Raw genomic sequence first — 72,089 nt, 5'->3', positions numbered from 1 at the left:
GGTTAAGTCTAAGTTATTAATTGTGTTATTGAGTTCTATAGTTTCTTAATTCAATTTTTGTTTGGAAGATCTGTGCAGTGGTGAGAGAGTTGTGTTAAAATCACCATGATTATTGTGTTGTGGTCTATTTGACTCTTGAACTTGAGATGAGTTTGTTCGATGAACATAGCTGCACCATTTTGGGAGGCATATATATTAATGATTGTTATGTCTTGTTGGTGTATGGTTCCCTTGAGCAGTATGTAGTTTCCTTCTTTATCCCTTTTAATTAATTTTGGCTTCAAGTCTATTTTATTTGATCTGAGTATGAACACCCCTGCTTGCTTCCAAAGACCATTCGAGTGTTATGATTTTTCCCAACCTTTCATCTTCAGTCTGTGTATGTCTTTTCCTATCAGATGAGTCTCCTATAGGCAGCATATTGTTGGATTTTTTTCAATCCAGTCTACTAGCCTATGTCTTCTGATTGGTGAGTTTAAGCCATTAACATTTACGGTTACTATTGAGATATGGTTTGTATTTCTAGTCATATTTGTTTATTTTTATTATTTAACTTGATTTGTTTTTCCTCTTTGATTAGTTTTTCCTTTACTATATTACCTCCCACTGTTGGTTTTCATTGTTATTTTTCATTTCCTCTTCATGTAATGTTTTGCCAAGGATGTTTTGAAGTGCCGATTTTCTAGCTCCAATTCTTTTTACTTTTGTTTATCGTGGAAGGTTTTTATTTCATCTTCAAACCTGAAGCTTAATTTTTCTGGATACAAGATTCTTGGTTGGAACCTATTATGTTTCAGTGTTTTAAATACGTCATTCCAGGATCTTCTAGCTTTCAGAGTCTGTGTTGAAAGAGCAGCCATTAATCTAATTGGTTTACCCCTAATTGTAATCTTCTTCTTTTCTCTTGTGGCTTTTAAAATTCTCTCCTTGTTCTGTATGTTGGGCATTTTCATTATAATGTATCTTGGTGTTGATCTCTTGTGGTTTTATACATGGCATTCTGTAGGCTTCTAGGATTTGGATTTCCATTTCATTCTTCATGTCTGGAAAGTTTTCTAATATTATTTCATTAAACAGTTGCTCATTCCTTTGGTTTAGACCTCTATACCTTCCTCTATCTCAATAACTCTTAAATTTGGTCTTTTTATGCTGTCCCATATTTCTTGGATATTCCGCTCATGGTTTCTGATCAGTATCACTGTGCTGTATATACTCTTTTATTTATTTATTTATTTATTTTAATTTTTTATTGTTGGTTGTTCAAAACATTACAAATTTCTTGATATATCATATTTCACACTTTGATTCAAGTGGGTTATGAACTCCCATTTTTACCCCATATACAGATTGAAGAATCACATCAGTTGCACATCCATTGATTTACCTATTGCCATACTAGTGTCTGTTGTGTTCTGCTGCCTTTCCTATCCTCTACTATCCCCCCTCCCCTCCCCTCCCCTCCCCTCTCCTCTTCTCTCTCTACCCCCTCTACTGTCATTCATTTCTCCCCCTTGTATTATTTTCCCCTTTCCCCTCACTTCTTCTTGTATGAAATTTTGTATAACCCTGAGGGTCTCCTTCCATTTCCATGCAATTTCCCTTCTCTCTCCCTTTCCCTCCCACCTCTCATCCCAGTTTAATGTTAATCTTCTTCTCATGCTCTTCGTCCCTACTCTGTTCTTAGTTACTCTCCTTATATCAAAGAAGACATTTGGCATTTGTTTTTTACGGATTGGCTAGCTTCACTTAGCATAATCTGCTCTAGTGCCATCCATTTCCCTGCAAATTCTATGATTTTGTCATTTTTTAATGCAGAGTAATACTCCATTGTGTATAAATGCCACATTTTTTAATCCATTCATCTATTGAAGGGCATCTAGGTTGGTTCCACAGTCTTGCTATTGTGAATTGTGCTGCTATGAACATCGATGTAGCAGTGTCCCTGTAGCATGCTCTTTGTATACTCTGGATATTAGGGCTCTATCTGAAGTGTGAGGAGTAAGATTTGTTCCCAGGATGTAGGCTCCCTATTTACCTCTCTTATTGTTTCTTTTGCTGAGAAAAAACTTTTTAGTTTGAGTAAGTCCCATTTGTTGATTCTAGTTATTAACTTTTGTGCTATGGGTGTCCTATTGAGGAATTTGGAGCCCGACCCCACAGTATGTAGATCGTAGCCAACTTTTTCTTCTATCAGAGGGTGTGTCTCTGACTTGATATCAAGCTCATTGATCCATTTTGAATTAACTTTTGTGCATGGCGAGAGAAAGGGATTCAGTTTCATTTTGTTGCATATGGATTTCCAGTTTTCCCAGCACCATTTGTTGAAGATGCTATCCTTCCTCCATTGCATGCTTTTAGCCCCTTTATCAAATAGAAGATAGTTGTAGTTTTGTGGATTGGTTTCTGTGTCCTCTATTCTGTACCATTGGTCCACCAACCTGTTTTGGTACCAGTACCATGCTGTTTTTGTTACTATTGCTCTGTAGTATAGTTTGAAGTCTGGTATCGCTATACCGCCTGATTCACACTTCCTGCTTAGCATTGTTTTTGCTATTCTGGGTCTTTTATTTTTCCATATGAATTTCATGATTGCTTTCTCTATTTCTACAAGAAATGCCGTTGGGATTTTGATTGGCATTGCATTATACCTATAGAGAACTTTTGGTAATAACGCCATTTTGATGATGTTAGTTCTGCCTATCCATGAACAGGGTATATTTTTCCATCTTCTAAGATCTTCTTCTATTTCTCTCTTTAGGGTTCTGTAGTTTTCATTGTATAAGTCTTTCACCTCTTTTGTTAGGTTGATTCCCAAGTATTTTATTTTTTTTTTGAAGATATTGTGAATGGAGTGGTTGTCCTCATTTCCATTTCAGAGGATTTGTTGCTGATATACAGGAATGCCTTTGATTTATGCGTGTTGATTTTATATCCTGCCACTTTGCTGAATTCATTTATTAGCTCTAATAGTTTCTTTGTAGACCCTATTGGGTCTGCTAGGTATAGAATCATGTATTCTGCAAATAGTGATAATTTAATTTCTTCTATTCCAATTTTTATGCCTTTAATTTCTTTTGTCTGTCTAATTGCTCTGGCCAGTGTTTCGAGAACTATGTTGAATAGAAGTGGAGAGAGAGGGCATCCCTGTCTTGTTCCAGATTTTAGAGGGAATGCCTTCAATTTTTCTCCATTCAGAATGATGCTAGCCTGAGGCTTAGCATAGATTGCTTTTACAATATTGAGGTATGTTCCTGTTATCCCTAGTTTTTCTAGAGTTTTGAGCATAAAGGGATGCTGTACTTTGTCGAATGCTTTTTCCGCATCTATCGAGATGATCATATGGTTTTTGTTTTAAGTCTATTGATGTGGTGAATAACATTTATTGATTTTCGTATATTGAACCAGCCTTACATCCCAGGGATGAATCCTACTTGATCATGGTGCACAATTTTTTTGATATGTTTTTGTATCCGATTCGCCAGAATTTTATTGAGGATTTTTGCATCTAGGTTCATTAGAGATATTGGTCTGTAGTTTTCTTTCTTTGAAGTGTCTTTGTCTGGTTTAGGTATCAGGGTGATGTTGGCCTCGTAGAATGAATTTGGAAGTTCTCCCTCTTTTTCTTTTTCCTGAAGTAGCTTGAAAAGTATTGGTAATAGTTCCTCTTTAAAGGTTTTGTAAAACTCTGCTGTATACCCATCCGGTCCTGGGCTTTTCTTAGTTGGTAGTCTTTTGATGGTTTCTTCTATTTCCTCAATTGATATTGGTCTGTTTAGGTTGTCTATATCCTCCTGACTCAATCTGGGCAGATCATATGACTTAAGAAATTTATCGATGCCTTCACTATCTTCTAATTTATTGGAGTATAAGGATTCAAAATAATTTTTGATTATCTTCTGTATTTCTGAGGTGTCTGTTGTGATATTGCCTTTTTCATCCCGTATGCTAGTAATTTGAGTTCTCTCTCTTCTTCTCTTCGCTAGCATGGCTAAGGGTCTGTCAATTTTGTTTATTTTTTCAAAGAACCAACTTTTAGTTTTGTCAATTTTTTCAATTGTTTCTTTTGTTTCGATTTCATTAATTTCAGCTCTGATTTTAATTATTTCTTGCCTTCTACTTCTTTTGCTGTTGTTTTGCTCTTCTTTTTCTAGGATTTTGAGATGAAGTATGAGATCATTTATTTGTTGGTTTTTTCTTTTTTTAAGGAATGAAGTCCAAGCAATGAATTTTCCTCTTAGAACTGCTTTCAATGTGTCCCATAGATTCCGATATGTTGTGTCTGTGTTTTCATTAATCTCTAAGAATTTTTAATTTCCTCCTTGATGTCTTCTATAACCCATTGATCATCCAGTAACCTATTGTTCATTCTCCAAGTGATGTATGCTTTTTCCTTCCTTCTTTTATCGTTGATTTTCAGTTTCATTCCATTATGATCAGATAAGATGCATGGTATTATCTCTACTCCTTTATATTGTCTAAGAGTTGCCCTGTGACATAATATATGATCTATTTTTGAGAAGGATCCATGTGCTGCTGAGAAAAAAGTGTAACTGCTTGATGTTGGGTGGTATATTCTATATATGTCAATTAAATCTAGGTTATTAATTGTGTTATTGAGTTCTGTAGTTTCCTTATTCAACTTTTGTTTGGAAGATCTTTCCAGTGGCGAGAGAGGTGTGTTGAAGTCTCCCAAGATTATTGTATGGTGGTCTATTAGACTCTTGACCTTGAGAAGAGTTTGTTTGATGAACATAGCTGCACCATTGTTTGGGGCATATATATTTATGATTGTTATGTCTTGTTGGTGTATGGTTCCCTTAAGCAGTATGTAGTGTCCCTCTTTATCCCTTTTGATTAACTTTGGCTTGAAATCTATTTTATTTGATAAGAGTTTGGACACTCCTGCTTGTTTCTGAAGTCCATATGAGTGATATGATTTTTCCCAACCTTTCACCTTCAGCCTATGTATGTCTTTTCCTATCAAATGCGTCTCCTGTAGGCAGCGTATTGTTGGGTCTTGTTTTGTGATCCATTCTACTAGCCTGTGTCTCTTAATTGGTGAGTTTAAGCCATTAACATTTAGGGTTATTTTTGAGATATGGGTTGTTCTTCCAGCCATATTTGTTTATTTCTGTTACTAAACATGGTTTGTTTTCCTCTTTGATTATTTACGCCCCCTTTACTGTCCTACCTCCCACTGTTGGTTTTCATTGTTATTTTCCATTTCCTCTTCCTGTAATGTTTTGCCGAGGATGTTTTGAAGAGATGGTTTTCTAGCTGCAAATTCTTTTAACTTTTGTTTATTGTGGAAGGTTTTAATTTCATCTTCCATCCTGAAGCTTAATTTCACTGGATACACAATTCTTGGTTGGAACCCATTTTCTTTCAGTGTTTGAAATATGTTATTCCAGGATCTTCTAGCTTTCAGAGTCTGTGTTGAAAGATCAGCTGTTATCCTGATTGGCTTACCCCTAAATGTAATCTGCTTCCTTTCTCTTGTAGCTTTTAAAATTCTCTCCTTATTCTGTATGTTGGGCATCTTCATTATAACGTGTCTAGGTGTGGATCTCTTATGATTTTGCACATTTGGCATCCTGTAGGCTTCTAGGATTTGGGATTCTGTCTCATTCTTCAAGTCTGGGAAGTTTTCTCGTATTATTTCATTGAATAGATTGCTCATTCCTTTGGTTTGGAGTTCTGTACCTTCCTGTATCCCAATGACTCTTAAGTTTGGTCTCTTAATGTTATCCCATATTTCTTGGATGTTCTGCTCATGGTTTCTTAACAGTCTTGCTGAGCTGTCTATGTTCTTTTCAAGTTGAAATACTTTGTCTTCATTGTCTGATGTTCTATCTTCTAAGTGTTCTACTCTGCTGGTAGTATTCTCAATTGAGTTTTTAAGTTGGTTTATTGCTTCCTACATTTCTAGGATTTCTGTTTGTTTGTTTTTTATAACCTCTATCTCCCTGTATAGTTGATCCTGTGCTTCCTGGATTTGTTTGTGTAATTCCTTGTCAAAGTGATCTTTCATTGTCTGATTTTGCTGTCTAATGTCTTCCTTGATACTCCAGATCATCTGAAGCATGTATATCCTGAATTCTTTATCTGACATTCCATCTGCTGCAGCTGTTACCTCTTCTAAAGTTGAGTTGACCTGCATTGCTTGTGGTCCTTTCTTTCCTTGTCTTTTCATACTGCTTGCGTTTCTTTCTGCTTGGTGAAACTGTTGTGTTTTTGAAATGTTTTTTTTTCCCTATATATTTATATTGCTCTTGCATAGTTGAAAAGTCTCCCTTGCAGGGTCGGGCGGCGGTCTGCCTACCTTGCAAACGCGGGCGGCGGCTCTGCTCTGCCCCTCCTCCAATTGGTGTGAGGTGTCTACCACGCCTGCGGACCCCTGGGCCTGTTCTGCCGGTCAGTCGCAGGTCTGCCTACCTTGCAGGCACGGGCGGCGGCTCTGCTCTGCCCTTACTCCAATTGGGGTGACGTGTCTACCACGCCGGCAGGTGGCTGGGCTTATTCCAGGCACGGGAGGCAGCTCTGCTCTGCCCCTTCTCCAATTGGGGTGACGAGTGTACCACGCCGGCAGGCCACCGGGCCTGATCCGCCGGTCGGTTGCAGGTGTGCCTACCCTGCAGGCGCGGGCGGCGGCTCTGCCCTGACCCTCCTACCACGCCAGCGGACCGCTGGGCCTGATCTGCAGGTTGGTCGCAGGTCTGCCCACCCTGCGGGCACGGGTGGCGGTTCCGCTCCGCCCCCACTCCAATTGGGGTCACGTGACCACCACGCTGGCGGGGCCTGATCCGGGCGCAGGCGAAGGCTCTGCTCTGCCCCTACTCCTGTTGGGGTGACGTGTGTACCACGCTGGCAGGCCGTTGGGCCTGACCCGCCAGTCTGTCGCAGGTCTGCTTACCTTGCAGGCGCGGGCGGCGGCTCTGCCCTGCCCCTCCTACCACGCCCGTGTACCACTGGGTTGCAGGTCTGCCCACCTTACGGGTGCGGGTGGCGGCTCCGCTCCGCCCCCTCTCCAATTGGGGTCACGCGACCACCACACCGGCGAGCCGCTGGACCTGCTCTGGGCGTGGGTGGGGGCCCATCTCCTCCCCTCTGGCTCGACGACAGATCAAGAGAGACTTGGGTGTCTGTGACTCACCCTCCCTACCAGGAGACCAACTATTTCTGTCACCGCTGGTATTGATGAAGTTCTCTCCTCCGCCACTTTCTGATGACATCAGATCTCTGCCATGTTGGTATCCTATGCGAATGGCAGCATTTCGTTCCCTTTGCAGGGTAACCAAAGCAACGGGTGAGTCCTGACCGGCCCTCACAGGCCCCGTCTCAGTCCTGTTGCCACTGCCCACGAAGGCTCGGTTGGTATTTACCTCCACAGTATTCAGCAGGACCTGGACCGAGAAGCAGTTTCCGCGGGCTCCTTAGCCCTGGGCCAGAGCAGTTCCGGGAGCCGGAACTCGGCCGCTCCGTGCTTGGTGAATGCTCTGATAAGAGCAGGCTCCAAGAAGCAGTTTCCGCGGGTTATTTAGCACTGAGCCTGAGTAATCTGTCTGCAAGCCGCAGGCGAATGGCAGCCTGAAATTACCTGTTCTATGGCTGAATGAGCTGTGGTCAGTCGAAAACAGGGATGGTGACGTCAGCTCTCCAAGATGGTGGCCGCTGGCCTCCTCTGTGGTCTGACCGGTGTGGAGATCCGAATTGGACCGCTTCCTTCCCCCGTCTTGAGCCCAGAATTCAGCACTGAGTATGGTGCTTGCACAGCTGGCAGAAACTGCAGCGCTGTATCCCTGCGCACCTATCTCCTCGTTTCGTAGCGCGCGCTGCAGACTCTAGCCGTGGGGCGATTTGCTGAATAAGCAGTGTTACCCTCCGTGCGACAAATCTCTCGCATTTGAGTCAACGTAGCCGATCCTCGTGCGATGGAAATCCTTCCTCCAGATTCCGGAGCACCCCACTATTGCCGGAAATTCCTAACAAGATAGCCTTTAGCCTTCCTGACTCATCATACTCCCACACAGTGATGCAGCACACAGGGGCAATGCACTCCCCTCGCCGCCATCTTCCTCATTGTATATACTCTTTTAGAGATGATATATTTTGTCTTCATTGTCTGATGTTCTGTCTTCTAAGTGTTTTACTCTGCTGGTGATACACTCATTTGAGTTTTTAATTTGGTTTATTATTTCCTTCATTTCTAGGATTTCTGTTTGTTTTTTGTTTTGTTTTGTTTTTTGTTTTTTATTTTTGTATAACCTCTATCTCCCTATAGAGTTGATCTTTTGCTTCTTGGATTTGTTTATGTAATTCATTGTCAAAGTGATCTTTCATTGTTTGCATTTAATGTCTAATGTCTTCTCTGGGACTCCAGAACACCTGACACATGTATATCCTGAAATATTTATCTGACATCCTTTCTGCTATAGATGTTACCTCTTCTAATGTTGTATTGTCCTGCATTGTTTGTGGTCCTTTCTTTCCTTGTCTTTTCATGTTGGTCACATTTCTTTCCAGCTCTGTGTGACTGTTGTGTTATTGGTTTTCCCCTATAGATTTGTATTGCTCTTGTATAGTTCCAAGATCTCTCCTTTGTGATGGGAGACAATGTTAGCAGTTTCCAATATCAACAATACATCATCTATGAGCTAGTTTTTCTTATTAATACATTTATAGTTAGTCTCTATGTCTAGAGATGTTGGATTCAATTATTATTTAAAGTATAATCATTAGTTTCATAAAAGGCATACAGTTTCTGGTGGCGTATAGAGAAGTGAGGATCGGGCGTAGGACGTTATGTTATGGGGGGAAGATGTGAGGGTATGGGGTTAATATATCTTAGCTACTTTGGAGGAGAACTCTAATGAAGGGGGTTATTAGCAGGAGGTATTTCAGTATAGGTAAGTACGTGGGAGGACAATAAGAAGCATAGAAACAAATACCTATTTGCATTTAAAACATTACACGTAGTAGATATGGTAATACTTGGGAAGTTGAGAGAGGAAAAGAAGGAGGAAGAAAAGTAAAAAGAAGAAGAAGAAAGGGGAAAAAGAGAAAGGAATGAAAAGAAAAAGAAAGGAAAAACGAAAAGAAAAAGAAAGGTAAAAAGAAAAGAAAAAGATAAAAAGAAAAAAGAAAAGAAGGAAATAAAAAATGCCCTCTTAGAATTCTGTTTTCTTCTCTTCCAGTAGATGGCGGTGTGCATTCCAGGTTGAGTCTCTGCCCTCAGGGTGGTGAAAGCAACCCGTGTGAGGAGGCTCTCCCTCACCTGCCAGCTGTCTCCTGTCTCTTTGGGTTGCTCCCGGTCTCTATCCCCCTCCCCTTTCCTGCCCACCAGGTGCCAATTGATGGATCTCTTGTCCACAGCCCTGGGTTCACTCTGGGCGTGCGGCGCCCTGGCTGCCCTGTGCTCCTAATTAACTGAGCACTATCTCTCTTTTGGGTAGTCACCACATCATCACAGCTGGGGAGAGAGGGAGTTGGAAACCGGCAACCTGTTCTGTCATATTCCCTCTGGTAGCCACTCCCTCCAAAAGCTGGCAAGAAAGGTTTTGGTTATCACATCTGGGGGAGGGGGAGTTGCAGATCAGGCACCTTCTCAATTGCACTCTGCTCTGATAGCCACGACCCAAAAAGCTGGCAAGAACGGTTTTGAGTTATCACAGCTGGGGAGAGGGGGGGCTGGGAATCACACACCTGTTCAGATGCCCATTGCACTGTCAGCTACACCTGCCAAAAGTTAATGAGGTAGATTTTCCAAAATGGCAACCACCCATTTCCACGCCAGGGTGCTCAGTGAGGTGGAGGAAGCTAGGCTGCTCCTACTCTAGATCCAGAATTTGGTCCTTGGTCTGGTGTCCTGCTGTGACATGGATCAGAGTCTAGTGTGCTCTAGCCCTTAAGGATCAGTAACCCTGCGTCTGTGCGCTGAAACTCTGCCTTACTGCGGCAGGTTCCCGCACCACACTGCTTCCGCTGCAAAGAGTGACTCTAGTTTCCTGGCGTTCTGGGCTGCGCTTGCAACAATCCGCTGTTTAAAATCCTGTCACATGCTCCATGAAGCTTAAATTCGTGAATGGGAGCCCCTGTGGGGGAAAACATCTGACCACTCACTTGGAGTCACACCAGTAACAGGTGCTCCTCTACTCTGCCATCTTGGAATCAGCAGCCCTATTTTGTATTTTATTTAGAGACAGAGTCTCACTGAGTTGCTAAAAGCCACCGGGATCACAGGCCTTTGTGACTATGCTTGGCAAGAATATTAGATTTTTAAAGATAAGAAAATTGTAATCTGGGAATGAATTGATATTTCCTGAGGTTTGTCTCTAAATTTTAATTTGAATGGGATAGTAATTTGACCCCTCTGCCTTTTCTAGTTGGTAGATTCTAAAGCTTTATCATGACATCAGTATTCTACATCATTGGGAAAATGTTCTTCAGAATCCTTCAGAATGAATCTTACACAGAACAGCAATATATGAAGCATGCAAATGTGGAACATTTCTGTTTTAAGCAGGAATGAGTGGGATGGATCAAAGGACAAAATGCTTAACTATTCTATGCCTTCACTCCCTTAGCCCATATTAGTCTTAAGGGTCAAAGAATAATTGGTTTTAGTCATGTTAATATATACATAAATTGAAATGCACACATTTAAGTAAGCAATTTAATGAGTTTTAATAATTATTTACATCACCACAAACAAGATTACATGATGTTATTACAGGAGAACATATTCTGGTGCTCCCTTTCTGTTAATCCCCATTTCAAAATGCAGCTAGTGTTCTGATTTTGATGAAAATTTTATTCTTATTCTCACCTGTTTTGGAACTTGAATACAAAGAATCAAAGAGAATGTACTATTATGCATGAATACAATGGTTTTAAAAGTGATCATGTTATTGTATGGATCAGTAGATATTTCCACCTTATTTTTGGGGAGTATCCCTTGCATGCATGGGGATTCATTGGTTTATCAGTTCACCTGTTCTCAGGTAATTGTTTACACTATTAAACTAATATGAGTATTCGAAATATATATATATATATATTCATTTCTCCTAAAAATAGAATTGCCTATTTGTATGGTAAAAGTATATTAAGTCTTACAACAAATTGAAATTTGCATACAATACTAGGGAATGCGAACTAAAATGTAGAGATAGATATCAGTTTACTGTTAATAATATAACCTAATATATGGTGAGTGAAAGCATATCCTATAGATGGAAGGAGGTGACATAAGAGAGGGATGAAAAATGGGACAGGAAAAATCTTCTGGAGGTGATGTATATGCTGAATCTTAATTGTGATTATGGTTTCACAAGTATGCATTTATAAATACTTAACAAATTGTATATTTTAAACATCTATTGGTTATTTTATATGAACTTTAGTACAATGAACTACTGAAAAATTAAAATGATTCAGAGAAGTATTCACTCCTGATTTCTGAGATATTTTACATATTTATACAGTTTACAATAGTATAGTCCAGGTTAAATGTTGGTAATCAATAAGATTGATAAGAAAAATGAAAATTTTCATCATATCTTATCAAAGAAATGATGACTCAAATAATGCTTATAGTTTTCCAAACAAATTACAATTTGATTTCCTTTGTCAATTTTTTTTGAATTTTGAAATTATTAACTGTTATTTAAAAAAATATGTGATGTGGATGTGGCTTAGTGGTAGACTGCTGGCCTAGCATGCCTGAAGCCCTGGGTTTGCTTTCCAGCAACACACCCCCCCACACACACACACCACCATATATATATATATTATGTGTGGTATGTGTGTATATGCATACATACACACAAACACACACACACATATATTATATATATATATATATATACACATACATGTTAATGGGGTACCATGTTATGTTCCAATGTATGCATAAATTGTATAATGTTTAAATCATTAAGCATATTTATCTCCTCATATATTTTTCATTTCTTATGAAATCACTTACTTTAATTCTGTGCTGTGTTCCACTGGAATTTTGGTCATCAATATTACCACAATTTCATCTACTTCTGGTCTATAAAATGTCCTAGAAATTTTGTCTTTCTTTTCTTGCTGCAGCCTCATAGTTCTGTAAATAATGTCACCTCAGAAGCCAATAGCAGTGAATTATTTAAGTAAAAATAGTTAAAAGCACCTGGTAGACTATTTCTCATAAGACTTCTTTGTTCATATTGTAATATCTAGTGTGTAGTTTATAGAAAAGCCTTCAGCTGGGCAGGAAATTGAAGAAGATACCACAAGCTGATGAAGAGACTGATTAAGACTGTCTCTGGTTAATTCATTACAGTAACAGTAAAAAAAAAATCACCACCAGGTTGAAGAAGTTGAAAAGTTTTATTGGGTTTCATATATAACTATTTCATAAGAATTTAATCAATATTTTCCCTGACCTTAAGAATGTATATATGATGAATAGTGAAACCATTGTCTAACCTCCAAGGGCTTCCAGTCTATACTGTAAAGTATATCATTTCTATAACATTTTGCTAATAATATTTATCCACAAAAAAGTGTTACCTTGAAAAAAATTGAGTGTCTAAAACTTTTCTCAGGAGATTATTTTACTGGCACTGAACTAGTTATGAAATGTGTGATTTAAAAAAACTTTATTATTTTATCAATCTCTGTTCATAACGTGAATGAATAACCATTGTAGTAGATCAGGTAACTTTTGAGAAATCCCAAAGATAGTACTAATTCTTCAAGATTTTATTATTCAGAATATAGGGTCTTATCTTAGGAAGTCGAAATCAAAAAATTTTCCCCAGAGGTGATTTTTGTCACATGATGAAAATACAACAAGAGAAACCTGAGACCAAGAGTTAGGCCATGCACAGTTATCTATTAATCAAAGACAAAATTCAAATACTTTTTTAAAGGCTAGTAGGAAATGGAATGTTTGTAAGAAGCTCATCTCTTTCTGAAGAGGGAAACTATTTGTGCCCTTTATTTTATTATAATAATCAGGAATATAAAATTTCTTTAAAGCACTAAAAACCATTCTTTTGAGATATAAATCTCCCTTATCTGGGCAGATTAAACAAGTATTGAATAACTTTCTACTTCCTTTTGTTTATGGCAGACTGAGGTACTTCAGGACTAATTTGCTATTTTTACAGTGAGCAAACCACATTTTAATCTTACATTAATATAATATTTGTCAGTAGAATAATTGCAATCTCTCTCTCTCTCTCTCTCTCTCTCTCTCTCTCTCTCTCTCTCTCTCTCTCCCCAAATAGACTCATCAAACTCAAGCGACTTTTTTCAAAATTTAAACATACTTTAAGGACTTTGTTCAGATTCATCATTTGCAGGTGTTATAAAGCAAGGAAACTAAATGTACCTGTGCAAACTTTGGAGAACATTCTATGCCCATTAATGTTCCTTCCTCTCCCATCAGTTTTCTCATTTATGAAAACTCAAACAGTTTATTCTAATATAAAAAACACTTTCCCCCTCATAGTTTATCAGGAATATGACTGTAGTCCTATGTCTTTCTTCACTATTCTTGTTCTTAGCTTAGTCTGAAAAAACATTAAATAAAGTGCTTAGACAAAGTTTCTAAAATATTTTTCACAGAGAAAACTGAATTTTAAGTAATTGAAAAGTCCAACTATGAGCAAATATTTTAGCAGACCAAGTTCACCAATGTATATTTCTGTATATTTCTACATCTGTGTCTGTAGCAAAAGAAGTAGAAGGCAAGAAATAATTAAAATCAGAGCTGAAATTAATTAAATCGAAACAAAAGAAACAATTGAAAAAATTGACAAAACTAAAAGTTGGTTCTTTGAAAAAATAAATAAAATCGAAAGACCCTTAGCCATGCTAACGAAGAGAAGAAGAGAGAGAACTCAAATTACTAGCATACGGGATGAAAAAGGCAATATCACAACAGACACTTCAGAAATACAGAAGATAATAAGAAATTATTTTGAATCCTTATACTCCAATAAAATAGAAGATAGTGAAGGCATCGATAAATTTCTTAAGTCATATGATCTGCCCAGATTGAGTCAGGAGGATATAGACAACCTAAACAAATGTAACAATAAAATTTCATAGTTTTATTATAGGCCTTACATAATTAAGAAAAGGAGATATCACTGGTTTATTTTTTAAATGTATCAAATAGTTAAATATTTTCTTGGTAAGAAAACTTAGAATACCAATTTGTGAGGACAAATTTATCTTGTTAAACCGAAAACAATCACATCAAGCCTTGGAGCTAAGGAATAGCTTTGGTAAAATTTGTGTGCCCACTGATTTCTGGTCAACCTTGAACTGCAACTGTAATATCATTTTTTTTTTTTTTTTATGTTGAAGATCTCACCTTCCTGAAATCTTGGTTTCCACAAATATTTGTTCTTGAAGTAAACATCAGTGAAGTGCTTTGGGATTTTCACACTGTTGATATCAATTTTTGTGGAGGTGATAATGACAATTTCCTGGTGTTTTCTAGCCCGTGGAATTTGATTGAGGGACAGAGGTCCAGTTATAAGCATTAAACCACTGCTCAGCTGCTTTTGGAAAACGACTCTTTTTCCTGTGTGGCACTCAGATGACCCAGGATGGTTCCCAGAGTGATGCTAGTTTGTAGTTTTCTCAAAAGCTGATTTGTTTTGTTGTTGTTGCTATTGGTTTGTATTTTTTGTTTGTTTTGTTTTTATTTTGAAATCGCTCAACAACTTCAGAGATGCACATTTTCATTAGGATAATATCTTGGAGTTTTGCATAGATTAAATAGTTAAGTACCACCATTCTTTTCACCATCAACTGGTTTTATGACAGCATCAAGAATATTCTCCTTTTTCTTCGCAATCCTGGATTTAACAGCAGAGTACTTCCTTTTGTACTTAGCCTTTATGGAATACGTAGCAGATTGGGATATATGCCAATTTCTCTGACAAAGATAGAGTTTTAGTTTTGTCTGCAGTGGGACTTCTCTCTCTTGGGCATTTTAGTCTTGAAGTTACTCATTTTAACTTTGTCACTGATCACCCTCCTGGCTTTAGATTTATTCTTGTTGGTCATTTTAACCATGACCTTACAAGATGGGAAAGAGTATATCAATTTTTTAACACCTAAATTATCTGTGAATCTGACTTATCCAGAGATTTTACTTGATTACATGACCTTGACTTGTTAAAAATATATTTTTGAGCTAACAGTTTTTAAGCAGATATTTTTGTTTTGTTAAAAGTTTAGCATTTTTGACATACTGGCATTTTTCTCAGAATTCTGTGAATATTTATTAGACTTTCAAAAGGAGCAGAGCATACTTATTTTATCAGTAATCTTATAATCTAATATATTAATAACATCTCAAAAGTGGGGACATATTTTGCACTCACAAATTATATTTTTTTATCAGTTACCAATACACAAACACAGAAAGAATTTAGTAACTATTCAATGATGTGCAAGATTAAGTACAGTTGACAAAAAATTGACATTCCTTATTTTAAGTAAATAGTATGTTTTTTATAGTGGAAGTAAACTGTGTTCATGCACAAATACAAAAAGATAAAACCAAGCAAGCAAGCAAAAAAAACTGGAAAACTTATTTTTTTACAACAAAGAAATGATATCCCCATCTCTACCTGTAAGAGATTATCAAATGGTCAGAAAATAAAATCAAATTTTAAAAATAATGGAATTAGCAGTTTTTACTGCCACTTATGGATGATAACTTAGTGAAAATCTGCAAACCAGATAAGGAACCAAACTTTGGTAAACCTGAGAAATATATACAAGAATACAGAATCAGAAAAAAAAAAAACAAGGAACCAGGAGTCACTAAGAGTAATAATTTTCAAGAACTTAAGAAAAGATATGTCTGAGATTAAATAAACCATAGAGGGCATTTCTCAAGGAATCCAAGTTTAATTGCCTTTGTAGTGGAACTTCCAAACTGTCAAAGGATAATTTTCAAAAGGTCACAGCATGAATCTCAAAGAAATATGAAGTGAGTGTATGCTAAATGCCTAATTAGCATATTAATGAAGGAACCAATAAAACCGTAAGTATGGTTACATAGCTCATTGTCATATACATTCTGTTCTATGACTTTGCTAAACTCGACTGATATTATTAGTATAATTGTTTTTCTGACTATAATTGTTATAATTAATTGATTATTATATTGATAATTATTGTAGTTTATAAGAAAGTAATTGTAATAACACAATTATAATAATCTAATTGTGATAATGTAAATCATGATGTTGTATTTTTATTCTTAGTTATATATAACATTAGGATTCATTTTGATATAATTATAAAAGCATGGAATATAATTTGCTCCAATTTAGTCCCTAGCACTTCCCATTTCCTCCCCACCTTCCTCACAGTTCCCTTCCCTCTACTCTCAATCTTTCTGCTATTTAATTTTAGGGTTTTTTTTTAAATTAGTGCCTTACAGATATACATAAACATGAGATTCATTGTGATATATTTGTATATGTACACAGCAAAGTTAGGTCAGATCCATTCCCCTGTTCTTCCCTTACCCTGTCCACCCCACCCCATCACCTTCCTCTATTCAACTAATTTTCTTTTTCAATTTTGATGAATTCATGCCTCATTTTATTCTTTTCTTTTCTTATTTTGGGCTAACTTCTGCGTATCAGAGAAAACATTTGATCTTTGAATTTCTGAGTCTGGCTTATTTTACTTAGTATGATGGTCTTCTGTTCCATACATTTACCAGTAGATGACATAATTTCTTCTTTATAAATGAATAACACTCCATTGTGTATATATGCTGCATTTTATTTATCCATTTCTCTGTTGACAGGCACCCAGATTAGTTTCATAGCATGGCTGTTGTGAATTTTGCTGCTATAAATATTGATGCTGTTGTATCCCTATAGTATGCTGATTTTGGATATATACTGAGGAGTAGGGTAGCTGGGTCATGTGGTGATTCTATTCATAGTATTTTGATGAATCTCCATACTGATTTTCATAGTGGTTGTACTAATTCACAGTCCGAAAAACAATGTGTGAATGTACCTTATCCACCATATTCATGCCAACAGTTATTTGTATTCTTGAAAATTGCCGTTGTGACTGGAGTAAAATGAAATCTCAATATAGTTTTGATTTGTATTCCCAAGATTGCTAGAGTTATTGAACATTTTTTCATATATTAATTAGCCACTTGTATTTCTTATTTAGAGAAGTATTTAGTACTTTTGCTCATTTTTTATTTGGGTTATTGGGTTTTTTATATTAAGTTTTTAAAAATTCTTTATATTCTGGATATTAACACCCTATCTGAAGAGCAGGTGGCAATGATCTCCAATTCTGTAGGCCCTTTCTTTACATTCTTGTTTATTGTGCAGGAGATTTTCAATTTGATGTCATCTAATTTATTGTATTTTTATGGGGTTTTTTTGCATTTTAGGAGTCTTATTAAGGAAGTTTATGTCTGTGCCAATGTGTTAGGCATATATTACCTTCTAGCAGGTGCAGAGTTTTTGCCTAATTCCTACATCTTTGATCCAATTTGAGTTGCCTTTTGTGCAGGGTTAGAAATACGGGTCAAGTTTCATTCTTCTATATATGGATTTCCAGTTTTCCCAGCACCATATGTTGGAGAGGCTATTTTTTCTCCAACGTGTATGTTTTTGGCATCTATATCTAGTATCAGGTGACAGTATTTATGTGGGTTTGTCTGTCTTCTATTCTATTCCACTGATTTTCATTGTCTGTTTTGGTGCCAGTACCATGCTGTTTTCATTTACTATAGCTCTGTAGTATAATTTGAGGTTTTGCATTATGTTGCTTCCAGCATCACTTTTCTTGCTCAGTATTCTTTTGGCTAATATGGGTCTCTTATTCTTCCAAATGAATTTTACAAATTTTTTCTAGTTCTGTGAAGAATGTCATTAGTATTTTGATGGGGATTGCATTGAATCTGTGTAGTGATTTTGGTAATATGATAATATTAATTCTGCCTATCCAAGAATATGGAAGGTCTTTCCATCTTCTAAGGTCTTTAATTTCTTTCTTCAGTGTTCTATAGTTTTCATTTTAGATGTCCTTCTCCTCCTTTGTTAGTGTTATAGCATATTATTTTTTTTAGGTAATAGTGAATGGTATAGTTTCCCTAATTTATTTTTCAGCAAATTTATTATTGCAGTGTAGGGAAGGGATTGATTTATGTATGTTAATCTTGTATCATACTACTTCATACTACTTTACTAAATTTATTTATCACCTCTACAATTCTTCTCTTTATTTGTTTCTTTTTTTGTGAGTGTGTGTTCTAAATATAGGATCATGCCATGAGCAAACAGAGATAATTTGAGTTCTTTATTTCCTATTTGTATCCCTTTCATTTCCTTTTCTTGCCAGATTGCTCTGACTAGACTTTCAAGGCCTATGTTGAGTAGGAGTGGCGAGAGAGAGAGAGAGAGAGAGAGAGAGAGAGAGAGACAGACAGAGAGACAGAGAGAGGGAGGGAGGGAGGGAAGGAGGGAGGGGGAGAGGGAGGGCATCCTTGTCTTGTTCCTGTTTAAAGAGAAAATGCTTTTAGTTTTTCTCTGTTCAACGTGATATTGGCCTTGGGTTTGTCACATATAGCCTTTACATTGCTGTTCCATCTATCCCAACTTCCTCTAGTGTTTAAACATGAATGTGTGCTAGATATTGTGATTTTTTTCCTACATCTATTGAGATGAGCATGTGATTCTTGTCCTTAAGTCTATTTATGTGGTAAATTTCATTTATTGACTTGCATATGTTGAACCATCTTTGCATTACTAAGATGAAACACATTTGATCATGGTGCACTATCTTGTCAATGTGTTTTTAAATGCAGTTTGCCAGTATTTTAGTAAATATTTTTGTATCTTTGTTCAGCTATGATATTAGCCTGAATTTTTCTTTCTTTGATGTGTCTCTGTCTGGTTTTGGTAGGTCCTGGATTCATAGAATGATTTCAGCAGTGTTCCCTCCTCTTCTATTTCAGGTGATAATTTGAGGAGGATTGGCATTAATTTTTCTTTAAAGGTATGGTAGAAATTGGTTGAAAATCCATCCAGTCCTGGGCTTTTCTTTGTTGGAAAGTTTTTGATACCTGCTTTATTTTCATTACTTGATATCGATCTGTTTAATTTTTCTACATTCTCCTGGTTCATTTTGAGTAGGTCACATGTCTCTAGAAATTTTTCAATATATTCAAGATTTTCTAGTTTATTGGAATATAAATTTTCAAAATAGTTTCTAATGATCCTCTAGATTTCATTAGTGTCTGTGGTGATATCCCTTTTTTAATATCTACTTTCATTAATTTCAGTCTTCTCCCTCTTTCTTTGATTAGTTTGGCTAATGTTTTATCAATCTTGTTTATCCTTTGAAAGAACCAACTCTTTGTTTCACTGATTATAGCTGATTTTAATAATTCCCTGACTTCTGCTGATTTGGTTATTTGCTTTGTTCTTCTTTTTCAAAACCTAGAGGTACAATGATTGATTATTTATTTGGTATCCTTTTATTTTTAAAATGTAGGAACTCATTGCTACAAATTTCCCTCTTAGAACTGCCCTCATACTTTCTCAGATTAAAAAAAAACATATTTTAGATGTAGATAGACACAGTACCTTTATTTTATTTATTTATTTTTATGTGGTGTTTAGGATCAAACCCAGTGCCTCACACGTTCTAAGTGAGCAATCTACCACTGAGCCACAACCCTAGCCCCTTCTCAGATGTTTTGATATGTTATGTCACTGTTCTCATTTGTTTCTAAATTTTTATTTCTCCTCTGATTTTTCTGCTATCCATTTGTCATTCAAAAGTATATTATTTATTCTCCAGATGTTAGAGTGATTTCATTTTTATCTTATCATTGATCTCTAATTTTATTCCATTATGATCAGATATTATGCAAGGAATTATCTTTATTTTTTGTAATTGCTGAGACTTGCTTTGTTACCTAAAATATGATCTATTTTAGAAAATATTCCATGTGCTGCAGAGAAGAAAGTAAATTCATTGATTAATGAAATATTCTATAGGTGTCTGGTACCTTCATTTGATTAATAATACCTTTTTAGTTCTGAAGAATCTTTACTCGGTTTATGTCTGGATGATCTGTCTAGTGATGAGAGAGGTGTGTTACTATATTGTGGTCTATTTGATTTTTAATATTGAGAAGGGTTTGTTTATGTTTGTAGATGCACCATTGTTTGAAGCATAAATATTTACAATCATTATATTTTTGTTGGATGATTCCATTAACCAATACAATGAGAACTTCTTTTTCTCTTCTGATTAATTTTGGCTTGAATTTCAGTTTGACTGATATGAATAGCTAACCCTGTTTGCTTTCCAGTATGGTTTTCATGGTATACCTTTTACCACTCTTTCACTTTTAGCCTGTGGATGTCTTTGTCTGTGATGTGAGTCTCTTGCAAACAACATATTGTTGAGTCTTTTTTTTAAATACAGATGACCAATTTATGTATTTTGATTGAAGAATTTAAACCATTTATATTCACTGTTATCATAGAGAGATGATTTTTATTTACTGCCATTTTGATTTATTTCTACTGTTTAAATCAGACTTGATTCTCTTTTAATTGACTACTCTTCTAGTGTAATGTATCCCTATGCTAGTTTTTATTTTTATTTTTCATTTCTTCTGCATGAAATATTTTGTTGAATATGTTTCGTAGTGGATATGAATTATTTTAGTTTCTTTTTATCATGGAAGGTTTTTCTTTCATCATCAACTCTGAAGGATAATTTTGCCAAGTATAGTAATCTTGGTTGGTACCCATTTTCTTTCAGTGCTTGGTACATATTATTTAAAGCCCATATGGCTTTTAAGGTCTGGGTTGAGAAATCAGTAGAAATCAAATTTGTTTACCTCTAAATTTACCTACTATTTTTTATCTTGCAGATATTTGGAGTTAAATGTGCATCTTGCATTTGAATTTCCATCTCATTCCTAAGATTTGGAAATGTTTCTAATATTATATCATTGAAAAGGTTGTGCATTCCTTTAGTTTGTATTTTGGAGCCTTCATCTACCCCCAAAGATTCTTAAATTCACTCTCTTGATTTTATCCCAGATTTTAATATTCTGGTCATAGTCTCTTAACATCTTTATTGTCACCTTTGTTTTCAAGATTAAGTATTTTGTCCTCAAGACCTAAAAATTTTTCTTCAAAATGGTCTAATCTATTGGTGATGCTTTATTGAATTTTTAATTTGTTTATTGTTTCTTTCATTTCTAGGATTTTTGTTTGGTTCTTTTCAGAATCTCTATCTCTTTATTGAAGTGATCTTTTACTTCTTGTATTTTTTCTCTAATTTTTCTCCTTACATCATCTTTTATCTTGTTGAACATTTTAACTATGAACTTGAAATTCTTTCTCTGACATTTATTTCATTCTGGTGTCTATGGAATCAGTTGTTGAAGTGTTATAGGCTATTTGGGGTGGTTTATTCCCTTGATTTTTCATATTGCTTGTATGTCTACCCATATATTGGGACGATTATCATTTATTCTTTTATGCAAGGGACTCTTTTATGAGCTTATTTCTCTTAAGAAATATCTGATTACTGATACTTTAACTTATTGTGTGGCCTCTACCATTCTCAGCATCAGCAATACAGTGCAAGAAGCTACTGAACCCTATTTACAATCATCACTTCAGAGCAGTGATGTACTATTCGACCTTATGAAAAATGCAAAACTTGTTGATATTCTTCTCCACAGTTCCTCTAATCCAGGTATAAACTTGTAATAAAGTTCTGGAATAGGTCAAAAATTAGTTATTAAATATAATAAAATTGCTATAACATTATATAGGGATTGAAAGGGGGAAGAGAAAAATTGGGCAGAAGAGAGAAAAATATTTAACAAAAGTAAAAGTAAAAATAGAAAAGAATAATTCACCCCAAGTTAAAAGTGAAAAAAAAAAGATGGATGGGGGATTTGAGGCAGTAACAGATAATGTAAGAGGGAGAAGAGGGGGTAAGAGGAGCAAGAATAAACCAGAGCTATGAAAACAAAAAAAAATTCTAATCAATGCTTTAAACCATTAGAAGAAATACAGTCAAAGGGTTTGAGGACAATGTTGGCTGTTAGTGTAACAAATGCCAAATCAAGATAAAGAGTGATCACAATTACCAGCAGTGGCCATGGATCAGTCTGGGTGACATCTCTCTCCCCATGCCCTAGACCTAGGAAGCTATCTACTTTGATGACCTCACACCAGCTATGATCATGATCCAGACACCATCCCATTAGGCTTCTTGGACTCAGGCAACTTCCCTCCATTATAGGCCTCCTGCCAGTGGCAGCTTCAATCTGGGGATGTCCCTCTATGCTTCTGGGGATATAGGTAGCTTCCTGCCTTGGAGAGCCTTCTGCCAACTGTAGCAGTAATCTGCATGCCTTTCCTTTCCTCTACCAGGGACCAAAACTGCCTTGCTTGGATGTGAGCTCTTGCTTCCTGCTGCTGTGAATTAAAGTTGTGTGTTCAGTTTTTTCCTGGGCTCCTGCAGAGGCTTTGCAGAGCTGGGTTAAGCTAGCACTTACTGAGACAGAGTTACTCCAGCCCACTTCCCTTATTCAAGGGGAGGGGGAGGGGGTTTCAGCAACTTTTGGCTAGTAGCTATCCCTGTATAAGTTCTTTCTAGACAGGATGTTTAAGAGATCTCACTGCAGGGTGTTCCCTCTGGTTTTTGTCTGTTGCTATCTGGAGGTGGAAAGATGTCATGTTGATTTAAAGGACTACTAGTCAGCTGCAGGCTCCAGGAATTGCTGCAGAATCAGGTATGGCTTTCCATTCAAGATTTGGTTTTAAACTTCTTGATTTGCTTTAAAAACCCGACTTCTCCTGTCACATTTTAATTCAGTCTCATTTTTTCAAGCTGTTGAAAAGTGGGTGAGTTTGTGTGCTTTTCTCTCCTTTCCCCCCAACCCTACTCCACCATGGTAGCCTGAGTTTGGCTCCAGTAACCAAACTTCAAGTCTCTCCAAATCTCAGACTGTCAAATATTGGGTCTTTCAGAATTTATTCTGTCACCCCATTCCTTCACTATCTCTCTTCTTTGTTGTGGAGAGAGCAGGGTTTACTGCACAGCTCCATTCTGCCATCTACTTCTCCAACCACATTGTATATTAACAAAAACAATTTACTTTTTCTTCACAATTCAAGTTATTTTGATTTCTTTCTCTTGTTACAAGCCCTGACTAAAATCTCACCTACAGTGTTAAAATTGATAATGAAGAAGACATGCTCAAAATGTTTCCAAATGTAAAGGAAGGGCAATAGACATATTGACAACACATAAAATGTTGGCTGTAATATATTTGTTGTTCTATATAACCTTCATCTGATTGAGAAGTTTTGCTGAGAGTTTTATCATGAATGGGTGTTGAATCATTAAATGTTTTTTTTTTTTTTTCCTGCATCTCCTGAGATGATAATAAGGTTTTCCTCATTTGGTTATATTTATTGATTTCCCAATATTAACTCAACTTTGCATTCCCTTGATATACCTTATAAGTTATGATGCGTTTTTTTGGTGTGTGTCACTAATAAACTATATCATGACAGATATTAGTTTATACTTATCTTGTTAGAGCTTAATTGTTGAATTCAAGAGGATTATTCAGAAGTTCTAACCCTGTTTTATGTGTTTTGTGAAGTTTTTTCCTCAAGTAATCCATACATTTTATTTGAGTTATTGAGTATATTGACATGAAGTTGTTCAAAATACCCCCTTATTTACTTTGGTTTTCTTTGTACAATGATTTTATAATTTATGAAATTATATATGACTATATAATTTCTCTCCTTCTACACTTTGAACCATGATTTCTATAGAGCATTTTCTGCTTATCAGTTATCTCTGACTAAATATGATTATACAACTGTCTTATCAGGTACTCACATGTTTATTTACCTGTTTAAAATCTTCTTTTTATATATGGTAGGTCTGAAGAACCCATACTCATAGATACTGTGAAAATATAATTCTTTTTCCCAAATGTAACAATAAATTATTTGACATCTTGGGTTTTAGATTGTGAGGTAATGGAATTGATCTTCTTCACAATGATACAGTAATTGATAGTGTGTCTATTTTATGGTATACATAAGTTTGTCACCAAAATGAAAGGTATGAGAAGCAAAATATGTTTATTGTTATGAATAACTTTCATATACACTCATCCAAATTTTCTATCTAACCTTCTCTAACCTGCTTTATACATAGGAGGCTGAAGTATACACACTGCATTAACAAGCTCTATGAGTTAAACATTAAATTGGGTATATGGCTACACCCATCGTATGGGGTTACATCCCAATAAACACATTGAAAACTGAAAATATTGTAATTCTAAAATGCATTTAATACATCTAGCCTACTGAACACCAGAGCTTAGCAACACAGAACAACTGTAGAGTTTCTGTTGTATGGTTCATGAGTGCATGGCTGTCCTGAAAGCTGTGACTCATTGCCAGTGCCCATTACTGTAAGACAGTATTGTAAGATATATTGTTAGCCCAGGAAATTCAATGTAGGTTTTATGCTGAATGCATAGTTAGAACTCTTATAAAGTTTTAAAAAATGATATGGCAACATAGTAAGTCAGGGACAGTACTCTGACCCTCCATAGTAAGTTATATTGCTAATTAGCTGCCTTTACTATAAAACTTCCAGATCATGGTCTCAACTTTTTCCTCTTATCCCTTTTCCTAACCATTTTAAGCCCAAGTGTAATGTTACCCAAATATTAAGAGTCACAGGAATACTAACTTTCCCATATCTTCGTACATGGCTTCTTTATATAGGATAGCACTATTTCACAAGTAGCCAAGCCCAAATCTATGCATATGTATATAAAAATAAATTTATATACATGTAGGATTTTCATATAAAATGAGGTTGCCTATTTAAAGCAGTAAGAAATAATATATTTTAGAAATTTTGAAATTTGCATTATGACATATACCAGAATAAATTCCAAAAATGTAAAAAAGTAAATAATGAAATATTGAAAGAAACCAATAAAAGGTCTATTTTCCTCATCCTAGTGAAAGTTTTTCTATGTATAACACAAATTCCAGAATATATCAAGAGAAAAAATGTGTTATATTTCACCACATAAGATCTAAATGCATACTACAGTTAGAGCAGCCTTTTTCATGCTGCTATGCAGCCAAATTATGAACTCAGAAAGGAAACAGACACAAAAACATTACATGACAATTTACTGGAGCCCTATCCCCTAGATAGTGAAAAGCAGAATAGATTTGGCCTCTCTAGCTTACTAGACATGACTGTGATATTCAAGAAACTGCAACAATACAGAGACAAACTTTGGTTAAAAAAATATGGTTGTAATCAGTACACAATCATGGGGTACCATTTCCCTCTTGGAGAGAGTCTAGAGTTCACACATTCCCTTGATTCAGTTCACATATACTGTGTAAAGTTCTCACACATATTGCTTTTTCCCCTTTCCCCACTTAAACATTGAATAATTTTGAGTGATGCTGATGTCTATGTTAAATGAGGTAGATCACACATGGTTCTACGAATAATAATGATATCTGAAAGGAAATATCCTTGACTTGACCATCTAGTAATACCTAATTTTCCTCACTGAGGGACCCTGAAGTTGTGTGGCTTCACAAAGTAATTCAGGATAAGAGACACATTAGTCAGACAAGGAAAGTTCTATGACCACTAACATTTTATGCCATTTTAGATTCTGTAAAAGGTGTTACCATCTCTTAAAGACAGCCTTCTCAAAAATAAAAGTGAGTTATTTCTGTGCCATCATCACTAAACATCTTTACTTTTAACAATAGGTATAAGCATAATCAAAATAAAAGTGGATGACATAAGTAATAGTTAATCCTCCATGTATATGAAAAATCAGAAAAGAACAATTTATTAGTATTTTAGTGCCTTTAAAGAAATAATAAAATTCTCTTAAAACCAAATGTTATCAAAATGCAAAAAAAGTCAAGTTGAGAGTATGTCCTAGAAAACATTAAAAAAAATCAACTGTATAAAACATATATATAAAATACAGAGTATCTGATCAAGAGCTACTATAGCTAATAACAATTTCTCTAGAAAGGGAAGTCAAAAAATTAGAGAGGAGATACTAGAAAAAAATGTCCCTTTAGTAGAAAAAGAAAATATCTTCACAACAAAATGACTTATTGATTACTAACATCAAAAAAAAAAAAGAAAGAAAGAAAGAAAAGAAAAGAAAAAGAAAAAAGAAACGGGGCTAATGTTGTGGCTCAGTGGTAGAGTACTTGCCTAGCATGCATGAGGCACTGGATTTGATCCTCAGCACCACATAAAAATAAAATAAAGAAATTATGTCCACCTACAACTAAAAATAATATAAAAAATAGAAACAAGGAAAGACTTACATGTAAATATCTCATGACTTTATAACAAAAGTGTTAAAAAGTTACTAACAATTTCTTAATTATTAATGAATTTACTTGTTTATTTATGTGTGCTAGGAATCAAACCCAGGACCTCCCACATGTTATTCAAGTGCTTTCCCACTGAACTTTCCCTAGACCCAATTAATACTTTTAAGGGCAAAAAGAAGATATGCTACTTTTTATAGGCAATACTGAATGCTAGGATATCTTGGAACAGGGTTTTAAAAACTCTCATATTTAGAATCAAGAATACTTTAACCAGGAAAACAAATTTATTTTCCAACATGAAATGAATCAAGTAGTTTGCTTCTAAAACATGTTTTCTGGTAATTTACTCTAGGTTGTACTTAAGCAAAATGAGGATAAAACAATACAAAACAAAACAAAATGCATGAGATGTAGAAAATAGCAAATGAGTCACTTAAAAGGAGATTGAGAAATTCCCTTTTTAATTTTTTTTGGTTATCAATAGACCTTTTTATTTTATTTATTTATATGTGGTGCTGAGAATCAAACTCAGTACCTCGCACATACTAGGCAAGTGCTCTGCCACTGAGCCATAACCCCAGCCCCATGAAATTCCCTTTTAATACATGAACTAAGAGTAAAATATACAGTTTTTTGAAGCATGGGGTCAAAGAACTCTAGATAAGTATCTTTGTGGAAAAAAGGAAACACTACCAGGAAAGTAGTATAATTCATAGGGTAGAATCACACAATAAAAATAATCCATTAATTCAGTCAATATATATTCTTGAGCACTGACCTTATTTCTATAGGCACCAAATTAACAATAGTTTGTATGTATACACACAGGCACGTTGATGCACTTGCATGCACACAGATTAAGGGAAAGATCCTCTTCCAAGGAACGTTTCTAGAGTTAGAAGATAAAAATGTTAGAATACACACACACACACACACACACACTGTACACACATTATTAGAAAAGATATGATTGGGAAAAAAAAACATGATGTGAAGATAGATGGTAGTCACTATTATTTTCTATAGATTAAGTAGAGAAATTCTCCTTCCTCAGGATTAGCTTGGGCTGAAACTTTCAGTCTTAGGAACATGTAAGGGAACTGTGCAGCTGAAATGGGGAGAATAACAGGAAGCACTGAACAAGAAGAAAGTAGAGACCTAATAAGACATCATGGGGGACCTTAAAGCTATAATAAAGACTGCATTTGACTCTGAGTGACACAGAAGACAATTGGATGACTTGATGGGATCACTTTTTTATGTAAAAAAAAGTGTTAGGGATAAAGAATGGAAAAATGAAAACCAGTGAAGGGACTATTATAATAATTCAGAGGAAAGATGTTGATTATTTGGGATAGGATTTTAACAATGGAAATGACAAGAGGGAGTCAGATTTGTGATATGATTACAAGGTATGGCTGACAGGAGCTTTGACTGGATTGGATATATATGAGAGTAAAAGAGAAGAGTCAAGATTGACAGTGAAGTATTTGGCACAAGGAACTGGAACAACAGAGTTTCTACTTTTAGGGATGAGAAGAGTGAAGAAAGAACAGGTTTGAGGAACAGGAAGCAAGTATGTGTCAGATATACAAGGCTGAAATTGATGAGAGATGTTTGGAATGGAATTGTATTTTTCCTCAATAAAAAATAAAAATAATTATAAAATTTCAGAAGAAAATAAAACATTGTCACAAGTCAGACATATTCCAAGTATGTAGAAAATTAAATGAAATAACACTTTAAGAATTTGGGGAATGTAAGATTATATCTACAAACACATACATGTAATCTTATTTATATATAATCTTGAATATATAATATTTAATATACATAATCTTCAAATATACATATATGTGTGTTTGTGTATATATGTCTTTATTAATGTATTATTTTACTTCAAATAGCTAATGATGAATACATTGAATTCAAAAGAAAAAATTATAATCTTAGCACACTACTTGATTGGTCAATAAACATTATTTACACATAGCATTTGCATTGTGTTTTATTTGCAGTGGGTTTATTTTTATGTTGTGTAAATTTACAGGCAAGGCAAAGAAAATTATGATTGTGGTTGAAGAACAAAATGTAGGATTTAAAATCTTCTCAAGTGTGAAAGTAAATTTGTAAGTGACAGATGGTAGGAGATGAGAGAGCAAAGGATGTGGAGAATATATGAAGGTACTGATATTCTCATTCTATGCAAAGAAATCAAAATGTGTATATAACTTTTATAGACTAACAAACTGAATTATGAAGTTATTGATTAATATTAAAGTTACCCAACAAAAGAACATGTTATGGCCATAAACTTTTTGACACAGATGAATTTAGGTAATGGAATTACTTAAAAGTTCGAATGTCCTATTGAGAAGTTAATAGATTTTGTTCTAAAGTTAATCAGGATATAGATTTATAAGCATGTTATTTTAATTTTGCAAATTACTTCAATAGATGTTATATTGAAGGCTTAATGTGGGCTAAAGAGAATTGATAAATGAGATTTTCTAAGTCTTTTCAGCAAGATCCCCGCTGTGTTAATTGATTATAGTAGTGATGTAAATATTTAAGAATTTATTAAAAAAATATAAAAGCCTTTGCTAAATAATAGGAAGAAAAAAGTAAGTTTAAAAACATAAAAGAAATTCTAAAAATGCCACCTTGCAACACACAAATATCTAGTCCCTCCCATATATAAATATTTCCTTGAACTGTTAAGATTTATTTCATTTCACATACATTTAATAATCTAAACAAGCTGTTTTAGTGCATTGGGCTGTCAGAAATTATAGGCTACAAACTTTCACCAATTGTCATTATAAAATAATAAGGTAATACTGTATTTGATATAAAGCCTTATAAAAATAGAAATAATCTTATAACCCTAAGTACTTGAAAAAGTTAAATGCTATGCTGACATTGATATTGTCCTTTTCAGCATGATAAGAAGATGAGGTTGTACAATGTTTACATTCCTGTAATTATAGAGCAAGGGCAGTGTTCATGCTGTTCACTTTGAGCCATGTAGAGCAAGATTAAGCTCTACATACTCTGGTCATTGTTATCATGCTTAAAATTGTTCTCCTATATTTAATTTTAATAAATTAAAACAAATATTTCTAAGATAGGTAATTTATTATATTTTAACCATAAGGCTTATAATCCTCTAACCACTTAATGAAAACATTGAGTGACTAGTTCCATGTAATGAATTTCCCCAAATACTAAGATGAACTTTGTTGAACAGAGAGCAATGTTTTCTATTTAGACATTCCCTCTTTCTACTGCTTTAATAACCCGATCAGTCAGAGCTATCTCTGACAGTTCTGAATTAAATTTAACATGAAATTTAACTTCTTCCTTACCTTCATGAAGATAGTGTTCTGGATTTTTGCTTCCCTTACCTCCATGTAGATGATTTATTCTTACATGCCAGCAACATGGAAACTGGTTTCTTGGACATATTTTCTTTTATATCTAACACAGGAAATAAGAAATGAGAACTCTTTCATTAGGGGACCCATTATTAATAATTTCAACTTTTGTTTATTGGTGATATGATGGTTAAGATAATAAATGGCCTCATTCTTTAGTTGAAATTTCTCCAACCTAAAGAGAAACACTTGGCCAAACAGGATAAAAGAACGTAAAACATTACATTAACCTTAAACATTAGTCCAAAGTGTATAAACATGTATATTACCCCAAAATTCTGCTGGATTTCTTACAGGTACACCATGAGATTATTTTTATATCATAACTTTGAAAAGAAAATTTACTACTCTTTTATTTTATTTTAAATATTTTTTTAGTTGTAGATGGACACAATACCTTTATTTTATTTATTTTTATGTGGTATTGGGATCAAACCCAGTGCCTCACGCATGCTCAGCTAACGCTCTACCCCAGCCCTACTGCTCTTTTAAAAGCAATTTTATTCACATAGAGTTAAATTGAAATATCCACATATGTAGCTCTTACTTTGACTAAGATTCATTTCACATACATTTAATAATTTAATAATCTAAATAATCTAAAGCCACATTCCATTAACTCCTTTATTTTTAAGGTAAAATTGCTTTTCTATGACTACCATGTTGAACAGATCAAACTTTCTCTTCTGGTTATTTGTATATATTAATATTTTTACTCTGTTGATTACTTTTTCATTTCTGATCAGATTCCTCCTTTTTTTGCATATCGGAAACCTAGTTCATCTCTGGAACCTAGTTCATCTCTCTCACTAGAACCCAACTGGTCTGGTAGGCAAGTATTGCCCAAATGTGCAAAATTCTTTATGTAAATAGCACATCCTTATGACTTGGTTTTTAACTACACTGTGGCAATGTTTAGCAAAATGATTATATATTTGATATAGTTATCAAAGTTAACCAGATCTTTTTTAAAAAGAAATTGTGGGATAGTGTGGAAAATAACATGGCTTTTTGGAGGAGGTATATATTCATATTTTTCCATAGCTCCTTAAATGAAATGTGATTAATACACATGTAGAATTGGTGCATGCTGCTTTCCCTATGATATCTCACCTAAACACCACTCTTTAGATTTGGATGTTTTCAATATGTTAAGGACATTCCAAAGGAATTTTAAAGGGCCAGAATTAAAAATCATCATCTTCCCTTCAAGGAAACTGCTACAAGTAATAAAACATTATTCAAAGTCTTAGCTCATCCTTTTAATATGCCCTCTGCTCTGTGTTACTAGAACCACATGAACCTCTGTTTCTCATTTTACTATATTAACACACTAAACATGGAACCCCAAAATGCTACTTTATGATTACAGAAGGAAGTTTTAATTATATTCTATGCCTTATAGTCGTCAAGATAGGTCTTAGCTTTGCCAAAAGGGTTGAAATAAAAGTGAGCCATTATTTTAAAAAATAGTTAATACTGTACTGGGGTTGTGGCTCAGTGGTAGAGCAGTTGTCTAGTGTGTGTAAGGCACTGGGTTTAATCCTCAGCTCTGCATATAAATAAATTTTAAAAAATAAAGATCCATCAAAAACTGATAAAAATATTTTAAAAATAATTAATCCACTATTCATTTTTCGGACTAATTTCAAATACCTCTTCCTCCTAAAAGCCTAATTGGAAATTATATAGCCTTTCTAGATTTCTCAACTGTCCTATTTCTTTTTCTAGGACATATGCTACACTCTATATTATTGTTATAGTTTATAATCATCACATTTCTTACTATGGGATTAAGTTATTTGAGAATAGGAATTCTTCCTTACTCATTATGTACAACAATCAAATCTATTTTGTTAGATGAATGTTGAAGTAAACTTAAATTTCCACTTCCCTTCTCAACCTCATTAAAGTACCTATACATTTTATGTGTAACTTAACCAATGTATCAGCTGAAAAAATATTGTCTATGATTGGTGTAATTCTTCAACTCACCCAGTAAAAACTATAGACCAATGTAAGAATTATAATTAGTTTATTAGTTCATGTTAATCTATTAATTATAATCTATAAGTAGCTTTTGAAATGCAATTCTTTTTTTTTTCTTGGCTAAATATTTCTATTTTATTTAAACAGTCTATTTACTGTCATGTTCCTGTTTTCACTTTCTCTTGCTTAGCCAGCCATGAGTTCTACATATCTTCCTCATAAGGTCTTCTGTGCTCTCCTTGCCCAACTCACAGTTCCTCTGATCACGAAGGCTCCTCCAGGAGTGTACACAAAGATGGGTATTATAGAGCTCCATATGATCCACCATATGTTGCATGCACAAGTAAGTTCATGTTGTGAAAGTAAAAAAGGGCTGAAATGCAATTCTTAAAGTTTATACATATATGTAGCAATGTGAAAAAAGTATCAATGTGAATTTTATGTAAAATTCCTTAGCTTATCTCTCACATTAGAATGTGTTAAAAGTTATCTATGACAATTCAAATTTGTATTTTTCTTTATTGGTTATTTTTTTATAAAATTTTATATGTAAGTATATGACCAGAAAGTACTATAAGATTCAAAGTAATCTAATACAAATCTAATACATCTTGTACAAATCACTGTGAGATTGCCAATGTTCGTAAATCTATTGTCATTTGAGTATTTGAAATTAACTGTTCTTCAACCTCTGATATAATTACATTTTAGTAAAATGGCAAAGCAAGGATCAACTCAAACTTTAGATTCACTGCCTATTCATGACCTGAATTTGATATTTCATTTCTTCCAATATAAAATTTAAGTAGAAAAACTTTCTTAAATAACATTTATCCAAAATGTAAAACACAGCTCAAGATAATTCAGAATGTTAAATACAATATGGAATCAGCATGATTTATACCTATTTTACTTATTAAACCATTTATTCAATGGAAAATACATATTTCAGGCTATCAACATGCTATGCACAGTTGTTGCATTCATTGAGACCATAGCCCAGCAGGAAACATAGATACTGAATAAATAATAACAAATATGATAAAGATTAATGAACGAGTTTTGTACATTAATTATAGATATAAATGAGCATGGGTTACCTTTTGTATTATATTAAAACATGTTGAAGACATTTATGGATTTAAGCATTTCATGAAACATCTTGTGACTAGTTAGATGATAAATATACATAAAATGAACAAAGAAATTAATATATAAGCCTAGCATCCATGTTGGGTGCCTAAAGGAAATAATGGAATATGAGAAATGTAATGCAAAGAATTTTACATAAGGACTAGATTATATATTCTCAAATTTTATTAGAAACTCTAAGAACAAATCAGGTTTTCACATAGAGTGCAGGACTTAGAATAGATCTAAGAAGACTTTTCAAAGAGTGGCAGTCATTAAATATTATAATTGATTTCCAAATGAAGTTGTCAAATCCTTTTCACATGTCTTTGAAAATAAGATAGGGGTTTCATCTGTTCAGGATGCTTTAATTGTCTCTACATTATGCCAAAACATCTGCTAGTTTCAGTCAATAGTAAAAACTCCGCACTGTCAATTCAAAGAATAAAATCAGATCAATCATTTTTTGGCATCATGTAGCTCAAACAAACCTGCTGACTGACATTTTTATTTCTCTTCAAATTATTCTAGCTTAATGTAAACTCAAAACTCTTATAGTTCTAAGAGGGCTACATTAACTAAGTAAATTTTCTAATGCTTTTCAACTATACATGCATAAAATTGTTTGTATTCATAATTTATGAATATAAAGTACTTGTAACCCTTATATAATTTGAGTGAGGCATGCTTTAAGTATGCTTGGAAAAAGTTGAAATGAGAAAATGACAATGTTGATATTTAAATTAAAATGTTATTGCTAGAACTCAAGAAGTTGCAATAAAATTCAAAGGTAAGTATATTTTACATAGTTTCCTATATACTCATTATAAATAGCTATATTTAGGGGGAAAAAACGTTGGAAAGAATAGCCGTAACACTAATATTAAGGATAATGAGGAAGAAATTGCTTTTTTAAAATTTCTAGCTAAAATAACAGCTTGGCTGATGCTTGATGAATACCTATTGGATAGACTAATTGGCTGGTTGCTTTATGTGTTGAGACACTGATCTGAGATGTGGTAAATAGTGGTATAATTCATCTGTCAATTCAGTATGCTAAAAACAATTCCTTTTTTTTTAGTTTTTAGAGATATTGTGCTATTTTTCCTATTTTGATTAAAACATGGGTAAATTTCTATTTCTATTAATTCAGATTTGAGTGTTAAAAATTGTGTCAATGTGAAATGCCAAGTTAGAGTCAGCATACCAAGAAATGGCAAAGGCAGAAGGAAGAATGAGATTCAATAAACAGCCAATCGTAAAGCCATGTTACTGTACTATTCCTAGGGTGTCAGCCATCACATCAAGGTGGTCCCCACTCCATGGAGTAGGGGATCAATACTGGGGTTACTCAAGCACTCCCATGATGCTCAAGATTTAGTGATTGCACTTGTTCATTTCCAGAAATTCTGTCTGGTCCTTTTTCAAATTTTATAGTCTGTTATTTTGTTGTTTCTTTTAGCTTGCTCAATTAACTCAAATGTCTGGGCTGCTAGCCACTCCATTTGTTGAAATTGCTGACTTCTGCATGATGACTTATTTGTCTTGTATCTTGAAATTTTCTTTAAGTTCAAGCTCATTCCAGTAGAATTTTCTCTCTTGTGGGATTCTTGAATGATCTTCTGTGTGGAAGGGCTCTCCAGAGAAGAGTCACATTTGCTTATTCTGGGACCCTAAGGGAGTCTGGATACATCTTCAGGTGATTCATAGGAATAAACTAGGTGTGGGACACCCAGAGACTCTTTGTCTCTTTGTGCTATCTTCTTAAGATTGTTGTAAATCTGAAACTTCTAAAAATATAATCTGTTTATTAAACATTAGGGGTAAGGATGAAATAGATAACAGAACTATTATGTGCTGTAAGCAATTTGAATGTATTTGGACCATATTTGGGAGCCTCTGAAAGACCGAGTTGTAAATGTTTGCTTTGAAAGCCCCATGAAGGCTCAGGTCAACAAGAGACTTAGGTCAGAAGAGACCAGGTGGAGGCCTGCGCCAGGCAGTAGCAGTGGTACTGAATGGGGGGCAGGAGTCAAGAGAGTAACCAATGGAGTTAACAGCACTGAATCCCTGAATCAGTCAGGGCAGTAGACCAAAGAGGAGAGAAGTCTACCATGAGGGGATTCAAGTTGAAAATTGAAATATTGGAAATGTTTACAGTAGGAAAACAATTCTTAATCCTAATTCAGTTTTGGTCAGGGAATTTTCCAGTGAGAAGGAGAAACTGAATAATAATGGTATATGGGGAAGGAAATTACCATTTACTACATGCTCTACTCAAGTTTTTGTTTATTGTTTTTTTCTTAGGAAATGAATATTTCTAGTGAACACAATTAATTATATGCAGTAGTAAACCTTTATAAAAGTTTCCTTGAGAAGATAATACTTAGGCTAAATGCTTTACATTTCTTTCTTAGTTGTTACATTTATGAGATCATTAAGTTAAGAAGAGGTCAGTGGTTCTAAAAGTATTTTAAAACAACTGCTTCCATGGTCTTTTACAGCATAATATTGATTTTAACTATTCACAGTGTTACTTTGTAACTAAGTCAAGGTATTACTAGTAGCAATAACACTTGAGCCTCAAAACTTCAAAAGTTGTAAACAATATTAAAAGTTTGTTTATTCACATAAAATTTAAAATGGTTGTTCCACACCTGTGAGCAATTCTACCTTAAATAATACTTTGGAATGCATGCTTTTTCTATTTTATGGCACCACCATTTTTAGAGATGTCTTCCAAGTTATTATTATGTTCTTTTTTTTCAATCAGTGGGGGAACAAAGGATACACTGGATAATGAATGGTGTTTCTTAAAGGCCAAGATTGAAAGGGACATTTTAATTCCACTCACATTCTATTTTTAAGAACTTAGTCATATAGTCACACCTGCTTCTTGGTCATATATGTGAAATATATTCTAACTATATGCCCAAAAATAAAAGTTGAGTTTCGAGGGAAGCTACTCAAACTGTGAAACAGTCTTCTAGTTATTAAATATCCTATGCTGAGAATACTCCCAAAAGAGAATACCCCAAATCTCATCCAGTCATTGCATCTAATTAAAATCTAGTATTATCAGGAGATGAGCAGTAGCTATTGTCAAGTCTGCATATGGCTCCTCTTCATCTGTAAAATCTATTAATTGGGATGACAAGTTTATCATTTTAGTAGACAGAATAATACTCCACCCTGTCTCTACTCCTTCTTCTTCGGGGACATCCTATACTAAGCTCCAGAACCAATTTATATATTAGGTTACATGGTAATGGAAAATTAAGTTTGCAGAAATTAAATTATGTTTCTGATTAGCTGACTTTTACATAATTATTATAGATTATCTGAGGGAACCCAATGTAATCATGATGGTCATTGAGAGTGGAAGAGGAGCCAGAAGTGTTCTCTGAGAGAAAGAGATGTAATGATGAAATGAGGTCAGGGTGATGCAATGTGAGGACTCAACCAACATTGCTATATTTGAAAACAGACAAAGGGGCCATGATCCAAGTAATGTGAGTTGTAAGCCTCTAGATGCTAGAAAGGGAACGAAAATAAATTATTAGCTAGCATTACCATAAAGAAATGTAGCCCTGCTGACAATTTGATTTTGACTTGATGATACTTGTATTGCACTGCCTCCAAAATGGTAAGATAATAAGTTTATGTTGTCTTAAGCCACAAAATTTGTTGTAATTTTTATAGCAGCAAAATAAATTAACGCAAGTCTCTCTTTCCATAAACATCTAGTATGCCATGGTAGTGGTGGAACAGGAAAACTAGAAAAACATTCCCATGTAAAAAGGGAAAGTGGAAGAGAACAAGTAGGAATATCCTAGCATACAGCAAGGATATAGCCTTTTGGAAAGGTATGTGAGTCTCACAATGCCCCTCCCCCAGTAATTAGAGGTGTTCCTTGATTACAGTTGATTTTGATTGGGGAGAAGCAAATTCCCTGATTTTTAGTAGGTAAGTCTCCTAGCTATGCCTTCTTCAAGGTTATTCCTCTGCCATTATTCTCTACCTGAAATCGGCTTTGGGGATTGTGATTTCCTTAGGTACTTCATTGTTTTTAGATCCTGCTTCTTGGTCATATAATTCAGGAGCCATAATATTTTGGTTTTGTAATTACTCCTCCAAATTTGAATAGGCTTATTTTCTATTTAATTTTAGGTAGTTCCAGTGTCTTTAAACACATTGAAGTTGTTTTCAAGTTAGCTAAATATGATATATCCTTGGTTCTATACCTGTGGTGTGCTGTAACTAGCCACTACTGGGTTTCAAGTTCTGATTGGTAAATTTTCAGGAATTTTGGGAGCCTGTTGACATTATGTTGATAGCTTGAAATTGTCTGTGGTGGGAATAGTTATACCATAGACATGAGCAAATACTATAAATCATGGCTTTTTATTTATGTCCTTTTTGAAAGCCATGTGTTAAAAATTTAATAGCACAGCAGTGTCTGTGTCTTTATTTCTCAACTTAATGTGGCTAACTTTACTCCCTCTGAAGAAATCAGTGGGAATACAGCATAACATAATCTTGGCTGCAAAACTGAGTTGTTTTTCAACTGGGAAGTCATACTAAGCCTTTCATTCAATGATTTTTACATTTTTAACTACTACTGTTTGGTGCTTAGAATGACTCTGATTTTCTATCCCTTTAACTTCTTAAATTTCTGAATTTTCTCCACTTGCTAAATATTTCTGCTTATACATCAGCCAATTATTTCCCTATCTTATCTCCTAATAATACCTTACAAAAAGTGGACCATAAATGTCAACCCATCATTATCACTGCCATTCAAGTTACTGCAGGTGAAATTTTCACCAAATGTTTTCTCACTGCACCAGATGGTTCTCACTGCATTATTGATTTAACTGCCCAACCACTGTCCAACAACTAAACCACTCCATATATTGTAAAGTTTTGTTAAATTGTACCCTACTTCAAAGTGACAATTTCTGTATTACTTCAGATAACATTACCTACTGTAATTGATGAATCCCAAAATGTAATTTTCTCAATACAGTAGAAGTTTATCTTCCACACATATCCAAAATGGATGTCAGCAATTTGCAGATGGCTCTTGTTCAAGTGGTGATTCAGGGATTCAGGCTCCTCTCTTATGGCTCCTGTGTCCAATATACTGCTTTCCAGGTCACTTTGCTCTTCTGCTACCAGCTGGCAGTAAGCAAAAGAGCATTGAGGATAATAAATGGGGCACTTTTATGGGCTAGTTCTGTAAGTGGCATATTTAATTTCTGCTTACATGTCTTTAGCTAGAAATCATTCACATAGGCACTTTATTGCAAAGGACATAGCACATGTAATCTAGATGTTGGTAGAAGACAAGAAATAAATTTTGTAAAAAACCAGCTAGTGTCTAGCACTTTAATTGTTCTGCTAACTATGTTATGTTAATGGCTAATGTGCCCCCATGATTTGATTTTTATCTTATTTTAAAGAATTTTATAATTTTGAATAACACTATATCAACACCATTATGCACTGTCTATTCTGGCTATTAATGGAATTTTCATTTCTGGAAATCAATATCTCCAAAGAAAATCATAAAATACAAAGTATATACCCTGTAATACCCTCTAAGTGTAGCTTCAGAGTAAATTTTCTTATCTCTGAAAACAACATAGATGCATATTTGATTCAGAAGCTGTAAAGCTGTAATCATTAGGCATCTTAGTCATAAAATGTAAATCCTTGTGTTTAATTTCTGGTGTGACACAAAGCATTATTCTAGTTATTGAATCTCTTTGAATTACAATGAGTTCATCTGCAAAATAAGAACTGAAAATGTTAGCCATTATGTAGGATTATTGTGTGGATTAAATAAGAAAATGTATATAAACTACTTAGCTCAGGACCTGATAAATAGTAAGCACTAAATAAGTATTAGATATTACTAAACATGCTTTACTTCTGAATTACCAACATTTCAAACTGTCCTCACTGAGAATTCATTAAACCCTGTTATACTCTGGATGTCGAGGCTGTTGTACTCACTTTGATCATACTCATCTAGCTCATCAACTCTAGATATAACATGAATAATTTATATTTTATTTCACCACCAAGCACCAGTGTTTTTCAGATTTATTTTTGGGAAAATCCATATTTTTATTTCCGCAATTTAGGCAATTGTCTTATATCTTCCAAACAGACTTCTGATATGCTAGCAAATAATGAGAAACAACTTAAAATCTATGAAAAGCAGGAGGAGCAACCATGTCTTGGAAGAAGAAAGAAAATGGCATGTGTACATCCATGAAGATTAATGAGCCACCAACACTCATATAATATTAAGATGAAATCCTAACTATGCCACTTTGAAACCTGACAGGATAATGATTAACAATTTTAGAGTGTTTATCATAGGCCAGGCATGTAGATAAAAAGCATGGCAAATGTTAATATATATTAACTCATTCCATATTCACAAATACTGTAAAAATTATGTACTATTACTATCTCCATTTTACAAATGTTCAAACTCTGAGATGCTAAATATAAATATTTGTGCAATTATAATGGGGCTAAAACATACATGATAAAGAATCTTCAGTTTTCCATTTGCTTTCTATCCTTGCATTCTTTTCTTGCCATTTTTACTATCTATTTGTGAAATTTAAATATTCTATAAATGACAAACATGCAAAGACAGTTCTTAGAATGCAAAGAAGGAGGATGAAAATAGGAATGATCCTGAACTATGGAGTTTCATTAAGGTAGTAAGCCATTGCCATTATGGTTTGGATCTGAAAATGTTCCTCTAAAAGTTCATGGTTTGAAAGCATGATCCCCAAGGCAGGAATGTTCAGAGGTAAAATGATTGATGATTGACTTATGAAAGCTAATCGACTTCATTAGTGGATTAATCCATTTGGTGAATTAATAATTTAAATAGATTACAGGTGGTAACTGTGGACGGGTTGGAAGTAGCTGGAGGAACTAGGTCACTGGAGGAATGTCCTGGTAAAGTTCCAGATGAGGATAACTAGATATGTCATCCAACCACTTCCAGCGTTGGCAGACTCTGGTCACTAGAGGGGGTGTCTCAGATCCTGAAAAAAAGACTAAAACAATCATCAGCACCAGAGCAGTAGAATACTGTGGAGTCTTACCCCTGCAGTTAGCTCTCAGAATCCCCCAAAAGCCATGGCCAGATGTAGTTCACTCTGACTTTAACCTCTGGGGACTCAGGATAGTGAAGTGCTTAGTCTGTGGCTGGCCGATTCAGCCCAGGAAATATTTCCAGGATGTACTAGGAGTCAGAGTAGGACCCTAAAGAAGGAGTGGACCAAGAAACATAACAATGTGGTAGCACATAATTTCTCCACTATCAGTACTGGGAAATATAGAAATAGATGTTATGAAGAGCAATTCTTCCTCAGGGTGACCAAGACAGAGGAATTGTACAGCTTCCCCATGAGTCACATGAGGAAACTGAGGACTGGTGAGGGCAACCACCATAAGTCCCTAATTATGCATCACTGAAGATAAGAACATTTTAACATAACCAAAATACTACTAGCCCACTTATTAATATTGAAAATATTTACTTAGTATTATGTAATATATTCTATATATCTCACCAATGTTCTCAAAGTTCCCCAAAGGTCACAAAGTTGTCTTTTTGATATTTAGTTATAAAATCCATATACAAAGATGTTCATATGTTGCGTTGGCTGTTTTGTTTCTTATCTAATTATCATAGAAAGAGGTTCCTCTCCTTTTTACATCAAGTATTGATTAGAGGAACCATATAATTTGTCTTGTGGAACACCCTACATCCTGAATCTGGCAGGTTGCATTTTTTTAATATTTATTTTTTAGTTGTAGTTGGATACAATACTGTTATTTTATTTATTTATTTTTATGTGGTGCTGAGGATCAAACCCAGGACCTTGCACATGCTAGGTGAGGGCTCTACCACTGAGTCACAATCCCAGCCCCTGAAGATTGCTTTTTCAAGTTGCATTTTATCTTTTCTTTTTTTCGTGTATAATTGCATGGATCCATCATATCATTAAAGATGAAAAAATTGTAACATCCTAATCCCATATTTCATTCTTTGATTAGCTGGATTTATTATATAAAGAAAAATTCTTGGGTGATCTTAAATTACAGTTCATACAGGAAATTCAGGAAAAAATGCTTGACTCTGTCATTTCACTATTTGTAATTTTTAGAGAAATCAAATCCAGAAATGCTAATGGAGAATAGTGATATTTTGAGAAGTATGAAATCATGGACTTTAATATAGTCTAAATATTAGCAGTTATTCTGTTTGATGATCAATATGTTCTTCCTTATTCCTGTGGAAGTCTCTTCAAGTTGAATCACATATCTTTTTTACATAACCACCTTAGTCTTTAAAGTCTTTCTTGTTTTCTGATATGACAACATGTCCCAGAATCATCTTGAATATGTCTTAACCTTACTCATAATTAAGAATTTCTCTGTGGATCCCTGATTCCATTTGATGGGAAATGGTTCCTGAGGTTTGCACTCTGGGCTCCAGTAACACCAACCATAACACTGGTTGTTATTTCTCCTTTGTCAGTGAGAAATTTTAGGACTATTGAGTTTTTACAAAAAAAAAAAATCCTGAGTTCATGCTGAACTTATGATTCAGATTTAAGGTTATACTCATTTTATATAAGTTCTTTTGTATTTGTATCTCTTTACTCTTATGCTGAAAACTTTGGTTCCTGGTAATATTACCACAATTATTTACCTGTTTCTTCTACAATATACCTGTAATAGTTTCAAAAAAGCAATAACAATATCTTTTGCCAACAGCAAGAGTATAAATGAAGTTTAAAATTTATGAGTTTTTGTCATTTGAATGTTTTCCACTCATAATGTATATCAAAATACTTCTTTTCAAATCAATTTTTTTCTCCCTGTATCTACCCAATAGTCATATCTGTTTGTACATTTGTTTCATATTTTTATTGTGATGTAACATCCATAACTATGAAAAACATATAATTCTATAGTCAAAATCATATTCAAGTTTGCATTTACAGAAATATCACTACTATTTTTATCCCCATACCCTATTGCATAGAGGGAGAAGGAAAAAGAAAGGGAGAGAAAAAGAGGAACAGGAGGAAATTGAAGAGAATGAATGAGGACAATGAAGAATTTCTACCCCTTCTTGTGCTGTTCTGCATAATATTGAATCTTACTTTGATCAGCTAACAAATATACCCCATTACCACTATGCATAAGTATAGAAAGATCCTCATTCTTTTTCATAGCTGCATAGTACAATCAGAGTACCTTTTTAAGATATTAAAGAAATTTTGCTTTGAGGATAATATTTGTTTTATCTTTTCATATCTGTATTGGGCTATTAAAATTCTTCACAATTTTTTAAATTTCATATACTAGTAATACTAAAACTTTATCAGTTAAAAATACAAATATTTATCTCATAATTTTGATTTTTTTTGTCTTTTTATTTGTTTTGTTGATACCAGTGATCGAACTTGGGGTACTTTACCACTGAGCCACATACCCAACCCTTTTTAAATTGTCTATTTTGAGAAAGGTCTCACTAAGTTGCTTAGGGCTTCACTAAGTTGCTGAAGCTGGCCTAAAACTTGCAATTCTCCTGCCTCAGTTGCTAGGATTACAGGAATATGCCACTGCATCTGGCTTGACTTTACTTTTGAAATTATTTGGCTCTTAAAAAAAAACTAATGAAAATTTTATTGTAACCATATATGTGGTATTCTTGGGGATGAACTGAGTATAAAGACATAACAATTTCATTGACATATCACTTATTTCCATTATTTGTATGATTATACATTGCTATGTTTATGGGATTATTTTTTAAATATTTTTTTAGTTGTAGATGGACACAATACCTTTATTTTATTTGTTTATTTTTTTTGGGTGGTGTGGGCTCTCATAACCCAAATATTTCACCTCTAAACTTCCTTGCATTGTCTTACACATGAGCTTTTGGGGGACAACTCATATGCCTCACACATGCTAGGCAAGCCCTCTACCACTGAGCCACAACCCTGTCCCTTATGAAATTATTTTTAAAGAGATACATTCTCTTCTTAGGATGGGCTTTAAATACTTTGCCAATTTTTCTTTCCTTTTTAAAAATATTTTTTAGTTGTCAATGGACCTTTATTTTATTTATTCATGTGTGGTGCTGAGAATGGAACCCAGTGCCTGACACATGCTAGGCAAGCACTCTACCACTGAGCCACAACCCAGCCCCATACTTTGCCCATTTTTCTATAGGGTTGTTTTAGTTAGATATTTTTTGCAACTGTGACCAAAAGTCCTGACAAGAACAATTAGAGGAGGAAAAGTGTCACGTTTCTCACAACTAAAACACTCAGGGTCACTCCAGGTGAACTAGGCTGCACGAAATAATCACACAAGAGACAGAGATACCTTTTTGTTTGGGTCCTGTGATGGCTCCTCTGACCTTAAGGGTCCTCAGAAAGAGAGAGAGAGAGCTTTTATTGAGAAGCCATTCAAATGAAGCAAGGGGTCAGGTTTCAGGGGGTGAGTCTAGCTTCCTGATGTCTGCTGTCAGCAGATTGACTGACATCTAGCAAGGACACACGGAAAGGCAGAGCAAGAGAAGGGAGACACACAAAGGGTGTTTCCATGGGACATTCTATTCCAAACAGGACAAAGGGGTAATATCACAAAGGAACAGGTTAATGTAGCTCAATTCATGGGTCAACACATTTACATCTGAAGACATGTCCTCAAACTTCTGGGACCAGGGCAATGTACAGGTCACTACAAGATGTAGTGACTGGTCAAAGCCTCTCTGCTCCAGGATGGAAGCTGCAAGTAATTCAGAGTGGCTCCCCACAGAAAAGTTTATTTGGGGGCTCCTTGTTTCAGAGGTCTCAGTTCATAGATGACCGACTTCATTCCTTGGGGGAAGTGAGGCAGAATATCATGGCAGAGAAGTGTAGTAGAGGGAAGTAGCTTAAGACATTGCACTGGGAATGAGAGAGAAAGCTCTGCCCAACAAAGGCAAAATATAAGCTCCAAAGGCATGCCTCCAGGGACCCACCTCATCTAGCCTTGCCCTACCTGCTTTCAGTTATCATCCAGTTTATCCTTATCCGGAGATTAATTCACTAAGTAGGTTAAAGGTCTCATAACCCAAGTATTTCACCTCTAAACTCCCTTGCATTGTCTTACACATGAGCTTTTGGGGGACAACTCATATCTAAATCATAGCAGTTGTTCTCGTTTTACTTAGTTATTATAAGATTACAAAAATAAATAGTGAATATGAATCTCTTGTCTGATATATGAACTTCAAATACATTCTCCTTATCTGTTACTTGCTTTTTAACATTCTGAATGGTGGTTTTTATTTATTCTGCTTTGTTGTATTATAAACAGAAGTTCTTAATTTTAATGAAGTAGTTATCAAACATTTATTTTATGGGTTAGAGTGATTTATGTCATGTTTATAAAATAATGAAATGCTCGAAGCACAAAAAGATTTTCTTCTATGTTTTCTTCAAAAAATTATTTACCTTTCTTTAAAAGGTTAAATTTCTTTAAAATTCATTTGTAATAGTTTGTGTGTGCTTTTGGTTTTTTGTTTCTTTCTTTTTTTTTTGGCGAATAGAGATTTAATAGAATTATTTTTTACTTGTCCATATGCTATCAAATGCATCTAACTTGGTTTATCAGCAAAGGGAACATTTCCATGATAAAATCACCATTACAATAAGTCAGGTGATTTATATATATTTTGGACTTTTTCTGGGTTTATTTCTATTCAATCTGTCTATTTGTCTGCTCTCGCACAAAAAAGTCTTAATTACTATAGATTTAAAATTTATCTTATTATTGGATTATTCACTCTTCCCATTTTTTCTTCTTATTCAATATTTCTGTGGCTGTCCTTGGTCCTTTGAATTTCTCTCTAGATTTCAGAGACAACTTATCAATTTTAACAACATTTTCCTAGGATTTTCATTGAGATTTCATTGAACATATAGATCAGTTGAAGAGAAATGACATTTTTGCAATATTGAAAATAGCAATCCAATAACTTAATATTCCTCCCTCATCATTTATTTCCTTTTAAAAATTCCTATAAACCTTATACTAATTGAATATTTTATTTTTATGCTATTATGAATATTTTAATTTTATTGTATGCATTTATTATTGAACTATAGATATACATTTGGCTTTATGCCTAATCCCTTGTTTTCAAAGCAAGCTTTGCAGGTTTTTTATTTCTATTTTTTCTTTCCCCATCTCTATTATAAATTGCTCATTGTAATTATTATCTCTGCATCATTTCAATGTTCTTTCACTACCTTTTTTCTCCCATAATCTCTGTTAAAGCAATTATCTTTAATATATTATCTAGAATAGTAGAAACTCACATTGAAATACTTTAATAAAGTTTATTTTTATCTTAACAAAAACAGCTAGGATAAAAATTCAAACAATGAATATATTTATAGCAATCCAGACCTAAATTCAAGGCAATATCAATATGAAGGAACAGGGATATGAAGAGACCAAACACAATTACTTCTTAGGGGGAAATATAGATAATAATAACTTTAGGAATTCCATAGTGGTATGTGTACATGTTTATACAGCTTAGGTTAAAAATAACTACCAAAAGAACAAAAGGAGAAAATTAACCTGACAAAAGAAGAAAGTTCAGCCTGCATTGGAAAGTAGAATGAGAAGGAAAAGAAATAAATAAATAGCAAGCATGGGACATGGTGGATTAAATGATCCCTAACACAGCATGCATTAAAATTAATATAAATAATTTAAATTTTCCATTTTAAAAACAGAATGTCTGTGATTAGAAAAATCCAAAAATACATTTTCTTAAATGATACCCATTAAAACTAAAGCAAAAATAGATAGATTGCTGGCAAGAAGACAATTTTTAAGGATATCCTGTGCAAATGTGAACAAAAAGGAACTGGTGTAGCAACATACAGCAAAATGGTATTTATGAAAACATTTATCATCAGGGACAGTGTGTAACATAAAAGGAACAATAAAACCATAAAATAAAACTTTCATAAACATAAAAGCAATACTCAATATGGCCTTAAATATTATTTAGCAACTTTTGATGAAATTGCCTGGATATATAATTCATTCAACAATTGTGTTTTGATATTTAACATAGCCACATCAGAAATTGATAGATCAAGTAAACAGAAATTGATAAAAATGAAAAAAAAAGAAAATAAAAATTAAACTGAGAGAAGATTCTTTGCAATTCTTATTGAAATAGGCCTATGGCAAGAATGATAACACAAGAAAGCAAGTACAATTAAATGCACAATGGAAAAAAGAGGAAATACAGAAGACAATTACAAAGCCTAAAATTGAGACTAAGTTACTACAAAGGAAAGATAAAGAAATCACAAAATTCTCAGCCAACTGTATTTCTTCTCCTTACATCTGTTGGCTCTAACTCTCTAGGCAATCTTTATACAAAACTATGTCTGAAATAAGAACAAGTAATCAACATTTTCCTTGATACATTTGAACTCATTTTAAAATTTTGATCTTGGTAACTGTATATTATCTGGCTAAATGAATAAATATAGCCCCACAGGATGTTAAAACATTATACATATATATCTCCATCTATCTTTCAAGAAGAGATTTCAAAGAAAGATTTAAAATGTACTTTCCTAGTGTTTATTTCCTAAAATAATATTTTAATTTTCTACTTTTAAGGTACCTGATTCAAGAAGAAATTTAGGTCTGAAATCCAGTCTTTTAAGTGCAATTTTTTTTCTTAAAATTAATGAATTGATATCATTTCAGATCTCCAGAATAAAAGTTCTGTTACAGATTGGATGGTAGAAAAAGAGAAAACATGATCTACATATTAAAATGAAATTGGTCACAGTTATTGTAATAATTACATTTGCATTTTTTTCTTTCAGGGGGTTTTCCTTCTTACTCATCTTTTCATGGGAAACAGAGTCAGTGAGAGTGAAGCCATCTCTCAGCTCTAGGCTTTTCTTGTCCATACCTGAAATATCAATACTTATATACTAGAAAGTTAATAACTATAAGGCTAGCATTATCCAACCTGGTATAATGAGAAGATTAAGCAATTAGTTATTTCTGAGCTTCAGTGTGAACCATGGAGGTTTCAAATCCCTTTGTGGGGGGTCCTATGTCAGTGTTTTCTAAACCATTATTTCAGTTCAATAGCATTAGAAACATTTGGGAATGTGTTAAAATATGAAATCTTAGACTTCTGTATTCTAACCAACCATCCCATTGATTCTATACATGCAAAAGTTGTTCCATATACAATAACTATGTCAACAACAATAAAGGAGTCCAGAAGCTATTCTTTGGGGTATTGTCAGCTTGAGCTCATTCATCTATAAATGTCCATAATGCTAGATGTGGTGGCACATGCCTGTGATCCCAGTGACTCAGGAGGCTGAGGCAGGAGGATCATTAGTCCAAAGCCAGCCTTAGAAATTTAGTGAGGTACTTAGCAACTTAGCAAGACTCTGTCTCTAAATAAAATATATAATAAAAGGGCTGAGGATATGGTTTGGTGGTTATGTGTCCCTGGGTTCATTCCCAATAAAACAAGGCCTGATCACGCATGAATAGGGATAGAGCAGACACATATCACTAATATAATTTTCCCACCAAATGAACCCTTTTAACAACCTGTAGGTCTTGAGTACAGATATATACTTTCTCCCTCAGTAACACAAGTTCTGTGCTTCTTCCTTCAGTTCTGGACACCCCTTCTAAAAATCTTCAGATAATGCTCAAGTATGTTGGCATCAAGTTCATCTCTTTAACTATAGAATTGTAGATGACTTTTTAACTGGCAGGAGACAATAGCCCCACTATGCACTCAGCATTTATTCAGACAAGGAAAATTAAATGGGAATGAAAAAATGAAATAGAGCACAATTGGATTAAAGTATCTTGGATTGAGTTTCCCAGGCTCCTGGCTTTTCTAATTAGCTGCACATATGCCAGTGACACTTTACATACTATATTCCTTTAAGTAAAACAACTGTATGATTTGTTTACTGCTGCTATTTTTACCAGAGGTTTACATCACTGTACCAAAATATTTAATAATACATGCACATCTATTTAATGAATATGTATAACTCTTTTATGTTTCTTGAATCAACCTTAGTACTAACAAGGGCACATTCTCAGAAGGGGAATGCAGCAAGTTTGGTGCCTTTGTATAATAATTTTGCTGATAGATTAGATTTTCAGGGTCCAAGAGTATTTCTGTTGTACTATCATCCATTTTAGAAATAAGAATATATTATTTGCAAATATTCACAAATCATATATCTGGTAAGTGTGTAATATCCAAAATATGTTAGCAACTCACTCAACTTGATGGTAAAATGCCATAAAATATCACCTCATTTCTGTTATTATGACCACTATAAAAAAATGACAAGAGATAATAAATGTTGGCAAGGGTGTGGAATGTAAATTGGTGCAGTCTTGGTCAGAATATAAATTGATGCAGCCATTATAGAATAAAGAATGAAGTTCCTGAAAAATTAAAAATAGAGCTACCATGTGACTCAGCAATCCATCTGTTTTTATACACAAATGAGTGAAACTCAGAATGTTAAAAGGCAAGTGACAGATAAGGGGAAGATATTTGAAGTTCATATATCAGACAAGAGATTCATATTCACTATTTATTTTTATAATCTAATAATAACTAAGAAAAAGGGAAAACAACTGTTATGATTTAGATATGAGTTGTCCCTCAAAAGTTTATGTTTAAGACAATGCAAGGAAGTTTAGAGGTGAAATATTTGAGTTATGAGAGCCTTAACCAGGCAAATGTGAAATCATTTCTCCTTCACACATCAGTCTTTGCATAATATTATTATACTTTAAAAATGTTTCTTTGTAAATTTTTTTCAGTAGAAGCCAACATTTTCTTGGTGCAAATAGACATTAGAAAGTAATGCTATGCCAGTTCATAGTTTCAGATGACTTATTTCTAGTTTGTATAATATTAATGCCTAGAAGGTGTTTCACACATTGGCTATGTGAAGGATAAATTTTATTCTGTATATAAAGAAACCAATGCCTGATGCATGCCTGGAGTGATAAATAGATTCTCAGTGGATATTCCTCAAGTAAGAACTTTTTATAAAATAATTTATCCAATTTGAGTATCAAACCAAGAGAGAAATCTAAGACTTCTGATATTAAGAGAAATTTTGGCCTTTGACCCAAGAAAGCTGTACTATTAAAAGTTACAGTGCTCTCTGTGATGCTGGGGCAATTTTATAATATTCCTTTTGTATGGGAAGTAATTCTCCACAGCCAGAAATGAGTAAGATGGGACTTAATCAGTAGTTCATTTTTATTCATTCCATAGGTATGGAGGCCCATAGAAAGTGTTTTTACTTAATGGTTTCATGAAAGATAAAGGTTTTACTTGCTAATTAAATTATTCAGCTTAAATGATTGTTTAATGGTGTTTATATTCTTTCTTTGTATTAAGTGATTTTGAAAATTGGATAAGTAGCTCATATTAATTTTTAGTAACAGAAATATTCAAACTATTTTTTAAGTTATTCTATAAAATTATTAAAAATAGCATAAAATTTATTTGTATGATTGTACAATATATTGAAATATGCTCATATATTCTTTGGAATTATGTTTTGAACTCAATATTGTTTTTCATTCAGCTTTCATAAACACATATGAATAAACAAATATGTACAGATGTAATATTTTCATACACATTTTCATTTCTATGATTAGCATATGTAGACTTAAATACATACATATTTATGTATAAACATATAACTTTCACAAATTATATGAGTTATATATTACTTTTATATCCACATATGCATATATATGGACATATTTATATATATGTTCAGACATGTATACGTCTCAAAGACTATATGATATAGTAAGATAGCATTGTCAAGAGCAGAGTGGACAAAATCTTTGATTCCTGATTATGTCACCTAATGGCTTTCTGACTTTCACAAATTTAGCTTCCATGTTGCTAAGTTCATACTAACTTATTATCATTACAAAATGTTAGAAAGTCCTACTTAATTGAGTACTTACCATTATTAAATTGGTTAGGTATAAGAGTATTTTCATTTTGTTCTTGATTCAATGTGTGCATTCTGCCAAAGTTTAATTACTCTTTTAAAAAGTGTACATTTTATTCACTTCTACTTTTTTCATTGATGCATAGAGAATTTGCCTTCTGTTTTACTCACAGACATTTAATTGGCTGTATCCTATTGTCTCTAGAATGAAATATTTTTTTGTGTATTTAATCTGCAGAATCAATTTTTTTTGTCTTCTTAGGGAGGATTTTTTTCCTGCTCTATATATTTCCCTCTGCTACAGTGCTTCTGTTTTTTTTTTGTTGTTGTTGTTGTTGTTTTTTGTCCTTTAAGGACACTAAGAATTTGTAGAATGAATTTTCATGTTTTAGATGTTCTCCTTGTTTTCATTTTGTACTTTCTTTTGACTTCTACATTTATGAATTTATTCCCAGCTATGCAGATGCAATTATTAATATCTCCTTGTAAATTTAGTTTATGCAATTGTGTTTTTATTTCTCTGGATTATTTTATTTTCTCTCACCATTCCATTTTCAACAATAGGTTTGTTTAATTCTGTTCCATTTTACTACCAATTCACAATTGAATGGTTTTAATCCTAAAGGTAGACAAACTATATGCACATTTTAAATTACAATTCAGTAGATGAAATATATAGGTTAATTTTAAATTAATTATGGACAATGTCTAAGTATAGTGACATATAGTATAAAATGTAAATTATTGCTTATAAGCAATGGTGAACTTTAGGAATTATTTTAATATTTGTGATATATGAAAATTGCTTTCTATTTTTTTTAAATCAATAAGCATGATCTAACTTATTGGGACACCAGGAATACAATAAGAACATTAAAACTGATATCAGCTTTATCACAAAAAATAAATTTTAACACATTCCATTAAACATATATATAATTCCTGTTTTCATTTGAAAACTATTATATGATTTGGATACTTTATAGAACACAAAGCAGGTGCCAATCATGAAAACAGAGGCTTTTAAGAATCTAACATACATGGATCAATTCTGATAAGAGCTGGCTATGCCTAGTAGTTTCTTGACAGAAGACATAATTGATGTTTATGCTTTAAACCTAACCCATCCAACCCAGAAGATTTAAGACACTGATAAAGCCATCTGACAGCTTTATGTATTTATTGGTAAAGAACAGATTTTGCCCTTTTATTTATTTATTTATTTTTATTTTATACATGGACATAATATCTTTATTTTTGTTTACTTATTTTTATGTGGAGCTGAGGATTGAACCCAGTACCTCACATGTGTGAGGCAAGTGCTCTACCACTGAGCCACAACTCCAGCCTGCCCTTTTATTTTTAAATATAATATTTTTAATATTTGTTTTAGGGGCAATAGAAAAGAACAGAAGGTGTTGTTTCACTCTGCTGGTTACTTCATTTTTAGGAAGTAACATAAACTAGAAGTAGAATTGTTTCAAATGAAGTCTAGTCTACTGAGACCACAACTGGCTGGTACTTGGATTGGGAAGAGGACAATTAGGAGTAAATCCAAAATGCTTAGTTTATGTTGTATACATATATATATATATATATATATATATATATATATATATATACACACACACACACACACACACACATATGTATACATGTGTATATATATATATATATATATATATATATATAATGTATATAGTTGAATATATTTCATGTTGTAAAACAGAGGGAGGGAGAGAGAGCACACATGAGAGAGAGAAGAATATGGAAATACATACGCTAAAATTGGTTCTTGGTTCTTTTCATAGGAAGATTAATGAAAACATGAATCAAAATTAAGAAGTCACTTTTGTAAAACACTTCATGAAAGAGATCAAGATTATTTTTGTTGAATATTTGAAAACATTCAAGATAAAAAGTATCTTTTTACCTCACCCTTGAACATTATTTGATAGATTATAGTTATATTTTTGGATACAGGCTTCAGTGGTATATGACAAAAATGCTAAACATTGAAATGAAGGTTACTTTTTACAATGGAGATAAAGAAAAGCAATACTAAAACATTAAATAATCAAAAAAAAAGGAATAAAACACAAAACCAAGCAACAACAACAACAATGTACCAATGTTTGCCTTTAGCAGATATCTAAGCCGGGTATGGTGGCACATGCCTGTAATCCCAGCAGCTTGGGAGGCTGAAATGGGAGGATCATGAGTTCAAAGCTACCCTCAAAAAGCGAGTTTCTAAGCAACTCGGTGAAACCCTGTCTCTAAATAAAATACAAAATTGGGCTAGGGGTGTGGCTCAGTGGTCAAGTGCCCCAGAGTTTGATCCCCAGTAACAAATATATATATGTATATAAATTTATTTATATTAATCATTTAGCACATTGAACTTTTAATTATACATAAATAATATATATATATATATATATATATATATATATATTATATTTATAATATAAATGTATATATAATACATCCAAGAACAAAAAACAATTTCTTGACTTTTAACATTAAAATAATTTAAATTAGTATATGTTATCTTTGAAGAAACCAAGGAAAATAACAACAGAAACAAGGACAGATAACTTTTTTGTGGAAAAATTTCATTCCTGGAGATGATAAGACCTTAACTTGCTTCCAGGTTTGTAATTCTGTTATTTATATATCTAAATCTATATTTATAGAATAGTCATAAAAGAGGTGAAATAATTTGATCCCATTTCAAATGTAAATAATCAGGAAACAAATCATTAATCTTTTCTCAATGCTGTAGCAAAAGGGAAGGAAAGAGTAAAATCCAATTTCATTTGACTTTTAATTACTTTTCCTTTCAAGCAGAATTCTAGTCTGAATAAGAAAAATCCATGGGAAAATATTCATAATTGTCATCAGTACTTTCTATACTCCCAGAGAAAAGGGTATAAGAGATACCAAAGGATTGTCTAATTATCAGCTGGAGTGGCAGTTCAAATGTTCTCATTATAGATGTTCAAGGAACTATAATTCATTGCTTCAACATAAGGGAATGAAGAAGAAAGTAAACAATCGAGGGTAATAATGATGTTTGAAGCAAATAAATTCCTGCCAATCCCATTATTCAGTATAATCATTACAGAAAAAGTTAAATTTTCATGAAAATTAATTCTTCCCATTATTTTTTTCTTAGTGCAATCAACTGAAAAGCAAATGTATGATAGTCTCATCACAAAATATTGTATTTTATACAATATACAATGTATGTCCCCATAGAGTTGCTATAATGATTGAATTAGCAAAATGCCTAGAACACCATCTGGTACATTATAAGCACTGTGCATCAGTTTGTTTATTGAATGTATATTTTTAAAAGACAGTAGTAAACATACATTTGTAACAAAATTTAAAATTACTATTTTATTAAGGTCAAAGTAACTTTTTGGATTTATATAAATGAGTACATTTAAAACTATAGAAATGATACAAGCCATGAAAAAGGAAAATAGTTGAATTTTACCACAATTTTATTAATTTATTTATATTAATCATTTATCACTTTGAACTTTTTAATTAATGGAAGGGACATAAACTTTCATTTATTTATTTATTTATTTATTTATTTATGTATGTAGGTACTGGGATGGTACTGGGAATTGAACTCAAGGGTGCTTAACCACTGAGCCATATCCCCAGCCCTTTTTTATACTTTTTATTTAGAGACAGGATCTCACTGAGTTGCACGTGCCTTGCTAAATTGCTGGGGCTGGCTTAAATTGCTGGAGCTGGTTTTGAACTCGCCATTCTCCCAGACTCCCTACTTACTGGAATTACAGGCATGCGCTACCATGTCCGGCACCACTTTTATTATTTTGCATAAACAGATTAATTTTAAAATTCAATAAATTATAGTATATTTGACATGTAGATATGACAAATATAAAAATGGTACACAGAGAACTCACATTTTGAAACATAATGATATGAAATAAATAAATGCATTTTTTTCTTCTTTAAACAATTATTTCAACTTTGTGTATCAACTGTGAAATCAACTGAGTATCAGACATTGATCATAAAACCATAAGGCATTTAGTAATAATTAATAAATGCTATGTGAGGCCTTTATGGAAAATTACAAGATACTTAATGTTATTAAAGGACAGAAAATTTATGAGTGAATGTAGAGCTATACAGTTTTCATGCATGAAAATCTTAATGTCATGAAGATGATAATTCTCTCCAATACAATCTATTAATTCAGTAGAATTCCAATTAGCAAAAAAAAAAATCTCCTTTTACAGGAAACAGATAAATGCTTCTAAAAATAATGTGAAAAACAAGTAGGGAGAACCTTTTCTATCAATCATCAAGATAGCTTGAACATGTATAGTAATTTTAAAATGTTTGAGCCTGAACCATCCCCATTACCTTATGGGATCCTCCATGGAAACTATATGGTCCCAGTTAGAATGAAGCTCTATATAGCTCAAATAAAAATATAAAACCAACAAAAGAGAAAGAGAGAGGGTGAGAGAGACAGAGACAGATACAGAAAGGCAAGCAGGCCTGGGCTGTATTAGGGCCCAAACCAAGAAAACATGAGTCTCATCCTATGGAATCCATAGGTTTCCATAGGTGTTTGGGTTGAAAATGCATCTAGAGAACTGACAAGAGAAAATGAGCATTTATTTAAACAGAAGAATAAATATTACAAAATAGGCATGATAAAGAAGAAACATGAAGAAGGACTTGTCATTACAAAACAAAAAGTGGAAAAAATAAATTAATGAATAGTGGAGACAGAATCTATAAGACACCTGGAAGTAAATAAAAGTGTGTGTTCTAACATCACAGATTAACATTGATTCTATTAAGAATGATTTTTTACATTTAATTGTAAAAACTAAACAAGAAAAATCTTCAAAATTCTTGAAAACCTCTTATAAAAATTAATGGCAGAGAAGACTGTAATCATGACTGAAAGCCAAAAATTTATAAAAGAAAGGATAATTCTTTTTTATATAATCAAGTAAAGAAAATATATCACAAACCAAGTCAATTTAGAAATAGAATTAAAAAGAAAACAAAGCAATTCACAACTGCTCAATTTTTATAAAATAATAAATGCTCTGACAAATTGACAAGAAAAGCATATGCAATTCAGTAAAAAATATAAACAGACACTTAACTGAGATATCATTTTGAAAAACCAACAGACATGTGAAAAGATGCTCAAATTCTTCAATAATCAAGAAAAAGGCCAACTACATTAGCAATGAAGTATCATTCTGACTATTAGAATAATTAGTTCTAGTTTTTTGGGATTGGCTAACTTCACTTAGCATTATCTTCTCCAACGCCATCTACTTACCTACAAATGCCATGATTTTATTTTCTTTTATTGCTGAGTAACATTACATTGTGTCATATATATATATATATATATATATATATATATATATATATTTTTTTTTTTTTTTTTTAACACATTTTTTTATCCATTCATCTACCGAAGGACATCTAGGTTGGTTCCACAGTTTAGCTATTGAGAATTGTGCTGCTATAAACATTGATCCAAATCAAAATGAACAGGAACAGCTAAGATGCTCTCATACAAAACCCTCCATTTACAATGCCATACAACTGTGAAACAATCCTCAATTCCGACCTTATGGCGTAAGAGTGAATTAGTTGCTTTGCCACCTGTACCTTGGATAAAGCATTACTCTCCAGGATATATAAAGAACTCAAAAAACTTAATACCCCCCCCAAAAAAAATAACCCAATCAACAAACAGGAAAAGGAACTGAACAGACACTTCACAGAAGAAATAAGATTGGTCAACAAATATGTGAAAAAATGTTCAATATCACTAGCCATTAGAGAAATGCAAATTAAATCTACACCAAGATTTCATCTCACTCCAGTCAGAATGGCAATTATCAAGAATACTAGTAACAATAAATGTTGGCGAGGATGTGGAGGAAATGGTACACTTATACATTGTTGATGGGACTGCAAATTGGTGCAAACACTCTGGAAAGCATTATGGAGATTTCTCAGAAAACTTGAAATGTGATTTCATTTGACCCAGTTATCCCACTCCTCAGCCTATTCCCCAAAGATTTAAAATCAGCATACTATAGTGATGTGGCCACATCAATGTTTATGGCAACTCAAATCACAATAGCTAAGCTATGGAACCAACCTAGGTGCCCTTCAACAGATGAATGGATAAAGAAAATTTGGTATATATACACTCAGCCATAAAGAAGAATGAAATTATGGCATTTGGTGGTAAATGGATGCAACTGGAGACTATCATGCTAAGTGAAATAAGCCAATCCCCAAAACCAAAGGCAGAATTTTCTCTCTGATATATGGATGTTGACTCACAATAGGTGGGGGTGGGTGGGGTGGTTACCGGATTGGACGGAGCCAAGTGGGGAGAAGGTAGGGGGGATGGGAATGGGAAAAACAGTATAATGTATTGGACATAACCTTCCTGTGTTCATATATGAATACATAACCAGTGTAACTCCACATCATGTACGACTACAAAAATGGGAAGTTATACTCCATGTATGTGTGATATATCAAAATACATTCTACTTAATGTATAACTAAAAAGAACAAATAAAAAAGAAAAATCAAAGATTTAAAATTAAAAAAATAAAAGAGTAGCTTTTTCTAGAAAGAGTCACTGTTGTTGATGGTAACTAAGAAAAAAGGTACTCTCAAAATTGTAGTAAAAATGTTCTTAAGTATAATAACCTTCAAAGTATCAGTTATGTGTTTCAATACTGTATTTTAATTTTGGTTGTTTAAAATCACACAAATGCAAAAAAAAATGAACTATGTTTACTCAGCTATGTAACAGTCACTTTTGAAACTTGGTTAGGTTGACTTAGGTTTCCATTTTGTAATGTTTTCTTTTACCATTAATTTCTTCAGTATTCCTTATTGTGTTTCTTGAGCTTTCTATTGGATTCATTTTAAAGAACAACTTCTTTTCTGTGATGGTTTCATATATTCTACTAGTTAATTTCTTCGTTGTGCTATCTTAATTTTCATCTTATACTCCTATCTTGTCACCTCTTCCCTGAACTCTTTTATTTCTGTCTTGTAACTTAAGTCAGAAAACTGAATTTTCTTGAACATTCATAACAAAATTTTGGGTTACTCTTTCTGCTTTGTAGCAAAATGTTTGTAGTTGGTGTTTTTGATGATTATTTTCTTTATTCCATAATTTATAGTATTTATATAGCTGCTGTGTTACTTTGCTTTTAATTATATCTTTTTTAAAATTTGTCTTTTCTGAAACTGCCTATTTGCAAGAAGCTCCTATATTTGGGAAGGCCAAGGTAGAGAGGTTCCATAATAATTGAGTTTTACAACAGAAAGGCACTATTATTTCCAGTTCCTACCTAGGTGTCTCTACACATTCCTCATGGATTACATTGCATCTATTATTACTTTAAAGCAAACTTCTATCTACTGTGGACACTTTTATCTACTGTAGATAAATGTGAGTGCATGCATGTGTGTCACCCAGCTCACATACAGACAAAACCGACACCCACTGCTTTCCTCTTTCCCACCCAAACGCACATTTTCATATGTGGTTTCTGGAGTGAGTAATATTGTTTTTGAAACTCAGAGTATGTTTCATGTGTTTGGGAAATACACTTAATAATGAATAGTTTTGTTGCATCTGGGTTCTTAATACTGAGATCTATCTTTGGCTTCCCTCATTATCCTCTCTTATGATTTCCAGTTTTGGTATTCCACAAAAACATCTCAAGGGAGGAAAGAAGATGGCAGGAAACAGGAAAGCTACATTTCACATTGTGCTGTACCTCAGGACCAAAGCATCTGGTGTACAGCTTCTCAGAAAGGTGAGTGAAAGGGAAATTTCACTAAAATTCAATATCAGGCATTCAAAGTGGCTTAGGGAGTCATAAATTTGGTTACAATAAACAAAGAAAGAGAAAACGCTAGAGCCTACCCAGCTGGCACACAGGCACCAAAAGTGGCAAAAATTGTGGCACTGATTTACCACAGGCAGAGGTAGAACAGAGGTAAACATGGATTTGGTACAGAAAAACCCAAGATGAAAAAAGCTTTCGGAATTTGGCTTATCCAGAGGCTGTACTATACACTGGAGCTTGCAATGCACACTGTATCTCAACTGGCTGCAGAGAGCTCAGGCAGGAGCCATTTGAGGGCAATCACACTGCCTCAGCAGCTACTGGAGATCAGTGCAAACACTGGCTTGCCCTGCAGGTGACTACCAGGTGGCCTTGGGTGTGCCTTGTGGAAAATGATTAATAAAAAACACCTCAAAGTTTGCTTCCTAGTTTTGTAGAAAACAATTTCTGTTTTCTATTTTTCCTTTATCCTGCTGGTTGGTTTCCTGGAGAATGGGAATGCTGTCTTAATCCATGACATTAATGCCAGAAATAAATGTGATTTTATGTTTATATAACTCACTCTTATTATTTACGTATTTTTTCCTATTTTAGTTACTTAATAATAAAGTATCTTAAAAGGAGTCTGTGATAAAGAAATAATTACAACCCAATGAAAATGTGAGGTTTGTTTCTTCTCATTCTGGTAAAGAGTAAACAAAGGGAAATAATATCTGATGATTTTCTACTATTATTAGTCAGGATATGGTAAGCTATCCTGCCATATAAATATAATCCCAAGAACTCAGTACATCAACATTAAAATATGTATTTATTGCAGACATTTTATGGCCAACACAGCTGCAAACAGTGTATCAAGAAATCCAGCTGATGGAGGGTCTTCTATCTTGCAACAACAGCAAAGGAGACACATGTCATTCATTGTTACCATGGGAGAGGAAAATGAACTGGAGATTTGCATAGAGGTATATGATCTGACTTGGAAGTGGCATATATCATTTCTGTACTTGTGCCTTCATTCCTTTGTCTATAACACAGTGTTTTGGATGGCTGATAAATGTAGCTCTCCTGTGTAGTCAGGGACAAGATAATTAATATGGAATTGATGAATGCAGAGCATGATCTCTGCCATAGTCATCATGATAGTGATTGTGATCCACCAAAGAAGAACCTGAGACTCAGAAAAGTTTAATTCACCTGTAGCCAAATAGTGAAATAGACAGCAAATTGTAATACAGAGTTCATTTCTTAATAAATACAAACACATACACAAATACACAGATGTGTATATTGCATATCTACTTCTCTCTCTCTCTCCCCCCCTCTCCCTCTATACACACACACACACACACACACACACACACAGTTTAGAAACACTGCATTAAACCCTCCTTTGAGATTATTAGTTATTAATTCAAAAGCAATTATTCTTAAAGAAAATGATTATAACCATAAAATAGAATTTCAACATATATATTAGAATTATAGCAAATGTAAAAATGAGCATAATTACCCTAGATATAACAATAATATAAAGATTCATACATTTTATTTACTCTCACCTGTTCTTTTAATTTTGTTAGTCAAAACATACTAGCATTGTGATAATCTTCATCATAGTTGCATTCTTTCCAATGGACAAAACAGTTTATATTCTTATTTCTTGCATTTTTAAAATTTTTAATGTCAATTTAGCATTTAGTATTTCAGCTGTCTCAGATGTCCATTTAATTGCCTGAGCAATTTAAACAATAATTAGTGATTAAACACTATTTCCTATGACAGTAATAAAAACTTGCAAAGCTATAAAACAGAATAAGGTATGTAAGGAAATTTGAATTGTAACAAAATACCTTTAAAAAGAGTAAAATAAACAAGTATCCATCAAGAGAAAAGCCTTGGCATTTCAGAAGTAGATATCACAAATAAAGAAGTAGAATTGATATAAAAGGTCATTATTTTTGCCCCAAATTGAACAGATTAACATCATTTTTTATACCTGATACTGACCTCATGTGCCCAAACTATAATTTATAAATAATTTCCTTATTTTTGAATGGTATTTTGACATTGCCTAAATATCCATATTTTATCAAATACAATAAGACAAAAAGGGAATTTGAAGTTCTTCCATGTTTTAGTACTTTTATGGTCCCTATTTACTTCTCACATTCTATGGATCTTTATTTTTCTGAAGTTTTAAAGGTATTTATTTGTTTTGCATATAATTCTTTCTATTATCTGGTTTGGAAAGAATATGAGGTGCTGATTATATTGATATTCTGTTAAAAAATTAACATAAATCTTATATAAGGAATACCAGTTTCTGGGCTGGGGTTGTTGCTCAGCAGTAGGCATTCACCTAGCAGTGCAAAGTGCTGGGTTTGAGCCTCAGCACCATGTAAAAATAAATAAATAAAATAAAGTTATTGTATCCAACTAAAACATATATATATATATATATATATATATACACACACACACACACACACACACACACATATATATATAAAATACCTGTTTCTGATAAAATATTATTCAACACAAAAACATGTATAATTGAATATGTAATTATATTAATTGATTTGCCTTTTCAAATATTTATTGAATATTGATAATATGCCTGATGCTGTTCTGAATTGTGAGAATTAAAATATCTTTAATAGGGAATTTATGTTGTTTTATATCCTTTGATTGTTTCAATTAAGTATCAACAAATTAAGGTCTAGTGGGACAATTGCATATATTGTGAAAAATATGTAATGTAATTCTGATTTGTGGTATTTCAACTACTTTTACAATCTCCTAACAAAGTCTACAAAAATAGATGAGCATAATTAATCTTTTGCTTTATTAATTTAACCATTTACTTTTTTAAAAAAAATTAGGCTAAATAATCAGATAAAAGGTTTAACTCAATCATGGGTAAGTAATCATTTTAATCTATATAAATAATCCAAAACATGCAGTCCACATTTTATCTAAAATAAAATGAATTATATATCCATATCATATTCAATGCAATGTTTTTTTGTTTTGTAAAGAATAGTGTTTTAGGACATCCAAGATGACAGGCCAGAGGGAGGCAGCATTCTGTGTTGCTCTGTGACCTGAGTCTCAAGTAGTGAGAATACTACATCCCTGTGAGCAATATTTCTACTCCCATGCAGGAATCATGGCCAATGTGCCCATGCAGGGTTCCAGGACACAGCGTCAGAGTAGGTCTCCCAAATACTTGTCCAGGCAGGACTACAGGGTACCCGAGTGGAACCATCAACACCCACCATGCAGAACTTTCAGCCACCCACCCAAGCAGAAATCACTGACACCATTCCCACACAGGATACCCAGCAGCTTCCCAGACACAGGAATTCCGGTCACCATTCCATTGTGGACCTCCATTCCCAGCATGGGGCTCCCCTGGTCGCAGCCATCTTTGGTCTCTGCAGCATCATGAGATAGCCCCCTATGTACAGTAGCCTGCCTGCATCAGGGAACTTCACACAGGCTCCAAAGTCAGCTGATAGCCACACACTACAAGCTCAACACCATCACTTGGCTCTCCCCACCAGACCAGACACCTCATGGCTGAAAGTACTTGCCTCCATCTTGGGTCACCTCCCTCACCATCTTCAGTGCAACTCCCAGTATGGAACTCCTGCTGGCCAAGTGCCCAGTTTCTAACTCCCCTCTCTCCCCAGCAGCCGCTACCCCAGCACAGGGACACCCTGGTTACTTTCACTATCCTGAGGGTGGAGATACAAGCTAACAGATGACCCCACCTATTGGATGAGAAGGAAAGCAGGAAAGATACTGACTTTTTTGTTTGTTTTACTTAGTTACACATGACAATGCAGTGATCTTGATATATCATCCATTTGAATCAGATGGGTTATAATTTCTCATTTATCTGAGTATACAGGTTGCAGAATCTCATTGATCATGCAGTCACATATATACACACAGTAATAATACTGTCTGTTTCATTCTACTATCCTTCCTATCTCCCCAACCCCTCCCCTCCCCTCCCTCCACTTCTCTCTACTTAATCTAGGGTAATGCTATATTTTTTCTCACAACTTCATACATGTATTTTGTATAACAATTTTCCAACCAAAACAATCCCTGTGTTTTCCTTCAAGATTTTTTGTTTCTTTGTTTTCCTCTCCCACTCCACTCTCTCTTTCTCATATCACCAACATAGTGAAACCAAGTACTTTGCATGAATTAGGATTTTGAGGACTGGGATATCTGAATATCACAGTTATGTTGTATATTATTTTTATTTTTTAACTTTTTCCTACCAACTTCTACTATTTTAATATTTTTTATTTTTCTTAATATGTATGTGTATTTGTTTTATGTACTCTACTGTCTTCCCACTTACTTGTCTACCCAAAATTACTTCCTCTCCCTTCTCCTGCTTCTAATCTTCCTCTTTAGATTTCTCTTTCACACTTCCTAAAATATAAAAACTTTACATCTTCACCTCCTACCTCCTCAGCATATCATCCTACTCCTCACCCCCAGTTCTTTGTCCACCATCAGAAACTGTAAAACCTTTTACAAACCTACTGAGTATATTGTAGATAATAATTCAATTCGCCATTTCTGTACATTATGACCAAACTTTAAAAGTCTTAATAGCAAACATTTGTTTTTAGGGTGTTTATTATTTATATTGAGATCTGAAAACATTGCCCTTCACATCAAAAGAGAAGTATTGGATCCCTGCAGGGGCACTATGATCCTGTAGGGTAAACCAGGTAACACCTAGGATCCATAGTGCTAGAATGTAAGACACACAAGCAATATGAAAATACCCAAACAAACCAGATACCACGATATTAGAATCCATGGCCAGCACAGCAGAAGAAATTACAGAGAAGGAGTTCAGAATGTACATAATTAAAATGTTCTGCAAATTAAAGGATGATATAAAATAGTATAGATAGGCAGCAAAAGATCATTTTGTTAAAGGGCTACATAACCAAATATAGGAAGCAAAAGATTACTTCAGTAGGGAGATAGAGGTTCTAAAAAATTCTTGAAATGAAAGAAATAATGAACCAACTTAAAAGTTCAATTGAAAGCATCAGCAACAGATTAGACCACTTGAAAGACAGGACCTCAGACAATGAAGAGAAAATATATAATCTTGAAAGAATGTAGACCACACAGTGAAAATGGTAGGAAACATGAGTAGAATATTCAAGAAATATGGAATAGCATAAAAAGACTAAATTTAAAGAGTTATCAGGATAGAGGAAGGCATAGAGTTCCAAACCAAAGGAACAATCAATCTATTCAATGACATAATATCAGAAAAATTTCCAAACTTGAAGAATGAAGTGGAAAACCAAATTCAAGAAGCTTACAGGATGCCAAATGTGCAAAATCACAAGAGATCCACACCAAGGCACATTACAATGAAAATGCCTAACATACAGAATAACAAGACAATATTAAAAGCCACGAGAGAAAGGAATCAGATTACATATGGGGGAAATTAATTAGATTATGTACAGATTTTTCAACCGAGAATCTGAAAGCTAGAAGATCCAGAATAACATATATAAACCTCTGAAAGAAAGAGGATGTCAACCAAGAATCTTATATCCATCAAAATTAAGCTTTAGATTTGATGATGAAATAAAAAACGTTCCACAATAAACAAAGATTTTACAACATGAAAGCCTACACTACAGAATATCCTCAACAAAATATCCCATGAAGAGGAATTGCAAAACAACAATGAAAATCAGCAGAGGGAGGTATTACACTAAAGGAAAATCAATCACAGGAGAAACGAAGTTAAATACCAAAAATAAACAAAAATGACCAGGAATCCAAATCATGTCTTAATAATAACCCTGAACGTTAATGGCCTAAACTCACCAATAAAAAGACATAGACTGGCAGATTGAATTTTTTTTTAAAAAAAAAGACCCAACATTATCCTGCTTCCAAGAGACTCATCTCATAGGAAAAGATATCCACAGACTGAAGGTGAAAGGTTGGGAAAAGTCTTACCACTCACATAGACTGTGAAAGCAAGCAGGGGTTTCCATCCTCATATCAAAAAAAGTAAACTTCAAGCCATACTTAATCAAAAGGATAAAGAAGGATAGTTCATACTAAGGGAACCATTCATCAAAAGACATAACAATAATAAATTTATATGCCCCAAACAATGGAACATCTGCATACATCAAACAAATTCTTCTCAAGTTCAAGAGTCAAATAAACCATAATACAATAATTCTGGGTGACTTTAACATACTTTTTTCACCACTGGATAGATCTTCCAAGCAAAAGATGAACAAAGAAACTAGAACTCAAGAATACAATCAATAACTTAGACTTGACTGACATATATAGAATATTTCATCCTTCAATAAGTGAATACACTTTCTTCTCAGCAGCACATGAATACTTCTCTAAAATAGACCATATATTATGCCACAAAGCAACTCTTAGCCAATATAAAAAGTAGAGATACTACCCTGCATTCTATCGGATCTTGATGGAATGAAATTAGAAATAAATCATAAAATAAAAAATAAAAATGACTCCAACACATGTAATCTAAATAATATGCTACTAAATGAACAATGGGTTACAAAAGACATCAAGGAGGAGATTAAACAATTCTTAGAGGTAAATGAGAACACAGATACAACATAACAAAATCTGAGGGGTATTATGAAGGCAGTGCTAAGAAGAAAGTTCATTGCATGGAGTTCATTCCTTAAAAGAAGAAGAAAAAAAAAACCAAATAAATGACCTCACAGCACACCTCAAAATCCTAGAAAAAGAAGAACGAATCAATACCAAAATTAGTAGAAGACAGGAAAAAAATTAAAATCAGAGATAATATCAATGAAATTGAAACAAAAGAAACAATTGAAAAAATTGACAAAACAAAAAGTTGGTTCTTTGAAAAAATAAATAAATTTGACAAACACTTAGCCATGTAACAAAGAGAAGGAGAGAGAAAACTCTCTAACATACTTGATGAAAAAGGAAATATTACAGCAGACACTACAGAAATACAGAAGATAATTAGAAATTATTTTTAAAACTTTTACTCCAATAAAATAGAAAATATCAAAAGCATTGATAAATTTATAGAGTCAAATGATTTGCCCAAATTGAATCAGAATGTCATACACAATTTAAAAGGTCAATTTCAAATGATGAAATAGAAATTGCCATTTGAATCCTACAAACCAAGAAAAGCCCAGGACCAGATAGATACACTGCCGAGTTCTACAAGATCTTTAGAGAGGAACTAATACCAATACTCTTCAACTTATTTCAGGAAACAGAAAAAGAGGGAGCACTTCCAAACTCATTCTATGAGGCCAATATCACCCTGATTCCAAAACCAGGCAATGACACATCAAAGAAAGAAAATTTCACACCAATATGTCTAATGAACATAGATGCAAAAATTCTCAAAAAATTCTGGCAAATTGAGTACAAAAACATATTAAAAAGATAGTGCACCACGATCAAGTGGGGTTCATCCCAGGAATGCAAGTTTGGTTCAATGTATGGAAATCAAGAAATATAATTTACATCAATAGACCTAAAGATAAGAATCATATGATCATCTCAGTACATGCAGAAAAAGCATGTATTTGACAAAATACAGCACCCGTTCATGTTCAAAACACTATAAAAACTAGGAATAACAGGAACATATCTCAACTTCATAAAAACTATCTATTCTAAGCCCCAGGTCAACATCATTCTAAATGGAGAAACATTGAAAGCATTCCCTCTAAAAACTGGAACAAGACAGGGATGCCCTCTTTCACCACTTCTTTTTCACATAGTTCTTGAAACTCTTGTCAGAGCAATTAGACAGATGAAAGAAATTAAAGGGATATGGATAGGAAAAGAAGAACTCAAAATAGCACTATTTGCTGACAATATGATTCTATACTTAGAAGACCCCAAAAATTCCACCAGAAAACTTCTAGAACTGGTAAATGAATTTAGCAAAGTAGCAGGATACAAAGCCAACACCCATAAATCAAAGGCATTTCTGTATATCAATCACAAATCCACAGAAAGGGAAACAAGGAAAACCACCCCATTTTCAATAGCCTCAAAAAATAAAATACTTGGGAATCAACCTAACAAAAGAGGTAAAAGACCTCTAAAATGAAAACTACAGAATGCTAACGAAAGAAATTAAAGAATATCTTACAAGATGGAAATATCAACCTTGTTCTTGGATAGGCAGAATTAATATTGCCAAAATGACAACACTACCAAAAGCATTATACAGATTTAATTGAATTCCATTCAAAATCCCAATGACATTCATCATAGAAATAGAAAAAAATAGTCATGAAATTCATCTGGAAAAATAAGAGAAGCAGAATACCTAAAGCAATCCTTAGCAAGAAGAGTGAAGCAGGTGGCATCACTATACCAGAACTTAAACTATACTACAGAACAACACTAACAAAACAGAATGGTATTGGCACCAAGAATAGTGTGCCACATCATTTAGAATACTATGTTGAATTAAGAAATTTACTTAATATAAGTTTTCTTCAATTAATTCAAAACTGCCCCAGCTACATTAAAGAAGTTATGCTATATAAAATGCAATCCAAAAAGTAATTTCTTTTTTTTTTCAAAATGCATAATTTCCCATTTGCAGTAGCTCAAGTAAATGAGTGTTTTGAGAGTTGGAATAAGTATGCTTACCTAAATGTGAGTCAAAGGAAGAAATTTTAGCTTCTGTTTTATGCATTGGTCCAAAGAAATTCTTTGTTTCTCTAAAAGAAATTTTATACACAACTGGACCATATCATGGCCTAGTCATATTTGATTTTTTAAAAATCTTACTAAAATGAGAACTATTATACCTATGATATATGTATAGCAAACTCTTAAATTTTCACATATTGCTTGAATAACAGTATAATCCAAGCCACCTGCTATCAATGGAGAGCAGGTGGCTTAGATTCATGCAGTATTTTAACATTGTGGTTTAAATTTCAATTGTAACAAACTTTTCTTCATGTAGTGAAAGTTTTGTACATGCTAATTCTGATGGGACTCACATCAGTAATCACAGTATACATTTTTTGTAAGAATAGGTATTTCTAATTTATTATCCAGCATAGTTAAAAAAGCCTATCCTACCATCATAAATTATATAGTGCTATTGTTAAATTGGTATTTTAAAATGTTTTTCTAATAATTACATACAAGTGGGATTGTGAATAGAATGCTTTATTTATGTAACCTGTCCCTAGACATATTGTAAGTGTATCATAGACTTCCAAGGATACTAATGACTTTAATACTCTACTGGCTATGTAATGTGGTAATATTAACAATGAGGGAAAATAACTCACAGGGAAAATTTATGATCTTATGTAAAAATATACTTTACAAGTTCTGTATGATTTAGCATTATTGTATAAGAATGAGCTTCTGAAATATTTTTTACTTTCAAAGGGTTAATGAGACCAGATAGAGTAATGAAGAACTAAAAATTAGTCATATATTCCTTTTACTATTGTTTAAAATGCCATTATGTACAGAGTGACATTTAGCATGTTTTTTTTTAATGCCAGCAACATACAACCTTTTACCATTCCCACTTCAAACATGTGGAGGAACATAATATTGTGAAATACTTCACAGTCACAGAAGATAAGATTGTTTCTTCTTAAAAGTAGCAGAATAGAATAGAATTAGTGAAAATGGTGATAACTCTAACAGCTTGTTCATTTGAAAGGTTAACCTTAATTCCTCATTTCCACAACTTTATCTACCTAAGACATGCTAAACTGAAACTTCAGTCCCACTGATGAACTTGCAGTTTCCCAAATACATGTAAAAGTCTTAGAGAATTTACACTTAACTGTCACTTCACTGTACTAATCTGGACCGCAAGTCTTTTATTATTTATCTTATGTTGACCCTCTAGTCTACCATTATCTTACCATCTTTCCTGTGAGATAACTGCTCTTAAAAAAATCATAGCATGCTCAACAATAACACAGTATATTTCAAAGAGCAGATACCTGATTAATGTTAAGAGACTGAATGACCCAATGAGCATAATATCTAATTTAATAAGAGTTAATTTCTCCTAATTTCTTAAGTAAACTAAACAAATCTAGGTACATTCCATTTAACCTTGCAGAAGAGAATACTGAAAACAATAGGGAAAACCTGGTAAGGTAAACCTCCCAGGAACTAAGAAGATTTAGGGAAGATATTCATAGGTTCAAGGCCAGCCTGGGCAACTTAGTGAGATCCTGTCTCAAAATAATAAAAAGGGCTGGAGATGTTGCTCATCTCCAACATCTGGGTTCAAACCCCATTACTACAATAAATAAACAAGCAAACAAACAAACAAATGATAGTGAATACAGGAATTGTTAATCTTTATCTCTGTTTGCTTTTTTTAAAGGGGGGGGGTGAGAGAGAGGGTGGGGGAAGAGAGAATGAAATATTTTTGTAGATGGACACAACATAATGCCTTTATTTTTATGTGGTGCTGAGAATTGAACCCGGGTCCTGCCTGTGCTAAGCGAGCGCTCTACCGCTGAGCCACAATCCCAGCCCATGCTTTATTTCTTGATTCCAACTATTTTACTGCTGAGTCTTCTCATATTTCCAAACATCTATTCTGATTCCATCTAATTGCAAAATAAGAGGGAAAGCTTCCCAATTTACTTCACTAATGTAAAAACTCCTACTTTTAAGCTGATATACAGACACAATAAATGAGTAAACAAAGTAATTTGCAAACTCATACACTATTGAAACCACCTATTAAAAGTAATATTTGAAAAATAAGGAAAAGAAAGAGAAAATGAGGAAGGGAGACAGGAAATAAGATTGTGTAATTTATCTAACTTATCACATAAACAAAAATACAAAGATGATATACACACATACTGAAGGTCATGGCCAACCACTAGGGCGTTGGAATGTTCTAAATAACTGTGATAGGAAGTGATAGGAATGTTTGCTCCACTGGGAAAAAAAAGTATAGCCTTCATAGTCAGCTGCAGTTAAGAGCTGGTCAGAAGGTAATGTTCCATAGTTGGAAGGAGTGTACGCTGGAGAAGTCTCAGAGGAAAGAGGCTGTAATGATGGAAAGAGCTAAAGCTGTACAGAATACCAATTCCTGGGCAGTGTGAGCTTTCAGGGGCTATGGACATTAAAGTAGGAGGCTCCTAGGAAAATTAAATCCAGGGAAATTACTCAAATTTTAATTTATTTTCATATTTACCTTCCCATAATAGGCCTGCTTTTAGTACTTTGGCTGCAAGTGCCTTTTTATTGCCTGAGATCCATTTTGGAATAGTGAGAAAAAAATGAATTAAAAGACAAAAAGGTCTGCCTTTGGTTGGAGGAATAGTATGAGGTCTAGACGAATTCAGATTAGGAGCATAACCCCAGCTTTACTACCTGCCAGTTTTGTGAACTTGAGAAAATGCAAGTTCATCATATGCCAATTTAAATTGGTAAGCCCTATTTTGTAGAAGTGTATGAACTACACATAGATAACATGGCAAGATTACTTGAAAGTATTGCCCAATATTTAAAGGATAGCATCTCTTTGTATCCCAGATGAAACCACCCACCACATTATGAACATTTTAAAAATTCCAGATGTCAGAGAATATGGGATACTCCTATACAAAGGAGACTGAATAAGCCAAAAAATCTCCCTAGTAAGTAAAATTGTAAATTTGTCCTGTGAGAGCACTTATTTTAGTGTAAGATTGTCTCCTCCAACTGTTTGTAACTTAGGCTCCTAGAATTAGTATCAAGGAACAAGTACTTCCCTCCCAAGTGCCCATATAAACCATTTCTATTTACATTCATTATACTCTTAGCAAAATTTATCCCTCACTTAAAATTTGTTAAACTACACTCAAAATAACCTAATTAAAATGGCTTTTTAATACAATAGGATCTAGCTCTTCCAGTTCAAGGCAAAAGGTACCAACATAGTGGCTCCTGTACATCTTACCTCAAGGAATTATTACCCTTATTTCTCAGAAATTCTTGAGAGAAAATGTGCATACCCAGTTCACAAACTGTGTTCATCAGCACTGAAAACAGTTCAGGGAGTTTCTTGCTTGCTCAGGTGAAGATTTGACTCTTGTTTACCCACAATCCCAAAGCAAATTATTGGGCAATTTTATATTATAGACTGAATGTTTTTGTGCCAATGCCTGTCCAAATTCGTATGCTAAAGCACCAATTTCCAATGCAATAATATTTGAAGGTAGTGCTTTGGTAAAATAATTAAGTTTAGATGATATTATGACGGTGGGCACCCATGTTGGGATTCTTGTCCTTATAACAAGAGGGAAAGAGACTAGATTTGTCTCTCTGTTCTATGTGAGGCCACAGCGAGATAGTGGCTGCTTTCAAGCCAGGAAGTGTACCATTACCAGGATCCAAATAGGCTGGCACCTTGAATTTGGAGCTCCCAGGCTCAAGAATTGTGGGAAATAAGTGTGTTTTGTTTAAGTTTCCAGTCTATAGTATTTTGTTATGGCAGCCCAAGCAGACTTACAGGACTTTGCCTCTTAACTCTGAGGTATACCATCTGAGAGCATGGAATTTACTCACCACTTCCACAGCTTCAACTAACCTAACACCCATCTTAAATAAAATTTATATCCCACTGAGGACTCACAGTTTCCTAAAGCCCCAAACTGCCTTGCTCATGACATTTCCACTTAATTGCTCTCATAAGGAATACTTTCATCCACACTCATTCTTTTTACTTTACCTCAAAGTTATATAGGGCAGTTCAGCAACTTTCTTGTATGATTACAACTTGTAAGCTCAAAAAATAATTCTATAAGTAGAGGCTGAGTCTGCTTCATTTCAGTATCCCATTCTTCCACAGAGACTTCTAAACAGTATATGTTCAATTAATTTTGGCAGATGAGTCAAGAAACACAGACTATTTTTTAAAGATTTAATTTCTTCTACATTTTTGAATAAGCCAAGGAAAGTTCAGAACATTTAACTCCATAAAACAAAAGACAAAAACAATTAGACAATACCAGGATTGATGAGGTTTTAATTTTTTTCCTGCAGTCTATTAGCCCACTTATATTTTCAAGAAAACCCCTATTGTAATGTCATATTTTATTACCTGGATGATGAAAATGACTCAAACTTCAACAGGTGTGAGAGAAGCTGCTGGACATGAGGCCTTGGGAACTTCACTAGCTTTGGCAGTAGTTTCAGGCTTGATTGCATCCGTGGTTTGGGATCTTTCTTTCTCATCTTTCAAAGCCTCTTCATAAAGGGTTGGGAAGAAACTAGGAGCGGTCTCATTAATCTTAGCCAAAAACTCCAAGACTTGCATCTTGCTTGTTTCAGCATGAGCTCGGGGACCCCACAGGAATTCATGGCGTCGAGGATCACTGTTGACCACCTGCTGGTACACCAGGTATTTTAGCCTCACCAAATCTTTGGTGATGAGCTTCTTGGGCTCTCCATAGATGAAATGCTTCTTCCCAGGATATACATGCATCATCTTCAGGAATCTCCAGATGTCTTCCTCAGAGGCGCAGTCACCCTTCATGAAGATCATACCCAGGACATTCATCAGGAGACCAGCCTTGGGTAATCCCCTGCCAGCACGAATCCTCCCATTGTTGGGGAGTTTCAGCTTGCTGACAAGGTTGTATGAGTGATTGGTTGAGTCAACTTCCCTCACATCAACTACAAAGACATCTGCAAGATGCTCACAGGCTCTCTTGAAGATTTCAGCAAACTCATTTTTGTACTTCTGGTTGACAACTTTCAGCATATCTTCCTTAGTAATACGCTGCTTCATTTCATACTTGTAGAGGAGGAACTGCTCCAACAACCCAACCTTTCCAGTTAGAGGATCTTCATAGGAATCATCAGTGGAGAGTGTGGCCTCAGAAGTGCTTTTCCCTTCCTCCTTTTGGCTATTAGAAACTTTATCAG

General features: G+C 33.9%; 1 protein-coding gene, 1 long non-coding RNA gene and 1 pseudogene across 2 annotated transcripts in view; 1 reads left to right on the top strand and 2 right to left on the bottom strand.

Moving 5' to 3' along the window:
* Positions 1-14,256: 14,256 nt before the first annotated feature.
* On the bottom strand, positions 14,257-15,084 carry LOC114086013 (large ribosomal subunit protein eL6 pseudogene; annotated as a pseudogene).
* Positions 15,085-22,713: 7,629 nt separating this feature from the next.
* LOC139703268 (uncharacterized) lies at positions 22,714-59,369 on the top strand. Its single transcript, XR_011705671.1, has 4 exons — positions 22,714-22,840; positions 32,097-32,249; positions 57,938-58,058; positions 58,912-59,369. It is a non-coding gene; the product is annotated as an uncharacterized lncRNA (long non-coding RNA).
* Positions 59,370-71,280: 11,911 nt separating this feature from the next.
* The window catches only part of LOC114086012 (melanoma-associated antigen B5-like), a 1,044-nt gene continuing 235 nt past the window's right edge, over positions 71,281-72,089 (bottom strand). Inside the window, exon 1 of the mRNA XM_071606686.1 lies at positions 71,281-72,089. This exon is cut by the window's right edge and continues 235 nt beyond it. Coding sequence (XP_071462787.1) covers positions 71,281-72,089 — 809 coding nt within the window.

This window comes from Marmota flaviventris, chromosome X (assembly GCF_047511675.1).
Source record: "Marmota flaviventris isolate mMarFla1 chromosome X, mMarFla1.hap1, whole genome shotgun sequence".
NCBI classification, from domain to species: domain Eukaryota; kingdom Metazoa; phylum Chordata; class Mammalia; order Rodentia; family Sciuridae; genus Marmota; species Marmota flaviventris.
This window is presented reverse-complemented; position numbering and strand designations above follow the sequence as displayed.